Source organism: Lygodium microphyllum, chromosome 8, assembly GCF_053477565.2.
Source record: "Lygodium microphyllum isolate KBCC chromosome 8, Lygodium_microphyllum_v1.1.10, whole genome shotgun sequence".
NCBI classification, from domain to species: Eukaryota; Viridiplantae; Streptophyta; class Polypodiopsida; order Schizaeales; family Lygodiaceae; genus Lygodium; species Lygodium microphyllum.
Window position 1 is genome coordinate 35,666,728 of NC_141142.1, and position 68,995 is coordinate 35,735,722.

The 68,995-nt window shown below is 40.8% G+C and overlaps 1 protein-coding gene across 3 annotated transcripts; it reads right to left on the reverse strand.

Annotated features, from left to right (window-relative positions):
• Positions 1-18,991: 18,991 nt before the first annotated feature.
• On the reverse strand, positions 18,992-43,596 carry LOC148032150 (HIT-type Zinc finger family protein). Of its 3 annotated transcripts, XR_015691577.1 has the most exons (8): positions 43,269-43,596; positions 43,121-43,152; positions 42,985-43,026; positions 24,952-25,035; positions 19,833-19,921; positions 19,670-19,720; positions 19,483-19,568; positions 18,992-19,316 (listed from the first exon to the last, which is right to left on the reverse strand). XR_015691577.1 is itself a non-coding variant. In XM_087682788.1 (7 exons), the coding sequence occupies exons 1-7, from the start codon at positions 43,343-43,345 to the stop codon at positions 19,539-19,541; spliced, it is 405 nt and encodes a 134-aa protein (XP_087538914.1). In that variant the 5' UTR covers positions 43,346-43,595; the 3' UTR covers positions 19,377-19,538. The 3 variants fall into 3 exon arrangements, 2 of the variants coding, with proteins under 2 accessions (XP_087538914.1, XP_087538915.1); XM_087682788.1 differs by lacking the exon at positions 18,992-19,316 and having other exon boundaries at positions 19,377-19,568; positions 43,269-43,595; XM_087682789.1 differs by lacking the exons at positions 18,992-19,316; positions 42,985-43,026; positions 43,121-43,152; positions 43,269-43,596 and adding an exon at positions 42,416-42,553 and having other exon boundaries at positions 19,377-19,568.
• Between the last annotated feature and the right edge of the window lie 25,399 nt (positions 43,597-68,995).

Sequence of the window (68,995 nt, forward strand, 5' to 3'; positions counted from 1 at the left end):
AATATCATATAGATTTTGTTTGAAATTTAAGAAGATATATTTGAATTTAAAGAATATTTTTTAGATGGTAAACTTAAAATGTATATTAAAATAGTCTTTTGGTGTTAGGCATCACAAAAGCATTTAATCTTATAAATATATTGTCGAATGAAAGGTGGATATCAATACCAAATATGGTGACTAACTATTATTTGTTCTATAGATCTCTAATGTAATAATTTTTTAAAGATTTCAAAAACTATTTAAATTTTAAAATGATACACTCAAGTTTCAATAACATTTTTGAAATTGCAAGCCTAATGTGTATACATATTGACAATAGAAATTTGGATTGTACAAGTCATTGCAAACTTTACTACATCAAGATCAAAACTTTTATTATTATTTTTTGAATACTTTCAAATAGATCATATTTATTGGATGATCATTTAGATGAATGTCATTCTACTAGGAATCTTTCATTTTCCTTTTTGTCCAACTCATTGAAACTAGGCTTCATAGTAGTACAAAGCAAAAGAAAGCTATTTTTGAAGTCTTCAAAGTCCATTCGCTTCAAAAACTAGATCTTGCTATAACAATAGTAATAATAGCTTTTGGAGATCTAAGTGGTGAAAGTTGTAAATATGATGTGGTCTTCCACCTTCCTACGAGTTGATAATTGTATTTTTTATATTTTTATAAGCTTGTTTAAAATATTTTTTGAATTTAGGAATACTAGTTGCTCATTATAATCAGATGTGTTTTGTCAATTTTGATGTTCTTATGATTTCCCATATTCATAAGTATAAAAAGGAAAATGTAATAATATATGCTCTCGATAAAATTTCTTTAAATATTATTACCCTCTCTTTTTAAATATTTATATTTTTTATTTATTGCATTATACAAAGTTGCAAATTCAACAATACATTTGTTTTAATTTTTAAGGAAGTTGAATATATTTATTCATAATTGATTGGTACATTATATTTTTGGAGTCATGTGGAACTATTCATAAATCTTTTTTGTGTTTTAAAATAAAAATACATTATTATAAGGAGTTGTGTTTATGAAAACAAAATCTATACTTGCTCGAGATAATGGTAAACTTAATACTAAATAACTAGTTAATTGAGAACTCATTTCTTACGTATTTAGAAAATAATGTCTAGGATCTTTTAATCTTTAATCAATATTATTTTCTTGATTGTGATGTTTATTATAATAATTTCTTTCAATACTATAATGTATTGTTATTTTTAGTTAAATAAGAATGGTAATAATAAGTAGTACCATATAGATTGAGAATGGATCGTATATCTATATTCACATACCAAAACATACTAATTTGTGGATCGAATGATTTTGTATATATATCGTTAGTTGAACGTTTTTTAAAAATAGTATCTTGTTTAAAGGAATCTCTTATTACTGATATATAATCCACTAATTTGTAATTATAAGTTATATTAATATAGTAGATTTTTACATTGGCAAATATAAAAAATAAAATTTACTTTTTTTAATTTTCTTATTATTATATGTATAACTACATTTATACATTATATCAATTTAATATTGAAAGGTAATAAATTAGAATCACAACTAATATTTTAATTAACAAAATCATATATTTTCTCATTATTATTTTCATTATATATCGGTACTTCTTTAATCCAAATTAATCCATGCTAATATTGGCTTTCTCTATTTTGATTTATGATACAAAAAAATAACCATGTATTAATCCAATTATAGATTTGTTTTTTAAAGTAAAAGTTTTGAATAATTAAATTTAATATCAAAATATCATCCACATATTAACCGATTTAATCTTATCAAATTGTTTACGTCTTGATTTATACAATAATCATTACCATGAAATTTTTATTTTGTTAAACAATCAACTAAAGGTTCCCAAGGTCATTCTACGCATGAAAGTGTCACAATAGATGTTGGTTATCCTAGTTATCTAATCATACCCAAAAAAAAAAAAAAAAAAAACTTTAATGATAACTTAAAATCTAGGGATGTTTAAAATTTTTCAAAATCTTTGAATCCTATGTTTGATTTTAATATTCTTTTTATATGTGAATATCTTTAGCAGTTGGTTGTTTACTATTTATTGTATCTTTAAATCCAAACCAAGGTTTTTCTTCTCAAGTATCAACATAGAAATCAAGTCTATAAAATCAAGAATATCATCCCTTATATTCATAAATAAAATAAAGCTCATGTATTCATCTCCAAGTCCATCTAAGTATGCACACATAACATCATCATTATCATCAACTACCACATTAATAGAGTTGGGAGCTTCCGTAATTCTCTTGATCTTCAAGACATAATGATTAATTGACAGATTTTCTCTTTTCACTTGGTTTAACTATGACTTGAGCTGCATCTTTCTAGCCTCTGTATTTACTTCGAACAGTCTTGTCAAATTCTTCCATGCAATAGCAAGGGTTTCAAATTCCTATAAATAGCCCGGCATGCTATCTGTGACACTAATAGATTGCCAATACATGACTTTACTCCATGTCTGCTTCCAATATTTCTTAGCCTTAAATTGTCCTACATTAGTATTTTGTGCAAAAACTTCAAGTGTCACTGCCATATCTTCTTCAATATAATTTCAAATACCTTTACCCTTCAATAAATTTATCATCCTAAACTTCCATCTAGGATAATTATTCTTATCAAGTTTCTCACTAACAATGTGTTTAAAATCATCAAATATTTTGATAAAACTAAAAATCTTGTAAAAGTTACACTATGCAAGCAAGTTAATTCCAGATGCACTGCAACTAAACACACCACCTCTTTCATTGACTACACAATAATAACTACAATCTATATGCAAATGTCTTTTGTGTCTACAACCCAGCAAACTCTTGAAACCTTACATTTTCAAAATATGTAATCTATGCACTTGTAAATGGCAAACACAATTAAAACTACAATATACCTAAAAATTATTATTGAGACCACTTATAGGTTCAAAATTAAGTTCAAAGTAATTTCAAATATCAAATCACAACGGAAAATCCCTAAAGGTCATATCTACACTATATACACTATTCTTCTTGCTCACCAAGTTCCATTGCAATCGAAGACTACAATCCTACCAACCTCGAGAGCCTTCTATGACTATAACCTAAGGCAAATTGACACATTGTTAGCATCCTCTTTCCATGGGGTGAGACACCTCTATATGCTTGTATAGGCCCATTGACACCATTTATTCATAATGGATTTGAAAACCCAAGAATAAGCGCATTAAATTTAAGTGTTACAAGTATAACTTGTGGTTGCAATTTGACACAATATATCTCCAACTAAGTTATTGACTTTTGAACGTTGCACTTAAAAAGCTATGACTCCAAATAGGCTATTCATATTTATGGAGCCCAACACTGATAGGTTTTAAATTAGTCAAATAAGGCATACCTAATTATGCTAATAAGGTATACTTACTAGATGCACAAAAGTATATCAATTTTATAAGCATAATGAATTTGTTAAAAATACTAAAGATTATCTTATAATAGGTCAAAGTTTATTTCTTGTCATTGCTATGTTACCCTAACCCTCATGATAATTGGAGTCGAGCAATGCTTATTGTCGTGTCACAATGATGACATCGTAGCTGTTTGTTTCTTATGCACATTGTGTAGGTGATATCAAGTCCCCTCTTCATTCAATCTTTATGATTGGCGTTGTAAAAGTAACCAAGTTATAATATTGCTCATTTAAGACGAAGAATAGCAGAACCTATATACAAGTTGGAGCCTCTTGGCACGAAGTATAAATATCAACTCATTCAACAAGTTCCCATTCAAAGGAATTGATTAGATGTAGCCTAGATATATCCCAAAAAGCCTAGGCTAAGTGAATTGTTTGGGTTTGTGTGTGTTGCAACATTGAATCCATCAAACATGGTAGATAAACCAAAATTTATTTAAAACCAGTACATTGTGCACATACATAAGACCAACCAATCATCATAAAAGGTATACAAGAAGCCCGATGTAGAGAGACATAATCAAGAACAATGTGTTCAAGAGGAAAGGGTATTGCCTATTATTTGCAAAATCGAACATGTAGCCTATTAGTAAGAACTAGAGAAGCTAACCTACATTGCAATACCCGATTGCCATCCATGTCACCCTCATAGAACAAGTGTACCTTGTTCATCTCCATAAGGCTATTGAGGCCTCAATTGGAGGACTATCATCCTTTGAGCTGAGGGTATGGTATGAACTACAGATAAGTTTGGAGTATGATGAGTACTTCGAGGTAGTTTATATAGGCCATAGGTAAGAGAACCCACAACCAATTATAGTAGTATGAGACGGGACTTACCTTTATTAGAAAGAGAAAAGACTGGCAACAAAGTGCCTATCCTATCATAGCTAAGAACACGGTCCATGGGCAAAGGTTATCATGGGTGAAGAAAGTAGGTTTACATGGTAAGAGATAAAAGGAAATCAATAAGATTTTATGATCATTATGGATTACCTAAACGAAGAGATTCTAAGCTTTTTTTCGAAGTTAGGTGTAAGAGGAATTAAATATTAAATTGAAAACATCATTGGTAAAAACAATACCCATCTTGTCATCCCCTTACAATGGTGAATGAACAACTCAGCTACAATATTATATTATAATAAAATTATCATTTTTGTGTGCAAGCTTTAACAAGAGTAACAATATCTTAATTTTAGAGGAGGGTTAAATATAAATATGATAACTAAGGGGACTAAGGGCGGATATACCCCCTATCATTGCCCACCTTTTGATAAGATTTAAGAAGAAAGTCATCATCATTACATGCCTGCTTATCAATGTTTCATCACTACACATTATCTCAAGCCAAACATTCCATCTAACAGGTGACAATATGCATAGCTAGAGTAACACCATGGACCCCAGTGGGGATGCCTATTGATGAGATAGAATCATTACATTGCCAAGTGCAGACCCATTTCTAGGCTATGCATGTTAGAAAGCCGATTAGGAAGTTTTTTCTCATTAACAACAATGAAACAAAAACCACCTTCAGATCTACATGCCTATCAAGGGCAAACGCAATTTTCCCGTAGCAACACACCATAACTGTAAAGCTGGTTGAGTTATGCCATATTAACTACAAAGAAACGGAAAACTATACCAGTTCTACATACATATCAAAGGGAGGATAGAGGGGAAGGACAGCCAACAAGCCATAAAGGACAATAGTGGAGCAACCCATAGTTTAGGCTAGTTAGGAAATGGAAAGGGTAATAGCTATAAGGGTTACTTTAAATAGGGGACACGTCAAATACCTATGGATTTGCTCTAGGCATATTTTTAGTGCGGTAAATAAGTTAGGGCAAAACCTATGTTGGGTTAAGGGTCTTAAGCCATATGATTAGTGCACAACCATTCAAAGAAATCTATTCGAGTGAAGGAAACATGGGTAATTGATATGTAGATCAATATGGGGTATATATGAGCCAGTAATTATTGCGTCCTAGTCATTAAGATATGGCTCAGTGATCTGTTTAAGGTGTAATTACTATGATTTATAGGTTAATGGCCGGGCTGCAGATAAGGACGGATCTATCCATTAAGTGTTCTAACACTGGGGAAGTTACAGCCTTTTAGTTATACTGTATTACAATGTGTATATGACATTATAAAAATATCAATAATTGAATATGTACTACTTAAGCTAAAAACCTAAGGATACTATTTATGTGTTTGGTTAGCATCCAAGAGAAACAAGATGTAAATAACAAAATTATCATCATAAGCCACTATATGTAGCAAGTATTATATTCACGAATAGCATCTCAATATGTTTAAACTAAGTGTATCTTAATGCAAAAATTCACAACTACAAGGTAGGAGGATGTAGCAACCAATCAATGTAAGGGTGAAAAATTTATTCTAGAGAGTAGGGATTTCCCATCATCAATCATCAACTCCATTTTGTAGTAAAAAAGTTCCCTATTAAGCCCCCCATTGTCCTGTACCAATTGGGTTATGATAGGGTGGTGATGTACCAGGGGTACCACCACCTTTCATAGGAGAGGTCCTAGGGTACACACCATTTTTGGTCCTATAATAATGTTTTTAGCTGTACTAAATCCAACTTGAGTGAAGGTAGATCAGTTTTCAAATATCCTTATTTCCCTACCCAACCTCTTTACAATAGTTGTACTCAAAGAAACAAAGGTAGAGATTGCACCACATGGGGACGCAATTGAATCCAGTCGGTATACCATGGCATTGTCTCTTGATAATCCCAGAAATATGAAAAAATGTATTATTTATCATCCAAGAATTTAGGTGGAGGGATTCTTCAAGTGTGAAGCATAACCAGTTTTTTTAATATAGGTTAGTCCAGCAGACTTTTTTCCTTATTGGTCAATAGCCAAAAAGTTAGCCTTATTATGTTTGTAGGCTAGAGAAATTCTTTTCCCAATTATTCCTAATAGCCCAAATTCCCCATGATGTGGGATATTCTCATAGCATTTTATAATATCTGCTGAGTAGCAACAAAATATAGAATTAGGAAAGTTTATAAATGTCTCTTGAGCCAAATTTACAAACCAATAGGATTGTATATCAAGACCAAATGTCAAGTATACCTCCTTATTAAGTAAACGAGCAAGATCCACTATGACTTCATTGCATGTTTCTAATATGATAGTGAGATTATATGTGCCATCCCTATAGATGGAATTAGCTGCGTTTGTGAGCCACCAAAAATCATTCTTATGTGCTTTACAGGTACCCATAATAAATGGAAGGTTTGTTATGGTATCATTGGAAATCATTGACTTAGATTTTTAGCAAAGCATTTGATAAAGGGGTGCAAAAAGTTGAAGACCCCATATAGAAGCTTGGCATCAAGTTTCCCATCGTTAGGTTTTGAGGATTTTGCTGATACACAAATACCATGAGGTGATGGGCATCACTTAGCCTCCAACATGGGCATACTTATACAGCCATTCAGAATACTAGCTCTGGAGAGTGAGGATGCCCCTTTCATAGCCAATTATGAGAACTCATTTCCCAATACTTCAGCATTATCTTCACCAAGTTGAAGCAAACACGTCTCAATGGGGATGGGGATCATTAATGTGAAAATGGCATATGATTAAGGTTGATGGTTACATGCTTGAAGATAAATTTCAAGGAGTCATGGAGGAATGAAGGCGTCAACATATAAGCCATGTTCTTATTTCTTGACCCACTTGGAGGTTTCTCGAGTCATGTTTAGGATGTCAATCTCTTCCTCAAAGAATTCTCGAGGTACTAAGGGTTTTCTTTCAGTCCTATCACGAGTAGGTGTATCGAAATCCAAGTTCTTCTTGGGCCTCAGATTTTCATCCTGAAATTGGATGCCAACATGCTAGAGTAGGTTTTTGATGATGGACTTAGAAGAATCCATCGAATTACAAAGGTTTCTCTCATCCTCCTTTATCAAATTATCCATATTGTCCATCAAGGTCCGTAGTTTCGTAATAGCCTGTGCCAGATTCCAAAATGCTATGTGGTAGATTTTCAGCCAGCTGGCTGAATCTTGTTGCAACCGCAATAGATTTTCAGTTTCTCTACTACTATCCAAACTGGAATGGTCTAGGTCTATCAAGGCTTGGTGGAAATCCTTAGCGTTGATACAAGCTAATAATCCTTGAACAAAGATAGATGGGGCTGGAAGAGGATCACCATACCCCAAGGCAAGAAGTCATGGATGCCATCCGTTATTCTACAGGAGTACATAATAGAAGTGAGAAAATAATTATAAATTAGAAGTTATAGGGAGTAACTGCATTTCCATTACCCCCACGAGTGTGTGTTACAACATTGAATCCATTGAACATGATGGATAAACAAAAGTTTATTTAAAACCAGTAGATCATGCACATTTACAGCATTACATAAGACTAGCCAATCATCATAAAAGATATACAAGAAGCCTAAAGTAGAGGAACATAATCAAGAACAACGTATTCAAGAGGGAGCGGTATTGCCTGTTACCTACAAAACCAAACAGGTAGCCTATTAGTAAGAACTAGATAAACTAACCTGTGTTGTAGATGTCAAAGGCAATACTCGATTGCCATCCCTAACACCCTCATAGAACAAGTGTACCTTGTTTGTGTCCATAAGGCTACTAAGGCCACAGGTGTAGGACTGTCATCTTTTGAGCTAAGGGTATGTAAATGTATGACCTGTAGATAAGTTTGGAGTATGATGAGGCCTTAGGGGTAGTTCATGTGAGAGCACACAATAGAAGAGAAACACGAACACAAAGAGAAGTAGAGAGACACACACACACACACAGAGGAAGCAAAAGCTGAAGGAAGAATACTCCACTAATTGAGGAAGAATGTTGATACAATGATGATGGACTAATCAATCCCTGCACATAGCCCAAAGCATCAATGAGGACACTAGATCAAGCTGATGACAATGGCAACACCAAGCACAAAGAGTTGGAAGTGTCAGAGTGTGCACATGTAAAGGGGAGACTAAAGACTAAAGAGTGCATATATCTGCCAAGTGGGGAGTGCCACTATAAATATCAAAAGTGTTGGGTATTTGACTCATGCCTCACTTACGCCTACGCTCATATGGGAGTGTCGGTGATCAGTAGGACACTGGGGCACTTTTTACTCTCGATAGGAGAGGTTTTTTCCCCCAGACTTATAGTCTTATTGTCGTATGTGCTTATGTTACACACTTATGGGCACTTAGTGTGTGTCGGGTGTGAACACCCCCTACAACCCTAAGGTTTAAGGGTTGTACTTTGTACTTTCTGATAACACTCTTTCAGTCTATTCACTTGGGTGTCGTGCTTCACTCTATCTCTCACACTCACACTGTCTACTGAATCTCAGCTGCATCTCGATCCTTCCATCTCACATTTGGTATCAGAGCAGTCTTCTGACTGTTGTCTGCAGCCCCCGCCAGCTCTGCCCAGTCGCCACCAGTCTGCAGAGTTCAGCAGCTCGACCTGGAGCTCGTCTGCCCGCCAGCACCGCCTGATCCTGCTCGTCAGCTCCACCTGCCTACCTGTGGCCAAAGTGCCCCTGCGCCTGTTCGTCCGCCAGTGCGCAGATCAAGACGCAGCCTCCTGCCTTCAGCACGTTTGCCTACAAACATTTGTCTCCAACACGAGCAGTCGCCAGCAGGCCTGCTCGTCTTCAGCCTCCAGTCGCCAGCGTGCAACTAGCGCAAAGCTCCACATCGTCAAACGCCAAGGCCACCCGTTTCCTGCGCCGCCTGTTGTCCAACGTCAGCGCCAGGGCCACCCGTTTCCTGCACCGCCTGCTTGCTACACGTCAGCAGTCCGCCCACACCGTCTGACCAGCACGTCAGCCTACAGTCCACGTCAGGTACATTTTTTAACAAAAAAATTTATTTTTAGTCCAGAACAAAGTTCTGGAAGAGGAGGTTCATACGCGGCAGGCACAGCACAGGATACAGGTATGCGATAAATTTGAAGCAAATTTCTGGACTGGATCATCAGAAATTTTTGGGCTTTTGTGTATTTTGAGGACAGTTGCAAATGAACTACTGATACAATCACAGAAAGACTATTTTGACAGACATTTTGGCAAAAAAATTTGGGGATTTTGATATAACAGTGTTGCTGAGCACTATTTGCACCTTGGCAAGCGTGCATAAAAAGACAGCTTTTTTAACAGAGTATGCCCTTGCACATTAATTGCAGAAGTGTGTTTGCTGCAATTTCTGAAAATTTGCAGATTTCCAGTCCATACTGCTTTGACATTGCTCATTTTGTCTTTGGAAATTTGTCATCATGGCAAATCAGGGAGGTGATGTCTTTATGTATGTATCCAAGGAAGACAGATTGGACGGAAACCATTATTCGCTATGGTCATTCATGATGAAGAATGTATTAGTGGTGGCCAAGAATTTATGGGATTATGTCAGTGGAGAGGAAACTCGACCGGGAGTTGTAGCTCCGTCACTCCTCCTCCCTATGGCGCACGTGGACAACGGGGACCTTAGCCCGCTCCACCTCAGCCACTTCCTCCAAGAACTGCAGCTCAAAAAGCTTGGGATACACATGATGCACAGGCCTTGTCGTTGATTGCTCTAGCAGTCACATTCGTTCAGCATCTTCTTCACGAGATGCATGGTTGACTTTGGAGTATATGTTTGCAGAAAAGAATGAGACTCGAATCTCTTTCTTGAAGAAAGAGTTGGAAACTTTGAAGATGCATGAGGGTGATTCTATGCAGGATTACTTAAATAAGATTCAGGACTTGAGAGAGTAGCTCATGAATGTAGATGAGTATTTTTCAGATGCACAGTTGATATCCACCACCTTGAATTCCTTACCTCCTTCGTACTTGTCTTTTCATACTGCATTGAACCTCACCATGAGGATTGCTGAGCATCCACTCACTTTTATTCAACTGGTTAGTTTGCTTCTAGAGGAGGAGCAAACAAGGAAAAATAGTGGTGTGGATGCTATAGTCTCTAAGCATGCTTTTGTGGCAAGACAGAAAGGCAAAAACAGCAAGGTGAAAAATGCTCCACAAAGTTCTGGCACTTCGGGCACATCACAGAATCAGACACAAGGGGGGACGCAAGCTAAAAAAGGAAAATGTCATTATTGTAAGAAGCCCGGCCACTATATCACTGAGTGCAGGAAGCGCATTGCCAAAGAGAAGGAGTCAGGAATGTATGTTTCTACTACTCCTTCCACTGCTAGTGAATCCACGTCCTTTGTTGTGGACAGGGACTATTGTTTTTACACTTGCAGTTATGACATCTCTTGGGCCGATAGAGCACTTAGCTGTACAAAGGATGCTGACACTTGGTTCTTTGACAGTGGTGCTTCTAGGCATATTACATCTCGCAGAGATTTGTTTGCTTCAGTTAGTGCACCTCCCGTTGGAAAATCGGTACAGTGTGCCAATAATGCATCATACCCTGTTCATGGTATTGGGGAGATTCAGCTCACAGCCATTGATGGCTCTATTCTCCGCCTGCAGGATGCTTTGTTTGTGCCTAGAATCAAGAAGAATTTGCTTTCTATTTCTTCTTTGGCACATTGTGGTTTGCAGGTCACATTTGATGATGACCATTGCATGGTTAGAGATAAAGAACGCATGACTTTGGTCTTGATAGGATCTTTGTGTCATGGTTTATATGAGTTGGATGCTCTTTCAGTAGATCAGTCGGCATATTTGACATCCACTCTTACTCCTGCTATGATACAGGCGGAGTTATGGCATGCTCGTTTGGGGCATGTAAACTTTGGCAGTTTGATGTTTTTGCAGCGTACTCACATGATGGATGGCTTACCTCTCTTGGAGAGACCTCCTCAGCACTTATGCGAGGGATGCAAATTAGGAAAAATGCATCGTTTCTCACTTCCTCGTGATGTTGCTTTCAGAGCAACAACCAGATTGCAGTTGGTGCATTCAGATGTTTGTGGGCCTATGCAAACCATGTCATTGGGCGGTTGTTATTATTTTGTGACATTCATTGATGACTTTACACGTTTTTGCTGGGTCTACTGTTTGAAAAAGAAGTCAAAAGTGTATGATGCATTTTTGGCTTTCAGTGCACTTGTTGAAAATCAATCTGGATGCAAGATTAAGACTCTCCGTTCGGACCGAGGGGGGGAATACATGTCCTCTATGTTGAATTCCTTTTTGCACAGCAGAAGGGCATAGTCCATCAGTATACTACAGCCTATACTCCACAGCAGAATGGGGTAGCAGAGAGGAAGAATCGGTCACTCATGGAGATGGCCAGATGTATGCTGAAGGCAAAAACTTGCCTCATAGTTTTTGGATGGAAGCAGTCATGTGTGCTTGCCATATTTTGAACAGATGCCCTATCAAAGCCTTGAAGACCATCACACCTTTTGAGGCTTGGAACAGCCGTAAACCTTCTGTTGGTCACTTTCATACCTTTGGGTGTCTTGCCTATGCCCATATTCCACAGGTACTTAGAAAAAAGTTGGACAACAAGGTTGTTAAGTGCATTTTTATGGGATATAGCAATGAAAGCAAAGGCTACAGACTCTCCCGTTACAAAGAAGGTTTTTGTCAGCAGGGATGTTGTTTTTTTATGAAAAATCATAATTATCCTTGGCTGGTTTGGACACATATCAGGCTGCCCGTGATGTTTTTGAAGGGCTGCTGCCCATTACTTTTGGTGATTTAGCTGGAGCTTCAGAAAATGAACCCAATGTTCAGCCAGCTGCTCCTATGGAAAGTGCAAAAATTCAACCATTGGCTTATCGGAATATTCAGCATCATGCTGAAACTGAAATTCAGCAAGAGCTTGCACACAGTCAGGATGCTAGACAGTTACCTAGATGGTATTTGCAGACTATGCAAGATATTCCTTTGGATGCACCCATGGCTGGTCGTACTAGAAGGCAAACTCGTTTGCATGATTCAGCACATACCATGGAGTTTATTATGGCAGCAAGTACTTTTGATAATGAAGAGCCTGAATGTTATGAAGATGCACAACACAGTGTGCATTGGATGGCAGCAATGCAAGCTGAATTAGATTCTATTACTAAGAATCAAACTTGGGATTTGGTGTCCTTGCCATTTGGGAAGAAAGCCATTGGAACGAAATGGGTCTACAAACTGAAAAGAAAAGCAGATGGATCCATTGATAAATACAAGGCACGACTTGTAGCTAAAGGCTACGCACAGAAAAAGGGCATTGATTATGAGGAGACATTTGCTCCTACTTCCCGTATGACGACCATCAGGTCTATGATTGCTTTGGCTGCACATTATGGTTGGACAGTGCATCAGCTAGATATCAAGACTGCATTTTTACATGGAGAACTTCAGGAGGAAGTTTATCTACAGCAGCCCATTGATTTTGCAGTTGAAGGCTCGGAACACTTGGTATGCAAGCTCAAAAAGGCACTATATAGTTTGAAACAAGCTTCTAGAGCTTGGTATGCAAAAATAGATGCCTTCTTGCTTGGTCAAGGGTTTCTAAACAACTCATCTGAGTCTACCCTTTACGTATGTAAAGAAGGGGGATCTATGCTGATTATATGTCTTTATGTTGATGATCTTTTACTCACTGGAACACATGTTGAACAGATTTTAGCATTCAAACAAAATTTGCAGCAAACTTTTGACATGTTTGACTTGGGAGTTTTGCATTACTACTTAGGCATCCAATTCATACATGATGCTCGAGGTATTGGGCTATCACAGTCAAGGTATATTGGGCAACTTCTTGAGAAGTTTGGCTTACAGGATTGCAAGCCAGTTTGTACTCCCATGGAACCTGGACTGAAACTGTCATTACATGATGACAGTGATTTGTTTGATATACATACATATGCCCCTGCAGTTGGATGTCTTATCTATCTATGCAACACTAGGCCGGACATACAGTTTGCAATTTCAGCTTTGAGCAGGTATATGCATCAGCCACGTATGTCACATTGGCAAGCTGTCAAGCGTATTTTTCGTTACTTGCAAGGTACTCGATCTCTTGGGTTGCTTTATGCCAAGGGGGGACCACTACAGTTACATGCTTACAGTGATTCTGATTGGGCTGGTGATTATGATACACGTCACTCCACTAGTGGCAATTGTTTCTTTCTTGGCTCTTCTTGCATTTCTTGGCTTAGCAAGAAACAATCCACTGTTGCCACATCGTCATGTGAAGCTGAATACAAGGTAGCTTTCATTACCACAGTTGAATGTGTATGGCTTAGACGCTTGCTAGCTGATTTGGATGTATCTGTTACGGAGCCTACTCCTTTGTTCACTGACAGTCAGAGTGCCATTGCAGTGGCACGGAACCCAGTGTTTCATGCTCACACGAAACACATTGAGATCTATTATCACTTTGTCAGAGAGAGGCTACATGCAGGTGATATCAGCCTTGTCTGTTGTCCTACCACCAGTAATGTGGCAAACATCTTCACCAAAGCTCTTCCTCGTGACAAATTTGAAGCATTTCGTGATGCTTTAAATTTGATATCCTTTGGTGGCGGATGATCCTTGTACTCTTGATCACTCTTCACTCCAAGGGGATTTGTTGGGTATTTGACTCACGCCTCACTTACGCCTACGCTCATATGGAAGTGTCGGTGATCAGTAGGACACTGGGGCACTTTTTACTCTCGGTAGGAGAGGTTTTTTCCCCCCAGACTTATAGTCTGATTGTCATATGTGCTTATGTGCTTATGTTACACACTTATGGGCACTTAGTGTGTATCGGGTGTGAACACCCCCTACAACCCTAAGGTTTAAGGGTTGTACTTTGTACTTTCTGATAACACTCTTTCAGTCTATTCACTTGGGTGTCGTGCTTCACTCTGTCTCTCACACTCACACTGTCTACTGAATCTCAGCTGCACCTCGATCCTTCCATCTCACAAAAAGTACCAAAAAACTAGCTAACTTGATCCCGAGGAGGCCATAAATGCTAGCCGACCAACATTAAATGTTGGTCACTAGAGAAAAATGCCAAAAAAATAGACCCTTAAAAAATCCAAAATGATGATGACAATGTCAAGCAAGTGTAGGCAGACTATGGAAAGCAAAAAATAGCCTAGGAATTCACATAAGAAGCCAACCAATAAGAAAAATGCACCTAAATTGCTAGAGCTCCTATATCTTTGTCAAACTCTAATGAGCTCACGAGTAGGAGATGGCAGACTAACATAACTAACATAGGCAAGCTTACATCCCCTCTCAAATCCTGAGTGTTTGAAGACCCAACGACCTCATTTAATGAAGCATAGAAGCCTAGGACAAAGGCTTCCTGAAGAGATCAGCTCCATTGTCCTCTGTGGAATAGTAGGCCACCGCTAACTCGAAATCCATGCATGCCATCTCTAGCATGGTCCAATTTGCACACTCCACCACACCATTCTCTGAAGGTGTGTTCGGATGAGTATACTCCACCCAAATGCCGCAATCTCTGGAAAACTAAGAAAAGAGGTTACAAGTAAACTCTCCACCATGATCGGCTTAGATGCCATAGACTTTGAAGGTAGTCTATGTCTCCACAAACACCTTCCACTTGCAGAAACAAGAGTACACCTTGTTCTTGTAACTAGAAAACAAAGCCGCACATGACGACTTAAGTCATCTATAATCAGCATCAAATACTTGGCCTTTCCAAGGGAGGCCATGCCCATAGGTTCGCAAAGGTCAGTATGAACCAACTCAAGAAGTAGAAGCTCTCATGGTGGCAACCTAGGGATGAGGCTGCCTATGTTGCTTGCTCCGCAAATAGCTAGGGTGCTAAGTCCGAATAGGAGGGAAATCAAAAAGTCCCTCCACCATCTTCTTCAGAGAAGCCTATCGTATAGCGTAAAAATTTAGATGACCATTACGAGCATATCAAAGCAGCCCAAGCTCATGGGAAGACCTCGCAACTAAGGCTATGAGCGAGTAAAACCCACCCTCCTAGGATCTTGTCCAAAGAACGACACCTATAGAAGCATCCTCCATTGTCATCGCATCCTATGTAAATACCATGCAGGTACCAAGCCGTGTAACACCACTAAGAGACAATAGGTTAAAACCTAAATCTGATATATAGAGAACTTTGGCCACCAAAGAAGACTACCGCTCTAGCAATAAAGGAATAGTCTCCACTCCTCGAACAGGAGCGATAAAGTTGTCACCAACGGTGACTGTGCCCCCTTTGGCACTCAGATATTAAAGTCAATCATGTCTGCAAGTCATGTGAGAAGAGGCCCCACTGTCACCAAGCCAAGACTTCTCTTGAGCAAAAGAAGCAAGAGTTGTGTCCTCCTTGATTAATACAGGCACAAATGCAAACTCTGTCATTGTCAGGGCAACCTTCGTATCCTTCAAATCCTTCTCCTTTGGCTTTAGATGGGGGTAGTTTTGCCAACGCTTGTCTTTGAGATGAGTGCCCTTCCCACAATGTGGGCACTTGGGTTACTTCTCCTTCTTCTCATCCTTCTTGTCCTCACGCTTCTTGTCCTTGGCCTATATCTTCCTATTCTTCCCTCCACCTATAACTACAATAAATGCCTTAGTGGAGTCAAAACCATTGACCCTCACCTCTTTGAGTCGCTCGTCATGCTCTAAGACAAGCGGTGAAAGCTCCTCTCATAAGAGTGTCTTCATGATGTGCTCCTTCATAGAGGAGGAATCATCAAGATTGAGCATCCACAACTTCTTCTCAAGGGAAATCTTGTGGACAAACATCTTGTGCTAATACAAAGATGCAAGCTTCTTCCAAACTCTTGCCATGGCCGTCAACTTGCAAACATGCACAAGGACAAAATCTTGCAAACTCATCAAGAGAAAGGATCTAACTCAAGAGTTGAGCCTATCCCACAAGGCTCCTTGGTCTATAGAAGTCCCATTTGTTGGATCCTCCTCAAGACAAAGGATAGAATCTAAAACAAGAGCCCAAAGATCAAAGGTGTCGAGTATGCACTCCGCCTTACATGATCACAACGAATATTTCAAACAATTGAGTTTGTCTTCTTTGGGTAATGAAGGTAAGATAAGCACCAACACCTAGGGTACCAAGGGTGGCATCTTCACTTTGGACAAAACCTTTTATGATAAATAAATAGAAGGGGGACGAGTGCAAAGGGGGGACTCCTCTCGCCGACTATAATCGCAATAAGCACATCTCTACTTAGAAGAGTGTCTAGAAAGAAGCTCCTCCTCTCAGTCATCAAAGGTTGTGAACTACTAAGACATCTTCCATCCTACAATCACCCAAAGAGCTGTGTTTATCAAAGGAAGGCTATCGTGCACCACCATAAGGGGTCACTTATACCAGAATGTTATCACCTACGCTAGAGAGCTACCACCTGTACTACTAGAAAGCTATAGTCATCAAAACACATTTGTTTGCTACAAAATGCAAAAAGCTAGAGCTGCTTGATGTTGAGGTACACAAAATCATGGCTTGGATCCCTTCCGAATAGGTTAACAGAACACATGTAGTAAATTAGCCTCCCGAAGAGCATTGAGGTAGGGGAAAAGGGTCAATCCCAAAGGAAAAGCCACGCAAGCAGTAAGGATAGGCTAGGTTAATTACAGATCATGGGAAAATACCTATCTCAAGCCAAACATTCCATTTGACAAGTGACAATATATGTAGCTGAAGTAACACCATGGGCCCCCATCGAGATACCTATTGATGAGAGAGAATCATTACAATACCAGGTGCAACCCCTCATATTTATGCCAAGCATGCCAAAAAAGCCAATTAAGGAGTTTTGTCTCATTAACAACAATGAAACAAAAACCATCTTTAGTTCTACTTGTGTATCAAGGGCGGTAGCAACACACCATAACCATAAAGCTTGTATAGGAGTTGTGCCATATTAACAATGAAAAGAAAAACTATACCAATTCTACCTGCGTATCAGAGGTTGCCACATGATTTTTCTGCAACATTAAGCCATAAGCAACGAGGAGTGGGACAGACCAAGGAGGATATAAGGAAAGGTCAGGCAACGAGCCATAAAGGACAATAGTGGAGCAACAAATAGTTTAGGCTAGTTAGGAAAAGGAAAGGGTAAAAGGTATAAGAGTTAGTTCAAATAGGGGATAGGTTAGGGTTACGGCTTTTAAGTAGTTCAAATACCTGTGGGACTGCCTTAGATATATTTTTAGTGTGATAAATAATTTAGGGCAAAACCTATGTTGGGTTAAGAATCTTAAGCCACATGATTAGTGCACGACCATTCAAAGATATCTATTCAAGTGAAAGAAACATATGTAATTGATGTGTAGATCAATATGGGGAATATATGAGCCAATAATTATTATGTCCTAATAATTAAGATATGGCCCAATGATCTGTTTCAGGTGTAATTACTATGATCTATAGGTTAATGGCCAGCGGGCTGCAATTAAGGACAGATCTATCCATTAAGTGTTCTAACATTGGGGGAGTTGCAACTTTTTAATTATATTGTATTACAATGTGTATACGACCTCGTAAAAATGTCAGTAATTGAACACATATTTACTACTCCAGCTAACAAACCTAAGGATACTATTTATGTGTTTGGTTAGCATCCAAGAGAAACAAGATGTAACTAACAAAATTATCATCATAAGCCACTACATGTATCACAGTACTATATTTATGAATAGCATCTCAATATGTTTAAGCTAAGTGTATCTTAATGCAAAAATTCACACTACAAGGTAGGAGGTTGTAGCAACCAGTTAATGTAAGTGTGAAATTTTTCTTCTAAAGAGTGGGGATTTCCCATCATGAATCATCAACTCCATGCTGTAGTAAAATAGTTCCATATTAAGAACAGTAGGACAAGTATGCAAGTTGAAGCCTCCTGGCACAAAGTATAAATACCAACTCATTCAATAGGTCCCCATTCAAAGTGATTGATTAGATGTACCCTAGATGTATCCCGATAAGCCCTAAGGCCTAAGTGAATTGTTTGGGTGTGAGCATGCATGCATGCACAGGGCCGATTGGCATATGAGAACACAATATGCAAGGCCATTTCTGGAGTATCATGTAAAAGATGCAAAGAAACTAATTCTAATCAAATGCATCCCATGTGTAGTCTCTCATATAGCATACTATAAAAGTACAATCATGATAAGTTTTGTGTGTGTGTGTGTGTGTGTGTGTGTGTGAGAGAGCAAATTTCAGAGTTTCAAGCAGAAGCAGCTCATAACACCAAAAATAGCGCATGAGGAGTAATGATAAGTAGCTAGCACGTACATCTCTGACATCTATTGAGGTGAATCATCTCGGGGTTAGACAATGATGATAGGTAATAGCCTAGATCCAGTTGGTCCCATGGGGCCTCTGCCTAACACCGAGAGAGAGAGAGAGAGAGAGAGAGAGAGAGAGAGAGTCAGTCAAAAGAGTCACTAATATATGATTAGGAGGAAGAAGTCAATCACTAAGATATGACTATTTTTTCGTTTTTTGGAGAGTATGTTTCACAGTTTCAAACGGAAATATCACATCACACCAATGGTATTGAAGTCTGAGCTCTCATGCTTGTTTACTTCATTATCGAATAACAATCTAAATGATACACCTACTACTGAAGTAGGATGAGGTCATCTACCTGAACCAATCTCACATTGGAAACTAAATACATAACTGCAACTGCTCAGGCAAGGATATGTATTAATCTTGTTAGCCAGTACTCACGTGCCCACAGCAAGATGCTGTCCACACAGCTTGGAAATGATTACAAAAATACATAACCTACTCTGTTATATTAACGCACTGAATGCTGTGACAATCATCCATTAAGGTGGCGATGGAGTAGTGGGACAAAACAGCATTTTCAATCGCTCCCACACCTGTTAAAAGGTCCAACAGGACATGCACTAACATTACAGATGCACATTGACACAGTGGACTTCAAGAAGCTAGAGGGATTTAATTGAACAGATAAAAACGCCAGAAAACAGCTCTAAGCAAAATTCCAGTTTCCCATACACAAGATTAACTAATACTCAGCAATACATTGGCAAAGTCATTCAACCATGTCTGAGACCTTGGTAATCATCCCCTTACTGTTCTTACTCTTCCTGACTCAAGGTGTTCATCACCTGCAGAAGATGCAAAATAGTGCAGGAACAGCTTAGGACTGTAGATATAAAAACATCTTTTAAAAGAAACTACCTCCAAATTATACATCACCCCATCTAACCTTGTCTGCAAATTCTCTAAAGAGTGCTCCTTCCATAGCAGCATGCAGATCCTGGCAGCAAGCAACTTTATCAATATATTGAAGGTAAGCCAGTAATACAAACCAAGTCAGCCTGACATCACACTTGAAAATATTGACCCTCCGTTTTAGGTCTGAAGATTACCTTCTCAACTTCTGATGACCCATCGATTTTTTTAATAAGCTTTTGAAGATCTGGATCCTTCAACATACTTCGAATCTCATGTGAGGCAGCTGAAAATAAACTAATGCCAAATCAGAATCTTACACTTGGTTAAATTACTTCAACTTCCATTATTTCTGAGGAAGCTACTTTTGAGTTAAAAAGTGTGAATGAACCATTGCCAGAAAAATTTAGCTGAACTGGTAAAGAAAGTGATCAAATGCCCTCCTGCGGATTAGATTGCCTCTTCATGTTCTGTGAAAAAAAGACTCTACCATGGGATCTAGAGAGGCATCAAGTTCTTGCTATTACGAATGTGCCTCTGTGAGAGAATATTGTTGTGTTTACCCTCTTCTTCCCCAGCTGTCCCTACAAGCCTATTTATTTATCTTCACAAGGAGGTTCTCAATGACACTTCATGGTCAGCAATCCTCACCCACCCCCCTTCTTCTTCAAAGACATATATTCCTTGTCTCCCTCTCATGGCACCATCCATTGAAGCACCCATCCTTCCCAATCTTCCCAATACCCAAAAGATAGACAAGACACGCTATTCCCTTTGGAGTTGCAAAGACAAGGCCATCCTAAATACGTTTGACCTTTGGGCGTTTATCACTCTTCCTATTCCACAGCCCATCGTGGATCCTAACACAAGCACTTCCACACATCAGCAATCTCTAGATGAACTCAATGCTTGTGCCTGTTCATTCTTCCTTAACTCCACTCACGCTATTCTAGTGCATATATGGCATATGACACCTCTTAGTTCTGGATCAGGTGGTCCAAGTCAAAGCCTTTGCACATGTGATCACCCTGCAAATGAAGCTGAAACAACTCTTAGTCTCTCATTTGACATGCAAATGTGGCATTGGAGCTACAAAGCTGGTCCCATACTACTACAAACTATGCACGATGTATAATACATGCAAATCTCAATTCCAAACTGGTCTGAATTGCTGTATGAAGCCTCAGTCTTGATCATGCATAAATCCTAGTGCTTTGCCCTAACCTTCCAAAGCAGAGCTCGATGGACGGTTAAGCAATAATGGCAAGCTGCCAATGTCACCGACAATGACTATACCCTCGGATGGACAAAGATCCTAGATATCTCCTCGAGGAATCATATGACTCAAAGCACCGTTGTCTAGAAGCCAAGGCCTCTGTAAAGCCAATGAAGAAGGCATCTCCATCTCATGGATGTGAAGGAACACAGACTTGTGTGTAACAACTAGTGTAGAGGTAGATGAAGGCTCATATGTTTTAGCTCCATCCTTTACTCTCGAATGAAGGTGAAGATGTTCTTCCAATACTTCTCCTCGAGATGAGTGCCCTTCGTACAATGTAGGCATTTATGCTTCTCTAAGTTTGTGTCAGAGCTCGAGGAAAACTCTGAATGTTGAACTTGCTTCTTCTTCTTGTTCTTGGCCTTCTTGTCCTTCTTGGTGCCCCCTTTTAAACTTGCAACAAAAGCCTTAGTAAGACTCCATCGACTAGTAAAATCTCCTTGACTCACTCTTCATGCTCCAAAACAAGCAAAGTTAGATCTTCCCATAGAGGGGTCTCTCAAACCCTGGAGGTAAGGAAGCTGGTATCGAAGACATCATACTTAGGAGATGGCCAATGAATAATAGGAACCATTGCCATGTCCTTTGATGAGATCATCTTTGCCAAGGGATGCAAGCTCATCTTGCATGCCCTCCATCTTGTTGATATGATCCTAAATAGAAAGGGAAGCATCAACAGAAAGCATTCGAAGTTTCTTTTCTATGGTAATATGGTGGGCAAAGGTCTCCTGATGGTATAGAGAAGAGAGCTTCATCCACATCTCTGCTGCAGTCCAAAGTCTGCACACACATGCACAAGACCATACTTTGCAATCTCCTAGACCATCAAAAGGAACCAGGGAGTTCTTATAACATTGAATGCAACATGATCATGGTAGAAAGACCTTGCCATAGCTGCATCCACCCTCTTTTTTACGAGGATCCCAAACTATTCCCAAGGTTTGTTACTTGCTACATTTTCCATGATGCAACTGTGAGAGTGCAAAAGTTACAAGTCTCCCATGCATGGCTCCATCACTAATGACTACATCATCAACTTGTCCACTAAAAAAAAAAGAGACATCAATTGCTTGCTTTTTCCTTGCACATGCTTTGTCTTCCTCACTTGGGTACTTTGCCAAGAGCTCCTTCACATTTCAGGTGTGCTATTTGGGCAAAATTTTATTTGTGCTCCAGTGTTAACATGGCACGAGTGTTGCTTCACACAATTGGATCCTCCTATTTTCAATCGCTCACACCTTTTGCATTTTTTCATAATATGACCTCTATAGAGGGGACTGTCGTTGCTTCTTCTGAGAAGGGGCAACAACGGAAGGGTAAACAGAATCAAAACTCCAATCAAAATCACAAACAAAACCAAAATCAAAATCAAGTTAATGAGACCCAAGGGAACTCCCAACCATCTCCAAAACCTAGGTGGTAGAATGTATCAAAGAAAAATCATTGTTGTCAACGTTGTCAGATGTTGGTCACTTTGATGACGAGTGTCGATCAAAGGCAAGAGGCACAGCACCAAAAGCTAAGACTCAAACCCCCACCCCTCTCTACATAGGGTATTCCTTCACACACCGGTCATGTATGTCATTCTTCTCCATGCTTTCTCAACAATGTTCATCCCCGACATGTGAGATGGCAACAATACCCTAATTTAATCACTTTCTGCCTGCCCACAGCCTTCTCCAACCATGTCTTCTCATTCTAGAAAGAGCAGAAGAATCTTTGATCGTCAAATAGTCAATAGCTTAAGTCACGAGCTTCACCAAATCATACAACTTCAATATGGTCTCCATCATCACTTTCTAAATGTTGTAGTTCTCACCATCAAGTTTCTAATCCTCCAAAAGAACCGGTAGGATAGGGATCTTGCGCCTGAATTAACTTGCACATGCTCGATAGTCCCCCTCTAGCTCCAAAAACACAGCCGGGTAGCTCCTTTCCCAAAGCCATTAAGGGCTTAAAAGCCGCCTGTCAAAGGCAAACCTTATCTAATAAGGTGGCTTTTTTTACTGTACATCGCCCTTCGAACTGGACATGAAGGTTCCGTTTCCACACTGATTCGTTTGTTCTCAGACACAAAAACAGCAAACAGGTCTCTGTTTGCACGTGTCTTGCTCCAGCTGCATGTTGATATGCAGCCCTCCCGCTCACACTCATGTGCTGAGAATGCAGCCTTTGTGTTGCAGTGAAACCTCCTCTCCGGGTCTGTCCAGTTAAGGTCAGCCCCTTCACTACTCTGATATCATGTCAATTGCAGCATTGCAGAAGCAGATGCATGGACTGATCATGGGAACTGGACACAGATAGAAGAGATAGAGAAACAGACAGAGAAGATGCAGAAAAGAAGGAATGCTGAGACTGAATAAATCAGGGCAGAATATATACAGCAGGCTGTGTGTGTATACATTCAGCCAAAGACCTCACACTGTACAATCTCAAGTGACTGTGACCACCAGCAGGCAGCACAATAAATAGGCAATGAAGGAGAGAGAGAAAATTAAAACTGAACGTGGCAGGCCGGCCTGAGCTGCCACATGGCAGTCCCCGACTGCCCCAAGCCTGCCCGCCGACCCGCAATCCTGCCCAGACTCCCTGCAGCGTGTGCACCTGCCTTGCTGCCCACGATGCTCAGAACTGTCCTCTCTGCCCAGAAACTGCTGGAACCTGCCACTGCCCTGCCTGCCAGCTGTCCAGGAGGTGACCTCTAACAGTTGCCACCCCAGGCTCAGGAGTGAGCCTCTTTGGCTCTATGGCTGGGAGGTGACTCTACTCTCCCTCCATCCACGTCTCAAATCTACATGAGCATGGCTTGAGTTGAGCCTTGTCTGCAAATTGGACGGAGGTGGGTGTTCCTCCAGGTAACTAACAAGGGACCACCACTGTCTATAAAGACATTCAAAGGGTGATTAGGAGTCTTTAAATTCTTGACTTTTCGAGACTGAATGAGCTTCAAGACATTGCCAAAGACAGGGTCTTACTAATAACATTACAGCATCGAAAATGTAAGATTGACTTAGACTTGCATCTTTGATTCAAATACTGCATGATGTTGCACAAACTGGCATAGAAGCTTCAAGGAGAAGCTAGGAACTGCTTGATTATGAGCCTGTTAGAGATGCTTTTTGGACAAGTTTAAGAAGATTAAATATGACATGTACTCTGAATCCAGAGAACACACACCCTGTACTGTTTGGGACAGTCCTCCAATCAGCTTCTGGCGATCCTGAACCACAGATTCAACACTGCCTGATAACATGTGGGTCAACTAAGGATGCCAAGGAACAGGAAGTTGATGAAGTCCACAATGATCATGAAGAGACAGAAAGGGTTCCCTAAATAGAACCTCCTGGGCAGTCTTAACAGTAAACTCTGGCCAATGTGCCACAGATTGGCAGCCACTGAGACCAACCACGACCATTCCAACCCATCCAAGCAGTCGGAGGAGTTATTCACCTAACCCAATCTTGTGAACCACAAAAGATGCAATCACCTTGACAAGGACAGAACTCAGGACTACATAAACCAAAAGATGGGCAAGCCGCAAGATTAAATTGGAGGTGGACACTTGAACTCAACACACTGTAAAGAAGTCCTCAGCAAGGTGCAGATATCCTGGCAATAATTTCCAAACAACTATTAACATCCCACATCCTAAGAATGGGATTTTCACTTTCAAATACTATGGTTTTGTTCATGTAAATCAAGGTATCCAAGAATCATCATTCCTTCAAAATCTTCTCTCCTAATATGTACCCAAATACCTTGAGAAAAATACCAACTCTGAAAAACACCAAATGCTTTGGTAACAACCAAGAACAATCACATAACTAGCTCAATAGACCTCAGATCCCAAGGTTCCACAAGATGGCTTGGGAAAGGACCACAACCAAGAACAATCACATGTTAGAAATTGAGTTAAACATGTAGCCTCTAGAGGTAAATCAACATGTTATTAAAAAGATAAGACAAAAAGCTCAAAAATTCAAAACATTAGCACCATAAATCAAAGTTCATGACAATTGTGCATCGATAGATTTTACCTACAGACTCGAATTGCTCCCTTTTCAATCTCCAACCCCTTTCATCATCAACTTCAAATGTTCTAGTTGGTTGCGTGTGATTATCTGCAAAATCAAACCAAAATTTGGGATAAGCAAGCCAAAAAAGGAGGGCCCCCTTTCCCAAGAATCAAGATTGACTCCCAAATGTATGCATCTTTGTCTCCTATGTGCATAACTTGATATGCAAAACTCTAGTTCTTCTAGGTCTTTAGCTAGAAAACTGGCCCTCCGTTATGTTTGCCTCTTTAATCCACTCTCTCACAATCATAGCACTCATCCTTTACAGCAGAGATTGTACAAGAAACCATAGGTAGAATCCAAAATGAGCACTTCCCATGCACCCAAGACCATCACAGCCTCATTGGCATATACGTTAAATCGAACAATTGTGTGAAGCTATTCAACTTCTTGGGAGTGGCAAATAATATTCAACCTATCTTGAGGGCAAGGAATCTGATGGACCTAGGTAATTACAAGGCCACCAAGATCGGCCACCAACTAGGTATTGTATATGGCCAAGTCCTGGAGAATGATCTGAGTAGTAGGGTAAAGAGACAAGTGCTCCAATCATTAACAAAGTAAAGCCTTCAAAGAGGGCACGCCACAGACCAGGCATTGTATATGGCCAAGTCCTGGAGAATGATCTGAGTAGTTGGGTAAAGAGACACGTGCTCCAATCATTAACAAAGTAAAGCCTTCAAACAGGGCACGCCACAGGCTACCATATCAGTACATTGCAAGTCATTGTTGAGGAAGGAAGAGCACATAGTCACATGATATATTGTTGCTTTATGGACTTTCATAAAGCACATTGTCCCTAAGGTTAGATTGATGAGAAGGATGCAAGACCTAGGAGAACCAAGAGGGATGGTGTGGGGAGTACTTGCTTTCTACAAATCAGTCATCAGCCATGTTAGAGAACCTAGAGATTCCTCAAAAACAATATTAAGCACCATAGGACTGAAGTAAGACTTACCCTCTATCACTGACACTTTTTTGACATGTAAGTTGTATTGAACTACAAACTTAGCTTAAAGTTAATCTCAAATCATGGGCTAATCTCTTTTGGATCTCATATAGCCCCAAAACAAATTCTAGATAAATTTGATCACAAAAATATGAAACTCAAGAGTTTCAGTAGGACAACAGGCTCAAAACTTCTATAAAAGGGACCATGGGCAGGACCATTCTTTCTTCCCCCTTTTCCACATTTTCACCAATTGCCATCATCCCTTGTCATCATCATCACCCGCTGCATTTTGCTGTCCAGCCCCATCAGTGCCAACCCTGCCACTCCATCGTCATCATCTATTGCATTGTGACCTATTGCTGTTTCTAACGTCATCATTACCAGCTGGCAACATCTCTCATCCTGCTGGCAACAGCCCTGACTGCTCTGTTTTCACTTGGCAATTTCCCACTTCTCAGACAAACACTTGACAATGGCCTTTTGTTTCTTTTGCACACCTGCTGCCCCCGTTCCAGATCGATTCCTCCTTAGAGAGTTGCTGCATTTTCCTGCACCTTTTAAAGTCCCCCAGCCTCAATGACATCCACACATCTCATGACTGCTCCAGTTGGCTCTCTCTACTACCACTGTCACCACTTGGACTGCCTACATCAGATTCAACATCAAGCTTTGGTGGTTCGCTGCATTTAGAATCTGTCAAAATGTGGGGCACACTTTCAATATCCCTCAGCCCACTCCCTTGAGAGACAATGGCTGTTGGACAGCATTTGAGCATTCCTTGTATCACATAGCTTAAATACTTTGTTTGTTCTTATTGAGTTCATTCTTGCATTCATTCATTCATTTTCTGAATCTTCATTTGCATTTTCTAAATTCAGGAGTTAAGTCATCTATGGACATTGTGTTCTCTCAACATGGTATCAAAGTCAATGCTTTTGTAAGAGGTACCTATGCTATTGTGAGCATTGAGTTTTACAAAAGTGACATGAACTAACTTGTGATGCCTCAGCCTCCATCTCCAAAGCAATCACCATCAAAGCCACAATCCTTTTAATTTTTGCTATTAGTGGAGGGACTGGTGTTCTTCATCTTCGACACCTACAACAGCCATGGATCTTGCCTATATTCCTTCGTGGGAAGGTGCATCACCATCAGGGTAACCAGTTGTCATGGATGGCCACATCTCAGCTAGGGTTCATACATTGTGCTTTCTCTACGAACCCTCATGTATATTCACATGGTAACAAAGTCGGTGCTCTTATAAAATTTACCTAAGCTATTGTAAGGTATTATAAAAAGGAGAGGAGCGGGTGTTAGGACCAGTAAGAGAAATAGGGAGAGAGTAAGAGAGTGTGTAAGAGAGAGAATAGATGAGGACATTTATGAGACACAAAGAGTCCAAAGAATAATAAGGGTGAATATGAGAGAGTGTGAATCTCTCCTAACCATTTTGTTATTATATTCTTAACTGCCATCCCCTTTCTCTGCACCATCCTAATTTGATTTATTCTCCCTTTTTTGTTAAGCATTGTTTTTTGACTTTTTATTGTTGAGTAGAAACGGAAGCAAAAAGAAAGAGAGAGACAGAGAGAGAGAGAGAGAGAGAGAGAGAACAATCACATTAATCGAGGTGCACAATAATAATGAAGAGTGAGTGAGAGTGAGAGTGAGTCCACGAATAGGTGTGTACCAATGTGGTACACACAAAGAATGAAAGACTGTATTTATACTTAGGGTACGATACACTTGCACACACCCGCTAGGGTGAGTTCACGTGTGTGAAATAATATATACACGGGAGATACATGGGAGAGCGTAAAGGGCCTTTACACCCAACAACCTCCCACTTAAAGGTCCGAAGCGAACCTTTAACCAACTCCCACAAGTCTAATGCAATGCTCATGTTGAGCCTTTGCAAGACTTTTAGTGAGAACATCTGCAAGGTTATCCTGTGATTTGATCTTAGTTAGGATGACTAGACCATCATCTAGAACCTGTCTAATAAAATGATACCGAACATCAATATGTTTGGTAGGTGCATGAAACATGGCATTCTTAGCCAGGCATACAGCACTTTGGCTATCACATCCAAGTACAAGTGTTTTGGTGGGCAGCCCAAAATCCTTGACCAAACGACCAAGCCAAACTACTTTTGAGGTTTCAGTTGTTGAAATATATTCAGCCTCAATGGTAGAGAGTGCTACTATTTTTTACAATCTAGAGCACCAAGAAACCGCCCCACCAATCAAGGTAAAGATGTACCCGCTAGTAGACTTGCGAGTATCCAAGTCACCTGCCATGTCTACATCACAATACTCCTACAGATCTAACGTACCCTTGCCATAGCAAATACATTTTCTTTGCATGCCCTTAAGGTACTGTAAAATACATTTGATTGCTTTCCAATGTGCTTTGGCAGGATGGGTCTACTAAAAATGAAAATATCTATTTGTATACTTTTTTTTTTTAATATCTTCTAACCCATTGCAAAATTATGCATGTATTCAAACCTGTATTCCAATAAGTGATCTCTCGTTCATCACATAAAAATCTGTTTTTCTAGATTTGAATAAAGATATATAACTATGTTTTTTCAAACTCTCATTATCTTCTATATTAAGGATTTGACATGAACCTACTTACAACTCCCACTGCATAAGCAATGTCAGGTCTAGTAGCAACCATAGCATACATGAGTGAACCACAAGTTGAAGCATAAGGAACACCCTTCATAGAACTGGCTGCCTTATTATCTTTTGGGCAATCTGCTTTGCTAAGCTTAAGGTAAGGTGAAAAAGGTACACCAAGAGGCTTAGCATCAACCATAGAAAAACGATCAAGTACTTTGCTGATGTACTTTTCTTGTGAGAGAAATAAAAGTTGACGCTCTCTATCTTATGTGACACGCATGCCCAAAATATGGGCAGTTGCACCCAAATCATTCATGGAAAAGGCTGAATTCAGCTGTCTTTTCAATGCATTAATTTGGCCATTATGCTTACCAACAATAAGCATATCATCCACATAAAGCACAAGTATAACAAGGCTTCCATCATAAGCCTTCTTAATATATAAGCAATGATTTGCACTACTTCTTTTAAATCCATGTAAGAGCATGAAGACATCAAACTTTTTATAACATTGTCTAGAAGCCTATTTCAAACCATACAAGCTTCTCTTAAGATTACATACCAAATGCTTCTTTCCTTGTATAACAAAGCCTTCGGGTCGTTTCATCTACAACTCTTCTTCCATATCACCATGCAAAAATGCAGTTCTAACATCCATCTGATCAAGTTCAAGATTCATAGATGCTACAATGGCAAATAATACTCGAAGAGTGGCCATTTTGATAACACGAGAAAACACTTCCTAAAAAACAATGCCCTCCTTTTGTGTATAGCCCTTACCCACAAGTCTGGCTTTGTATTTGGGTTTGCCATCCACACATTTGATTTTATAGACCCATTTGTTAGGAATGGCTTTCCTATCCTTGGGCAATGTAACCAAATCCCAAGTATCATTTTGATACAATGACTTTATTTCTTCTTGCATAGCTAGCTCCCACTTTTTCTTTAATTCACATGATAAGGCCTCTTTTGTCAGAGTGCAGCAGTGCGGAAGCGTAGGACTGACAGAGAGAGAGAGAACACAGAGAGAGAGAAGAGAGAGAAAGAGACAGTGGAAGATGAAGATATGCTGTATAAAGTGTGCTGTATACAAAGATATGCAGATATATACACGGGCGCAGTGCGCTGGACTGCGTGTCTCCACCTCGACGATGCAACCTGCTATTCACCTCGAAGTCTGCTGCAGTCTGCACGGTCTCCTATCAGAAATCTGCGAACAGAGACGGAATCTGCGCGAGCCTCCAGCCTGTAATCTGCGAGCAGAAGAATGTAGGAGACTGCTGGAAAAATCGGCTATAAATAGCCAAAAACTGGGCGCAATAAACAAGCAGGTCGGCTGCATTAAATGCAGCCGACTATACTGGTACAGGTCGGACTACCACGTGGTAGTCCGAGTGTACAGTCCAACTGTATAGGATCTGACAGCTAACACCCCTTCTCAGAGCCTGGACGGGGCAAAAGCCTGAGGGATCTGGAATGGCTCCGAAGGAGAGCCTGGGAAAGCGCCTTCGTAAACAAATCTGCAAGATTGTCCTCCATCTTGTAGTACTCCACAGTGATGGTCTCATCCAGAAGCTTCTCTCTGATGAAGTGGTACTGGATCTCTATGTGCTTCGTCCGGGCATGAAAAACAGGATTCTGTGCCAAGGCAATGCAACTCTCATTGTCGCATTGCAGCAAAGTAGGACGAGTCTGGGGCCAGCCAAGCTCCTCCAACAATCTCCGAAGCCACACAGCCTCACATGTGGTGGAAGACGCGGCCCGATACTCCGCCTCAGTAGACGAAAGGGCTACCGTGGGCTGCTTCTTGCTACTCCATGAGATAACACCAGCACCCAAGGTAAAACAGTAACCTGTAGTAGACCGCCTGTGGTCCACCTCACCGGCCCAATCCCAGTCGCTCCAACCTGCAAGTAGAAGATCTGAACCACTTGTGCCTGTTGGATAATGAATCCCTAAACCAGATGTCCCCCTCAAATACCGAAGTATCCTCTGGGCAGCCTGCCAATGCACCGTCTGAGGTTCACTCATGAGCCCTGCCAAAAGCCCAACAGCAAAACAAAGATCAACACGAGTGTTGAGGAGCCAAATCAATGATCCAATCAACTGACGATAGCGGAAAGCATCCGCCATGAGAGAAGCTGAATGGGAAGTGGCCTTCCAGTTCGGATCCATAGGAGTAGAAATGGTCCGACAATCCTCCATCGCAAAAGAAACCAAGAGCTCCTATACATATCTCTGCTGAGAGATGAAGATCCCCCTCTGAGACTGATAAATCTCATGGCCCAAAAAGAAATGGAGTAGACCCAAGTCCGTCATCTCGAACGTCCGATGTAAAGCTGCCTTCGTCTCTTGGACCTTTTGTGCATGATCACCTGTGACAATCAAACTCATCAACATACAACACAAAAAGCACACAACCATCCTCGGAAGTGTGTACATAAAGCTGCGGATCGGCCTTAGAACGCCGATATCCCAACTGTGACTGAAGGAACGAATCAATCTTCTCGTTCCATGCACGCGGAGCCTGCTTGAGGCCGTACAAGGCCTTCTTCAACCTATAGACTTGCCTATTTGAAGATCCAAAGCCAGGAAGCTGCTCTACGTAGATCTCCTCCTTCAGATCACCATTGAGGAAGGCCGACTTCACATCCAACTGGTAGACAGGCCATCTCCTATGGCCAGCCAAGGCAAGAACAGCTCGAATAGTCGCTATACGAGCAGTGGGGGCAAAAGTATCATGACAATCGATCCCTGGGCGCTGTGCAAAACCTTTAGCAACAAGACGAGCCTTGTGCTTGTCCAAAGAACCATCGCTAAGGTACTTGGTCTTGAAGACCCATTTGACGCCAATCACCTTCTTATGCGGGGGGCGTGGCACGAGTGACCAAGTGCCATTCCTCTCAATAGCCTCCAACTCGGCTTCCATAGCTTTCTTCCATGGTGCGGACTCTAAAGCCTCCTTCACAGAGGTGGACTCTCGATCCTGCATGACACGGGTCATCAAACAATAGTTAGAGCAAACAAGCTCCGTAGAATGTGCCTGGTGCCTCCGTGACTGCCGCAGACCATCCTGCGGTCCCCACTCCTCAGGGACCCCCTCTATCCCTAAATCACGGAGTGTGTCACGGGCCCAACGAGGAGGAGCCGAACCTCTCCTCGTCTCTCTCCATCAGCTGAAGACTCCAGGATATCCACCGGTGGTAACTCCTCGGGGGTGACTGGTGGAACAGTAGACTCTGTGTCAGAAACAGAATCTGAATCAAAAGATGCGGGCTCCAAAGGAACTGTAGCGGGAGCCCAACTCTCCCCTGGATCTCCAAGAACGGGATGCTCCTCACCCGCTGGTAGGGCCGGAACCTCCACGAACCGCACATCTCGACCAGTATACACATCCCGCTTGACGGGATCATACAAACAATAGCCTTGGGACTGGGAGCTGTAGCCAACAAATACCTGTATTCGGGAAGCTGCTTCAAATTTATCACGATGAGCCTTGGGAATGTGAACATAGGCATCACACCCAAAGACCCTAAAATAAGAAACATCGGGCTTCGTCCCAAAGTAAGCCTCATAAGGTGTCATCCCATCAACAGCCGAAGTGGGGGAGCAGTTAAGGATGTGGACTGCAGTAGCCACAGCCTCGGCCCACAGAAACTGAGGTGTCTGTCGGTGCTCCATCATGGTGCGCGCCATCTCGATCACACTTCGGTTTTTCCGTTCAAGAATGTCATTTTCTTGAGGAGTGTTGGTATTAGCAAACTCCTCGTGAATACCTTTATCTGCACAAAAACGAGCAAACTCATTAGAAAAAAATTCACCATCCTTGTCGAATCGCAAGGTCTTTAATCTCCGGCCTGATCGGTTCTCCTCAAAGAGAAGCCAATCCTTGAAGTGGGAGAAAGCTTCTGACTTCAATGCCAAAAAATAGGTCTATGTCATCCTGCTGTAGTCATCTACAATCAACATGAAGTAGGAGCTCCCTCGCAAGGACTCGTTCCTCATAGAGCCACAAAGATCCGTAGATATAAGCTCCATCGGTGAAGTAGACCGCCACGAAGCTGTGGAGAATGGCATCCCTATGCTGCTTCCCACGAATGCAGGAGACGCATGGCTGCTGGCTCACCACTATGTCCGGCAACCCTCGAACAAGCTGTCCACGTGACGCCCTCCGAAGATAATCATAGTTGAGGTGACCAAACCGAGCATGCCATAACTCTGACTGTGTCTGAGAGGTAAGAAGAAGAGTAGAGAGGGCGGTGGAAGACTTCAATTTGTAGATGCCGTTCTCCTCATAGCCAGATGAGAGAACCTTTCGAGATGCACGATCAAGGACTCGCACCGAATCTCTGTCAAACTCCACCAAAAGTCCAAGGGAGCAAATCTTATGAACTGACAGAAGATGATATCCTAAACCCGGTACATGCAAGACCTCTGAGGTATGGATACCACCACGTCCATCTGGAATAAGTTGTATTTCGCCCCGTCCTGCAATAGACACCGAAGAGCTTATCTCCAATGAGAATCTACCCACACAAAGGGCGCAACTGGGCAACACCATCTGATGAAGGAGTCATGTGCCAGGAGGCACCACTGTCAACGATCCACTCTCGAGCCTGGGGAGCTGTCATCGCAGCATCAGCAGCATTCGGTGTAGAGTCCTCAATGACAGCTAGATGAAGAAATGCAGCTGATGAGGGTGTAGCCACCGCTCCAGAATCCGTCGTGTCCTTGTTGGTGTCCTTCTTGTCTTTATCAGGGCAATCCTTCTTCCAATGGCCAATCTTTCCACAAATATGGCATGTGGATTCTTTGTCCTTGTCCTTGTCCTTCTTGGACTTGTTATCCCCCTTCTTCTTATTTTGGTCCTTCCCCTTCTTTTGAGAGGCTTGACCTGTCAATGCCTCCGACTTGGAAGCATTATGTCCCTTTAGTTGTTCCTCTTGGTCCAAGACCATAGGAACCAACTCTTCCCACCGAAGAGTGGACTCCCGCCCCGAAGCAATGAGGGCGGAGTAGAAAGCACCGAATCGTGGCGGCAACTGGGACAAGAGTGTGATCGCCATGTCTTCGGAGGAAATCGGCTTTCCCGCATTCTGAACCTGCATCTGAAGCTGTCTACGCTTGTTGATGTGCTCCCGCAACAAAGAAGACTTGTTCACGGACAAGGTCCACATCTGAACCTCCAAAGAAACCCGCTTCATAAGGATCATCCAGTTATACATCTGATCAAGCTCCAGTCATATCTCCCGAGCCACCGTCAAGTGCTCAATGTGAGCTATCACGGCTGTAGTACAAGATAGAAAAAGAAAGGAACGAATCCTGGCATTCAGTTTATCCCAGTGAGACTGTGCCTTGGCCAACTCCGCACGAGCATCGGAAGAGAGTTTGGACTCATCTCTCACCGAGGGCTGGTCGATCTCCTCCTGTACAAGCTCCGCCAAATCATAGGACTCTAGGATGGCCAACATCATCACGCACCAGATGCGGTAGTTGTCGCCATCGAGCTTCTGATCTGCGAGAAGAGCCGGTAAGACGAGCACCTTCCGGTCCATAATCGTCTGGAACTCCAAGTCAATCTCTGTAGATATCGTCACCTGTAATGCCTTCACAAACGCAAAAGCAGCCCCCTCTGACTGTGAAAACGCAGCTTGCTAGGGCTCTTCCGCGTCCTGAAACTTCTTCACCCGCCGAAGACGATGAAAAAGCAAAACCTACACTTGAAAGCTGAAAACTCAAACTTCCTCCTCGTCAAATAGCAATAAACAGCAGCAAATCCACCACCTGGACTCCTTTCCCACGCGCCCACACTCGCTTCAGCCTTGTTCCGAGACGCAGCCCTCCTGCCTGCCCTCAAACGCTGAAAACGCAGCCTTGTGTCGCGATGAAAACTCCTCTTCAGGTTGGTTCTGCACTTAGTCAGCCCTTCTACACTGCTCTGATACCATGTCAGAGTGCAGCGGTGCAGAAGCGTAGGACTGAGAGAGAGAACAGAGAGAGAGAGAGAGAAGAGAGAGAAAGAGACAATGGAAGATGAAGATCTGCTGTATAAAGTGTGCTGTATACAAAGATATGCAGATATATACACGGGCGCAGTGCGCTAGACTGCGTGTCTCCACCTCGATGATGCAACCTGCTGTTTACCTCGAAGTCCGCTGCAGTCTGCACGGTCTCCTGTCAGAAATCTACGAACAGAGACGGAATCTACACGAGCCTCCAGCCTGTAATCTGCGAGCATAAGAATGTAGGAGACTGCTGGAAAAATCGGCTATAAATAGCCAAAAACCGGGCGCAATAAACAGGCAGGTCAGCTGCATTAAATGCAGCCGACTGTACTCGTACAGGTCGGACTGCCACGTGGCAGTCCGACTGTACAAGATCTGACAGCTAACATCTTTATACATAATAGGCTCACCTTCATCTGTGAACAAAATGCAATCCAAAGAAGGATCAAATCTTTGTATAGGTCTTCTAGCACGTGTAGACCTTCTTACCCAATGATCAGTGTTATCAGGTAATGGATCCACATCCAAGGGAATGTCAATGGCCTCATTTTTTGGCTGCTGAACTGCATGTTCAAGGTGTTGTAATACAATTTCAGGCTGCTGTAATTCATTTTTAGCATGCTGATTTTGGTGCTCCAGCTGATGTTCAGCATCCCCTTGCTGCCCATTTTCATCTAGCTCAATAATGATACTCCGATGGATTCACCTACTTCTCTTCATAGATGCATTTGGTGCATAATCACACTGGGCATCATCCAGGTTGCATGAAGAGTGATAGTGGTGGTAAGCTTATCTCCCGTGAGTTCACCAAGTTTCTGCATGAGCATGGCATTTCTCACCAGCTGACCTCTACTAACTCCACCTCTCAAAATAGAGTGGTAGAGAATAGGAACTAGATTGTGATGAATATGGCACGCTCTATGCTCTTTGCAGCAAAGCCCCCAAGCGCCTTTGGGTCCAAGCTATCAATCGATATCCAATGCAATAGTTTCTCGAATAACCCCCTTCGAGGCATTTTTTGACACTTGACCTGCTATTTCCCACTCGAGTTTTTTGGTCTCGTGCTTACTTATACACTCCTGATGATAAGATAGGAAGCTCACTCCCTGAGCTAACCTCCTAATTTTTGTTGGCTATTCCTCAAAGGCAAAAGCCTTTCATTTGTTTGATCCTTTGACGAACAAGCTGACTATCCAAGGAGATGTTATTTTTTATGATAGGGATATTGTGCAATCCACTGCACCGATAGTGTTGTTTGAGCCACATCTACTACTTACTCTTAATCCACCTACAAAGTCTTCAACACCCAGGCTCCATCCGCAAAATCCATTACCACTCCTGGATCCAACATCCTTATCAACCCTAACTACCTTCAACTTCCGCCCAAACTATTTTTTCTCAAAGATGGACCAATCTTGAAAATGTGAGAAGGCTTGTGACTTGCCTTCCCTACCAAAAAAAAAAAAAACTAAATCATCTTGCAATAGTCATCCACAATCAACATGAAGTATTTTTTCCACTTAACAAACCCATGTCGCATTGGTCCACATAAATCTATACACAAAAGCTCCGAGTGGGCCTTGGCTTATCAAGCACTCTCATTCGGAATGGCACAGCGTTATTGTTTGCCATACCCCAATATCTAATAAGCCAAATCCATCTAATCATGAGCTACCTTTCAAAGATATTTATGGTTAAGGTGGCCAAACCAAGCATGCCACAACTCAATTTGTGACTAAGAAAAAAGAATATCAAAGTTTAGGGCTGCTATGCTCCAAAGCTTGTAGATACCATTGTCCTACTCCCTTGGCACACCACCTACTGAGTCCGAGCTTTGGCCATCTAGAATCCTTAACGAGTCAACACCAAACTCCACAATGAGACCTAGTCTATATATCTTGCTAATTGAGAGTAAATGGTAGCCAAGACACAAGACATATAAAACCTCCGACACAAGGATTCCACCTTTCTCATCGAGAATGATTTACATCTAGCCAATGTCATGAATGGGAACAAAAGAGTTGCCTCCAATAAGAATTTGCCCCTGCATCCAACACAAGCATGCAAAGCCTCCCTTGGAAAGAGTCATGTGGTAGGAAGCACCACTATCCACAATCCACTCTCAAGTCTAAGGGGCGATCAATTTTGCTTCAAATGTAGAAGGTGTTCCATCACCTTCAAATACAAAAAATGTAAATGAGAATAAAGCAACGACTGCTCCTAATGACTTTGGCTTCTCCTTCTATCCTTCTTTCTTGTCCTTGTCTAAGCAATCCTTTCTCTAATGACCTATCTTGCTACATTTATGGCAAGCAGTGTCCTTCTCCATCTTGGACTTGTCTTCTTCCTTCTTTCCCTTCTTTCTACCTTTTACGTTTTAATCTATAAGAGCCTTCAAAACTTGCTTTCTGAGAATTGTAAACCTTAGACTGGCCCTCTTGGTTCAAAATCATGAAAACTAGTTCTTTCTACTTGATGGTCTTGACACACCCCAAGGTGATCAAAGAAGAGTAGAAACCATCATATCGGGTGGTGGATGTGATAGAAGACTCACTATCATATCCTCTAATGAGTTTGTATTCCCAACATCCTAGACCTTCATCTATAATTGCTAGAATTATTTAATATGATCCGTCATAGGCACAAACTTGTTTGGATTAAAGGTTCGCATCTCCACCTCTAAGAAGACCCTCTTCATAGGGTCATCTAGATATTAGTTGATTAAGACGCAACCATATCTACCTAGCGACCATCATATGCTTGACATGAGCAATGGCAGTCGATATACACGAGAAATATAAACGAGTGAATGCAAGCATTCAACTTTTTTGAATGTATATAGGCCTTCTTCAACTGCAATTTCTAGACTTGAGAAAGGATTGAAGTCTCCTTGGCCATCGAGTAATCAATGGCTTCAGTCATAAGCTCTGCCACATCATACAACTCCAAGATCACCTCAATCCTCACTTAGTAGATACTATTGTCAGAAGTGCTACAGCAATGGAAGCATAGACAGGTGCTGAAATAAACTGATGAACACAAGACGAGAGAGAAAATAGAAGAACATTGCAAAAGAGGAAAACTCAAAGATGTGCTCAGGAAAAAGAATCCATATACCAAACAAGACAATGACGCATACAAGAGTGAGTCTCTAGCTCAAAGGCATTGGCACCAACTCCCTCTCTCCACAAAACCTATAGATGATGATGATGTATCTTAATGAGCAGGAAGCCAGGTATATAAAGAAGAAAATAATACCAAAATTGAGGCAGGTTGGCCTATATATAATGCCACGAATAAGCATCATAATAACCATAATAAAATGCCTAAATAACCTAGTCATGCCCGACATAGATCAAAAACTTACACATGAGCTCTCTGAATTGCTACCACCCTCTCTTAGATCTTGGGTGATCTCATACAATACAATAATATGATGATAAAGGCTAATCATGGTTCATACAACAAAGAACCACCAAAGTATAACCATGGATATCCAAGTAGTGGTTGATCAAGCAACCACCAAGGTATCTCAGAGAGAACTTGTTATCAATGTCGATCGTACCAGCTCTAAAAATTAGAAAAGTGTAACAAACCTTTTGTATATCAATTGTTACCAAGATATATTGACTCAATAATTCTAAATTAATTTGATGCTCATGTACTTTGAAAGGCGATTTGTATTATTTTAGTGTTCCAAAATATGATTAAACATTCATCTTTCTATTTAAGGTGGTCAATGGCCACCACGCCCTATGATTAGACTTGGATTGTCATTGACGAGATGCCTAAGAGAAATTAAAAGTTTAGTCAGGCAGTTAGATTGACCAAAAAGCTCAAATGACTAACACTTTTACACTCAAATAGTCACATCGACTAGAAGTCCATATAATGAGTGGTTTCAGAAAGCGAAACCAAATACTTATGATCGAAGAAACAAACCATAAACCGTGAATCTATATAACGAAGCTCTCCAAAAGCTAAATTTGGCGACTCCTAAAATTTAGAAGATTACTATTTTTGAAAGTTATGTAAATGAAAATTTTGTTCGCGTCAAAGACTCTAGAATTTCACAAGGAACAATTTTCTCTTCAGCATCTATCTCAAATACTTAACCATTTCAGAGATTTTTAGAGCATAAGGTTTGAAAGTTCCTTTCTCTAGAAAAATGGCATGTGGCATCTAAAAGAGAACATGTGTCATTTTGAAGAGACAAGTGTAAAGACACTTGTCATTTTCAACAAACACTTGTCATTTGTAGCCTCTACTCTCTACTTTTAAGTACCCAAGCTCCACACCTATATATTAGAGGTCTCTCTCTTCATTTGGAATAAACTCTCATGCTGAAATTTTAGCCACATACTTTATACTCTCTTATCTATCTCTCATCCAAGAAGAACTTTCTACTTAGTTTTATCTAATCCAAGCACTGAAGAAAAAAATTAGCTTGCTGCCTAAAGTTTACAAAAATTAGGATTTTAAAATCCTAATTTTCAAAATTGCAACAATTCAACCCTTTTATATATGGCTCAGGCACTTACTGCCCGTGGTTTATTTCAATAACTTCGTGGTTAAACCATCCTCTCAAAAATACCTTGAAACATATATGACCATGGACTTTCCGCCTTTGATCAAGACCGCCAAACTATCTCCTCATGTAAACTCGAATTAGGAGCCAAGACCACTCTCTATCAAATAACAGCCTGCCATAAACCTGGATGTCAATCCCAACTCCAAGATTTAAACCTGTCAAACTTTGATTGATCCATCACATACATCCCTCTCAGAAACTTGTGCACATGTATACTTGTATAGATGAGACTCGGCTGCCCCATCTCACCACCCTCTCACACTTCTTCTCTGGCACTAAAGAGTCATGAGAGATAACCACATCACTTAAGCTAGAGAGCAACAAAGAAAGGGACAGCCAAGCCCCTCACTCGATCTAAAGAAGTGAACCCCTTCCGCACCTTGGACTTCCCCTTGGTTAGAGAATCAAATTTGGAATCTAAGGAAGAGGATAACTCACCAGAGAAGTCCACATCCCACTTCTTCTCATGCTTCTTCCATGAGGCTGCTAACTCCCTACAGTCCTTCCGCAAGTGTCCCTTCTTACCGTAGTGATAGCACTAGGCCTTCGACTTCTTCCTATCGCCCCTCTCTAAAGTTGTAAAGGCCTCACTAGAACCTCCGTAATGAGATGGAAGTCTCCCCTGTAAATACAAAGATGCCTCGTGCTCAAGCAACATCGAGAACATGTATAAAGCTCACAAGGATAGAGGATGTCTGCGCCTACAAAGCATTGGTCACTCCATCAAACTCTATGGAAAGCTTGCAAAGTACCGTTTCCACGAGATGTGCCTCTAAAACAACAAACTAAATGTGTCAAAGTTGATTCTATACTTGTGTAACACGAAGCAAAAATGAACAAATGGTATCCTCCAAATCAAACTTCATCTGTTGAAGGTGTCCATAAAGGGTCACAACTTGCATGGAAGAATGTGCCTTATACAATATCTAAAGCTTTGACTATACTTTGGGAGATGTCTTATAGGAGGTAACCGCTGGTAGACCTTCTTTAGAAATATACTAAAGTAATGCAAAATATGCACATGCATCATCCGAATCCTATGTAAACATAACTTCCTCATAGTTATCCTCATCAAAATCTTCGAGGAGAGGAAAAGGACACTAAGGCTAAGGAATAGCTCTACACAATATACCAAATTAGTGCTAAAATAAACTGTTGAGCACAAGACAAAAGAGAAAGAAAACAAAAGAACACTACAAAAGAAGAGAACTCAGAAATGTGCTCAGGAAATGGAATCCATACACCAAAAACTAGAATGATGCGTACAAGAATGAATCTCTTGCTCCAAGGCACGGGCACCGGCTCCCTCTCTCCACAACTTATAGGTGATGATGTATCTAAATGAGAGAGCTAGGTATATAAAGAAGAAAATAATGCCAAAATAGGGGCAGGTAGAGTCAACCAGCAATAAAATGCCCCAAATAAGTATCATAATAACCATAATAAATTGCCTAAACGACCTAGTCATGCCGGGCATGACTCACACATAAGCTGTCTGAACTGCAACAGCTATAGTTCTCCCCATGTAGTTTTCGATCATGGGGAAGAGCTGGTAAGTCACGGACCTTACGCTCCACGAGGGCCTTGCCTCAAAAGGCATCCTATTCCACCTTGAATAGACTCACATGTGCTGGATAGTCCTCCACTAGCTCCAAGAACGCAGCCAGCTAGGACTTTCTTCACCTATCCAATGAGGGAATTTTACCAACAAAGGCAATAAAAACTCAAATCTGCTCCAAAAGGTTCAAAACTCAGCCTGTTTCACACTTTGACAGCTGTTCTTGCACACACAAACAGCAAAAAAAGTCTCCATTTGCATGCATCTCCACTAGCTCCAGTCATATGTCAATGTGCAGTCCCCCCTCCTCACACTCGTACGCTGAAAACACAACCTTTGTGTTGCACCAAATCCTTTTCTTCAGTTCTGTCCACTTTGATCAGCCCCTTGAAAGCTCCGATACCATGTCCAAGTCCAGCGATTCCAAAGCGGATGCATGGACTGATTGTGAAAGCTGAACACAAAGAGAAGAGGTACAGAAAGAGACAAAGAGAACGCTGAGAGGATGAATACTGAACAATGAATAAATCGGAGCAGAAAAGTACAACAGGCTGTGCATGTATGCAATCAGCCATAAACCTCACACCCTCGGTACAAGACGCACAAAACTATGACCGGCTGTGACAAGCTGCACATATGCAAAAAAGGAGAGAAAAAAATGGCCATTGGCCAGCGGGCTGGTCCAACTGCTGTAGTTGGCCAGACCTGGCACATGGCAGGCCGACTGCATTGACCCACTACCCAGGGCAGTCTGACCGCTGCCCACACAGTTTGCTCAGCCTGCCCTCTGTCTTGTGCTGTGTTCTCCTGCCCGCACTGCTTGGGCCCACACTGGCCTGCCTACCTGCCCGACCCATTGTGCCTGTCCAGGAGGTTACTGCTAACACATAAACATCTAACAAGGCTCCGAGAGGAATAAAGTTTGAACCCCAAATTTGGCAAAGAGTGTTCAAAATCACCATGGCAACCAATATGAGACCAGTGAGGAGGCTCACCTGCCTCCAGCTCCTCTTGACCACCTACATAATGATGCTCCAACTTCTTGTTCTTTCATATATCAGCCTCCCTGTACTCGCATATCTACACTGACTTGGACCTCTAGCAAAGGACACAAGATAGATGACGATCATTGGGTGGGGCAAAATAGGTAGCCTCTACAAATATGAGTACAAAGGTGGAAAATAGGAAGTGGGGGATGAAGCCTAGGTGGAAAAGGAGTTCTGTCTCCTTAGAAGCACTACTGGAAGAGGAGACACCATCTAATAATGAAGATACCAAACGTAACTCCTGACGTCCCTGCTAGCTATCATTGGTCACAATTCATAATTCCATGACAATATCCTCCCCACTGTTGGTTGAAATGAATACGTGGCGCTTGTATATAGCATCCAAATTTCCTCTCTCAGCCTTTTGCATGTGCACGAAGACATTCAAGCAAAACCCTAAAATGTGCAACAGATGGCTTTTGACTAAAGTAAGGCTCACATGGAATCATGCTCGGAATAGCCACAATATATATTAGTGGATGTGTACTGCAATGGATACTAGCTCAGCTCAAAAAGAATGAGGTAGCCCCCAATGCTTAAGCATAGACCCAACCATGTCCATTACCACCTTGTTCTATCACTCTAAAAATCCAAATCCATGTGATACATGATACAGATTCAAAGCTCAAAAAGTAAGACTTACCACCAAGATATGCTCTGCATAAGCAAAATGCAACATGAAATGCATACGATAAGTTCAAGGTATGTGTTTGGACTTGCATCCAAAACAATCTAAAAGAAGTCGTGTCTAGAAGGGGTGGATGTTACTGCAGTACCCCTTGTAGAAGTACTTGCATGGATTTGCTTGCTTTCAAGTTTTAAATAGAGCAACTATGAGAGCCGTATCAGCATTGACTGTCATCTGGAAGTCACGGAATGAGTCAGTAACGGCAACAGGGATACTTTAATTGAGTTTAGGTGGGATGGTGACTTCCACTGCATTGTTGTAGTAGATAACGATGAGAGTAGAATAATGGTGGATGGGACATCACATGGCCAGCAGCTTGCATAAGATGGGCATTTGTGATGTCCTTTGGCTGGTATGAATGCACAATGCCATCTCAAGTATGATCACTCCAGAACGCCCATTACAAGTTTGCTCCCTTCCTCACTTTAGAAACTGTTATGTCAGCTGGCAAAGGGCCCATCAACAGCATCACGTAAGAACAAAAACAACTGGCCCCCAGAGAAAAGGGTAGAAAAGTGACTTACCGTCAGTTCCGATGGGAGGCTCCAACTTTGCGCAGGGTGTTTCTGGAAGCCACTTTGTAGTTAGAAAGAAGGAGAATATCTGAAACCAAGCAACTGAGCCATAATTCGCCAGATGCAACAAGAGCGGCTACGGTACCTTTATGCTTCTTATAGCAAGGCAAGGAGCAGCTGCACAACAGTAAAACCAATCATAACTCTCTCTCTCTCTCTCTCTCTCTCTCTCTCACACACACACAGAGGCTATAAATAAGGACACAAGGCAGAACCAAAAGCAAAGAGCTTACTAGGGGATGAAGCAGGTTGGGCATTTGTATTTGGAGATGGCTTCCAGGCAAAGCTTACATTTCTGCTGAGAGCCCATCTTCTGGTGAACCCTTTTCTTATTACCTGACGGGGGTAACAGGCATAGAAGCTGCTAGGCAAGAGTTTTCAATGGCGGAAATTTCATGTCCATTTTGATTTCTCCTTTGGGTCGGTCTCAATTGATACTGCATCGCACAAAATGAGGGCACAGGGGTCTTTCATTGCATACGTACGGTCATTGAATTGAATTTTTGGAACCTTTGTCCTTCTCGGCTTCCCCTTTCCTGTAGTGTTCTTGTTTCTTTGTTGAGAAAACTGCAAAATATATCTATTGAAGAAATATCTTTATCTTTACTATTAGTTAAGGGGAGCCCCTAACCTCCCCACAAAGAAACGCGGGGGCGGGTGCCACGCGTCCAGCACCCGCCCTCGCCGCAAAAATCGTGCCCGCCCCGGCGCGGGGCGAGTCTAAATGAAGGGGGGCGATAGTAGGGAACTAGGGCTTTTTACCACGAAGCCTAACCCATCGCACCTGAGTGATTCTAGTTAAACATATTGCATCATCCTTTACATTCAGGTAAAACCTGTGGCTTACACTTGTCATTGGCCCCATCTCCAATGCCTTGCACACGTTATTTCATGAAGAGTGCATCCAGGATGGTTCTCTGCTTTCTAACTCTCTTCTTTATGCTTCATACTTGCAAAATCCCTTACCTTATGATATCTTCTTATCCATCCACTTTTGATGATCAAGCTCTGTCTTGTTCTTGTCATGTTTAGCTTGCAAAACAACATCCACTTTAAGAACAAAGACACGATCAATTGATTCTTGAGTTGCATACTTAAACATTCCAACAATATACACTCCTTAACCAGTTCCATATAATAGGGGGGATTTCATAAATTTCCCCTAGTAAGAGCTCTTTCCGGCTAATACTTAAGGGGTGAAATAGTAGCATCAACACCTCTAAAAGATCTAACGCATTCTAATTGGCTTTAGATTTTATAAAATATGGGAATTTGTTTCCATTTTGGTGTGGCATCATGGGCATCTTCCATTTCCTAATTAATTTTAGTTTCAAATCGTGAATTTTTGGTTTCTTAATCTAGTTAGCTGCATCTAGGCAACAGAGTATCAACGTTTATTCCTAAAGGTCAATCCCCATGTTTTTAGCCGTAGCAAGGTACATATTAGTATCTACCCTAGTAATATTGGGTTGATATCTCCCTTAGTTCATTTTAGGAAGTGGCTAGATTATAGATTAAGTATCATGTAGTCCATCACTGATAAGATAATAAATGAATTATCTAAACCCATAATTGATTTCTAGTAAGAAAAAGTATTTGATCTACATGAGGACTAAGATGCCCTCATGGGAGGATAGTTCTAGTCAATTTTCTCCTAAGAACCTAGGGTTTTTGTCCTTCTACTCGGCATCCTAAGTATCCATAAGAATCTTGGACTACCTAGTAGTTCATGGTTTTATTGACGTTACTTAACAAGATTTCCTTCTAACCATACGTTTAACAAGACCATTATGAAAATACAAAGGAATAACATCAACTTGGGGTTGTGGAATGGGGATGTCACTCCCGTGCACTACCTCACTTCTAGATCTAGTACTTTCCACTTTGGGGCCATCTTTGTTAGCTCATTCCTTGCTTCCTTCTTCTATAGTCTTTGTTAGACTTGAGCCTCAAACTAAGATTTGTCAAAGAAGAAGAATAAGAGTGAAGGAAGTATAGGCAAGTTTTGAGTAAGAAGAAATTTGGCTTAGGAGGGTAGGCTTAGTAAAGGATCTTTGGAAGGGTTTTTGGATGTATTCCCTAGAGAAAGAGAACAAGGAAAACAATAAAAGCAAGGTGATAATGGCAAGGAAAGGAGAGGAAGTGGTACAGGTTGGCTTTTTGAGTAGGCAAATGGAGGAAAGAAGAGAGTGGCAAGGTGATTTTGCAGAAGAAGGGTCAAGGCAAAGCTGACAACATTGATCCTTCTCCTCTTTGTGAATTTCTCTCTTTCTCTCACTCTCTCACTATCCCTCTCTTTAGCTCCCTCTCTCTGACTCCCTTTATTATACCTCTCTCTCTCTCTCTCTCTCTCTCTCTCTCTCTCTCTCTCTCTCTCTCTCTCTCTCTCTCTCTCTCTCTCTCTCTCTCTCTCTCTCTCTCTCTCTCTCTCTCTCTCTCTCTCTCTCTCTCTCTCTCTCTCTCTCTCTCTCTCTCTCTCTCTCTCTGGGCCTACCTTATGAGTAACACCCAAAAAACAATAATGAATAGTAAATTTGCCCCTATGGTGCATGGGTTAAGGCTTTTATAGCCTACAATCACCCCTTTGTCCAATAACCTTTAGGGTGCCATGTGCAAGCTTTGCTTAGCTCAGACCTCATGATTAATTCAATGCAAGATTTGAGGATTGCTTTGGCTTGGCGATTGAGAAGGTGATGAGATTATGTGGCATGATGATAGTGCTAATGATCTCATTCATGACATTGTGTACAGGACAACGACTAATTTTTCCGTTTTGTTTTTAAAAAAATTTAAGGTCATTACATTCTCTTCCCCTTAAAGGCATTGAGATGTCCACGTCTTAAGACAAACTAGGGATATTATCCAAGTGGCATCCTCTTCAGAGTAGTCTTTTCACTAGATGAAGTATTCTCTTGAAGTTCTTCTTCTTAGGACTCTCTCCTTTGCATCAAGGATTCTCTCAAGTTGAAGCTCAAGGACTCCTTGGCTTGGCATTACAATTTGTTGATCATCTAATACATGATTAGGATTGAGTACATAAGTCTTTAGTAAATAAACATGGAAAACATTATGGATGTTTAAGTGCTCGGGAGGTTGTAACTTGTAGGCATTGGTCCCTGTGAACTTAAGCCTCAGAAGGTCCACAATATCTTAGCCTTAGCTTCTTGAATTCACCCAATGATAGTGATCTCTTCTTTGGATGGGCAAGAAGAAACACCATGTCTCTCTCCTTGAAGGTTCACTCTTATCTTCCAAGATTAGTGTAGGCTTTTTGATGATTCTTAGTAGCTTGGATGTTCATATCTTATGGCTTTAACTTGCTCCTCCATTTCCTCCAACATTTTCTTGGAGGCATCTATCCTCAATATGGGATTGGGAAGTTGAGTGGAGTAAGACAATCTTGTCCATAAAAGGCTTGGAATGGGCATCTTAATGCTTTGATGATGAGAGGCATTGTAGGCAAATTCCACTAAGGGTAGATATTGCATCTTTGGGGATTGAAATAAGGCCGCTTTGTCACAAGTCCACTGCTCTTGGACAAGCTCAACTTCCCCTTTCGAAGAAAGCTCAATCAATTTAGTTGGGAAGACATAGGCATATTCCTTCATCCAATAAGGTTTATGTTTCATTTCTTTATCTTGATCAACCTTATTAAGCTCGATCAAGTAGATTGGTAAACCTTTTCTTAATCCTTGGACAATGCACAAGGCTTTTGTTAATTAGATCTTAGGTCTTCTAGCTTTGCCTTGCGTAGTTGCTTGAATTCCTTTCCATTTTAGAATGTGACTTGGCATTTCCCACAATGGATGTGAGCATCATTAGGGATTAGCCAATCTATTTTGAGAAGCACTCATAGGCACCCAAATTCATGGAACCTTACATTTGTAGGCTCATTACCTAGATCAAACTCTACATTTCTAGTTTGGTATGATGAGACAACTTCTTTTCTGTTAGCTAATTCTACCATGAGTTTAGATGCTTGTGTAAATTCTATGCCTAATTTTTGTGCATACTTAGGAGAAATAAAGGAACGAGTACTTCCACAATCAAGACTTGGAAGGGTTTACCTTGATAACTCACCAATGTTTGAATCACCAAGAATTGACGATTTGGTCTCTTCTTGTCAAGAGCAAAATGAATCACCCCTATTTCCATTTTAGTCTACATTGAGGGCTCTTCTTCTTTCTCTTCCATGAAAGTTGTTGTGGGACCTATTCCTCTTCCTCTTGCCTCTCAGTTTTGGCCACAAGATTCTATCCTTGACAAAGCGACTGGTTTAGGTTAGGGCACTATCTTCTATAGTGGCCCACTTTGTTGCAATGGAAACATCTTGGGGAATTATTATTTTTATTATGGGAACAAAGTTGCCAATTGTATCAGCTTCTTTCTTCTTCTTTGCACCAAACTATTGTTGCCCTTACATCCTATTTATGAATGCATGAGGTTCTTTATTGGGCGATCCTCAACCCCAATATCTTGTGTTCCTTGATCGTGCTTGAAGATTAAGTGGCTTTGTTCTTATCAAGGCATCTTGTAGATCAATGGAGTGCATGGCTTCTAGCATAGTATCCAAAGTAGGTTGATGTGATATCCATAGCTAGAGTGTATTTTTAAAGAGTTACAAATGGGGTGTGATACGATTATAGGCTCAACCCTAGCTAGAGAATATTGAAGAACTCATTCATCTTTGAGGGACAATGGAAGGTGGAAGATACCTTCCATGCACATCTTCTTTTATGAGTTTCCATGCAGTAGCAACTTCCGAGACATTAGTGTCTCTACATCGCTACTTCCATCAAAGATGCACTTCCCATTAGTTTTAGCTTGGCCAATAAGGCCTCATTAGGGGTACTCATCCCTGTAGCTCGAAAATAGTCTTCCATGGACTTTATCCAAAATTTTGTGACAGTTTTCATGTATTTTTCTTTCCCATTAAATTATTGAGGTATGATCTGCTTGAGAAGGGATTTCTTCTAATGTAGTTTGATAGAATCAATGATAGGTGGAATATCCTGGGATACACAATAACTTATTTAATATGTGCATACAAAGCATTTCCATATTACACTTAAGATTTACTTTTAAAGCTATAAATTTTACATAGGTTGAAGGAAAATGAAACATCTTTTATTCAATTTATTTGTCAATAGCTAGAGGCATTACATCATGAATAGGATTCTACCATAAGATTCACCCCCATGGAACTCGAATACATCAATGGTACCATAAGATGGGGATTCAACAAACACATCTAGGATTCTATACTTGGAGGAAAGGTCAAGATAACCTTCCTTACAGTAAGTATTTCGGTGAGAGTGGCCTAAAATAGCAACTCTATCGACTGGGATTACTTTGGTTACCTTCTTATAGATATAACGGTTCAAACAAACTTACCGTCCTCTACTACACGAAGAGTTGGATTAACCATAGATTCTTCAAAAATAAATATCTTAATGACTTTCAAAGTTTCCATTCATTGTAATCTTTTGAGGTGGGTTCGAATGTATGGAAGATGGTAATGCCAATGGAGCAATATACTCCATTTTGCATCCATTACTTTCCCTAATAGAGTGGGAAAGGATTATAAAGTTGGTATAAAGTATGCACAAATTGATCTCTCCATGCAGAGTCAGAGATGTGCACAATTGATGTGAACATAGATCAAAACATAAGGAAATGATTCTAACTTTGTCATTCTTGCAAAAATTTCATTAGATATTAGTTGTACAATAAATTATGAGAACTTCTTAATTTGATTCTAATCTAACCTTAATAATTTGCAAATAGTACTTAATATTTGCTTTGATACCAGATGTAACTTGCCTACCTAAATGAACATTGATAGCATGTATTTTAGTAGCCCATTAATAAGTAATTAAGACTACTACCTTTCGAAACTCATTAGAATAATGGGACATTCATAATCTTGAGCTAGTTGATTTTACCTCATAAGGGAAGCTTTGCCTCAACCTCACAAGGATTGACCTAAATGTGGAAACCTAGTTTAAATGATATAGTCTCCCTATTAGCTATATAGTGTTAATATTTGAGATTATTGCATTGCTATCATCCCTCAAGCCGAAGCAAACCATTGTTGCACTTGGTTCAAAGAGTAACAAATGAATGGGAGTGATGCATGTTAATCCCTTTACCCATAGGGTAAAGTCTAGAGTTCGACCCCCTAAAACAACATTGGTTAGGTTCTAATGACAACACATTAGGATAGTCAAGGCCCTTCCAAGACTTATCTAATTTAATGAGACCACCTACTTTTCTCAAGGATTGTCTTTAGTTTTCTAATTAAAGTTAGCATTATTTAATTAGCCATATAGAAATCAACTTTATTAATTAGCCCTTTAAAACAATATTCATTCACATAAATTAGATATGAACATGAATATAAAGAACAATCTTTCCAAATATAAAATATTTATTCATTTTTCTTGTCTTTATTTCAATAATTGTTCTAGTTCGTGTTCGAACTCTGTTTGAAGGCCAAAATAAATCACCAAGTTTGTTAGCAACTAGCATTGGGGCTTCTAGGAGATCTATCTAAGCTCGTAGGGGGTAGACTAGTCTTAGAACACCCCAGTAATTATGGCTAGAGTCCCCATGGCTCCGTGGTGCTGCCTAGCCTACAAGCAATCCCTCTGAAGACACATCTTATGTTCAGTGCCAGTCCTAACAATCCGCAATAGTAAATCAACCCCCTTAGTTTAAAACAAGTATAGCTATCCTTAGAAAAGGCCTAGTGTGCTCAATCATAGGTTCCACATGTATTTGAGTATTCCTTTTTTTAGAAATCACTAGCATTTTTCAAATAGTCTTTTCATGCAACAAGCAAATGCTCTTATGCATAAGTGCTCGTATAGGCCATGAGTTAACAAACATAGGTTCTGTAGTTTCAAGTCATGAATTTTGGGTCTTTTAATTAGATTAGCCACATCTAGGCAACAATGATACCTTTGAGTATCAAGGTTTATTCCTAGAGGATCAATCCCCTATGTTTTTAGTCCTAGCAAGGTACCTATTAGTATGTACCCTAGTAACATCAGATTGATATCTCCCTTAATTCCTTTTAGGAAGTGGCTAGATTATAGATTACATATCCTATTCCTTTTAGGAAGTAGGTAGATTATAGATCAAATATCCTATAGTCCATTGCTAATAAGAAAGCAAACGAATTATCTAAACCCATAATTCATTTATAGTAAGAAAATATATTCGATTTATTTGAGAACTAGGCCCGAGGACTAAGGTGCCATTATAGGAGGATAGTTCTGGTCAAATTTCCTCCTATAGCACCTAGTGTTTTTGTTCTTCTACTTGGCATCCTGGGAATCCCTAAGAATCTTGGACTACATAGTAATTTTGAGTATTATTCACATTACTTAATGATATTTTACTCTAACTGTTGGGGGTAAAGGTGCCTCCACCTAGCCGCCCATGTATTACTACACTGATATTACCCACCACTGCACACTGCAGGTGGCGGGCGCCCGTCATAGTCACTTATTCTTTATTCTTTTAGTGACAATTTGAATAAAGGAAGGCCCGGCCACACATTGTGGTTGTTGGAGTTCCCATTTGTGTCTCTCTCTCTTCTTACTCTTGCTCTCCGCCATAGCAAGCTTCGATCCTTCTCACCTTTCAATTGGTATCAAAGCGAGGCTTTCCAACTTCCCGACCTTGGTTCGTGGCATTCTTAGCTTCCATTCAAATACCTACAGCATTGGGGCTCCTTCCCAACAGCCATAGCCGACCTTCCCGAGCTCCCGTCACTCCTCGGCTTCCCGAGCACCTTCCCGGCCTATTGAGTCACCCTCATGGCATTGCTACAAAGGTATTGAAGTGTTCCTTTAGTGTTTTTCTTCAGTTCTCAGGTTGCAGTGAAACACGACAGCCATAGCTCAAACCCTTGGAGCTTGGATCTTGCTCCCTCTTGCATTTGGGCACTTGAGGCTTGTTGTGGGCCTCCCTGGGCACCCCCCGGAGCCGCCAACCACTACCATTGAGGCCATGTGGATGCACATGAGCAGAAGAAGGGATCAGCAAATTTGAGCCATTTTTTTGGTTGTTTTGGACAGCACAGTACAACAGCTTACCTACTCCTCATTGATGGCTATGTCACGCTTCTTCGGGCTTGACAATGCACTTGGCAATGGTCTCTAAATTCGGTTGAGGCCTCCTTGATCATTGGCATCAGTTTTGGGTCTGAAATGTACATTCCCAAGATTGTTTATAGTAGTCCCACAATCATGTTATGTAGAAGTAACATTGGCATCTAATGCTATGCTTGTTTGGGCACTTCTACTTAACCGGTTTGGTACCTATTGATGCCCGATTGTTTGGGGGATGCAAGGCACATGTTATGCCATCATTTTGGACTGATTTTCTTGCTGAAAATACTCAGTTTTGAACAATAAATCACTGTTGTACCACAGTGGACTGAAGCCTATGATCTCATGTTTGGTTATGCCTATTGGTTTCGGGCTATGTCTTTGGGATATGCAATGAAGTATTGACCTTCAAGGTACGACATCAAGCTTGTATTTGGTTCGAGAATGCTTTTGAGCTTGTATTAAGCTCCGATTGGGTTGTTCTTCACTAGCATTTGGCTTCAGTTGGCATGCTTTGGACCGGTCTATGCCTATTGTCACTGCTTGACATTTAGGCCTCTTGCATTTATGCTTTGGTTAGATATGGATGCCACTTGGTTTGCCCATGCTTGACAGTTACTTGGAGCTTCATCTTCAGATGTATTTGAGCATTTTGGATCTATTGGGCATTACATTTGGCTGTCAGTTACATGCTCTTTGAATGCTTTCAGGCTTATGCTTTATGGGTCTGAGATAGCTTGGGATTTATGCTCCAAATGTACCCTACTGGGATTTGGCATGTCTAATGCTATGTATTTGATTTATTAGAGCATTGCTTGCTCTCTTTGCATCTGACTTCACTTCCAGTGGGAGCCTCTTGGTATATTCGGATGTACACAGAGTCTTATTTATAGATGAGCTTAAGCTTGTGGGACAGTTACATGCATTTACTCTCTTGAGAGCTTTATGTTTGTAGTTTTTCTGTAGTGGGCTGATTTGATACGACTATTGAGGCAGACACCTATGTCTGTCATAGGTTTGTCAGTTTTGTATGCATCTTGGATGGTTATGTATTGAGCTTCTTACTCTATCAATTGTGCTTGTGCTTGATCTCTTCTCTTACCCTAAGACCCATTACATGCATGACTTCTGGACCTATGAGATGTCTCTTGCCTAACAAGTTATTGGTTTGACAATTCTTGGTACCTTCTTGCCCTTGGAAACTCACTGTTGGATGTATCTTGTTACCTGTTAGTTGCAGTGACATATGTATCAGTGATTGCTTCATTTTTGGGACAGTTTTACATACTGCTATCACTTATTATAGCAAGCTAAAATCTACATATTTTGAGCACTTCTATGAGGGTCATGCTTACTATTTGATGTTATCTTGGTCATATTTGGTGGCTGCTTCTCTTGGTGAAATCCACCCTTTTAGCCAGTTTTAGCAGTGGCTTTAATGCATTTTTTGCTAATTACAACAACTTGCAATTTTACCTTTTTGCTTTGATTTGGGACAATATGGCTGGTCATTTGAAAGATACAGCTCTCTTTAACATTGCCAAGTTGGATGGTACCAACTATGGGTATTGGAAGTCCCAAATATGGCAGGTTTTGGTGTATAAGTTGCATATTAAACCCTTGCATTTCAAGGGTGTTAAACCTGAGGATATGAATGATGATGTTTGGATGGAAGTTGATGAGCTATGCAAGTCTACCATTATTTTGTCACTCTCAGAAGAGGTCCATCATAATGTTGTTGAAGATGAGAATCAGAGTGCATGGGATTTATGGGAGAAGATTCAGGAGCTTTATGCGCAGCAGAGTCTTGCGTCACAGATGTATTGGATGAAGCAGTTAATGGAGCTTTACATGAAGGAGGGGACCTTCCTTTCATCTCATTTTAGTCAGTTTCATGCTATCATGAAGAGTCTGTTGTCATAGGGTATTGAGTTCAAAGACAACTTGCACCCATTGTTTCTGCTTGGCACCTTGCTTGAATCATGGGATGTCTTCTGTACTGCCATATGCACGAATAAGCTTGATGGGCTGAAAATCAAAGATGTTGAGAGTGCTTTATTGATTGAGGAAATCAACAGGAGAAACAATGATGCTTCCCGCTCTTCACATGCATTGACTGTTACAGGTGGCAGAAATGGCAGGCATGATAATGATCATAAGGGCAGGGACTCTTAGAAGTCCAGGTCCAAGTCACGTGGTCGTAGTAAGTCCCATGGACGGAAGTCTGATCTTACCTATCATTATTGTGGGAAAGCAGGATATATTAGGCCGCAGTGCCATAAAATGTGTGATGATAAGTGCAAGGAAAAGGGAAAAGAAAAAGTGCAAGACAAGTATTCTGAGCGCAGTATTGTACCTGCAAAGTCTAGTGTGAAGATAGAAGAGGCTAATGTCATGCAGGCCATTGATTCAGATGATGATTACATACTTGCAGCTTCTTCATGCGATGCCTTACAAGCTTTTGAGATGCATTCTATGTATGCGCAATGTTGGCTCTTGGATTCGGGTGCATCCTTTCACATGACACCCTGTCGAGATTAGTTTCATACATATCGTACCATGTCTGGTTCTGTGCGTTTGGTGATGACAGGCCTCTTGACATTGTGGAAATTGGAGATGTTAGGCTACAATTTCCTTCTGGCAGTTCTTTTGTTTTGCATGATGTATACCGTGTAGCAGCCTTATGTCAACTGGAGAACTTGATGATGTAGAGTATTTTGTGTCTTTTGGAGACTCTACAAGGAAGATTACTCGTGGTAGGCTTGTACTTGCAAGAGGTGCCAAGTCTGGAAGCCTCTATCCCTTACTTGTATCAGGAGCTACATTGGATCATGTTTTGTCTATGGGTTCTATTCCCCATGTATCCCTTTGGCATGCTTGTTTGGGACATATGTCTCTTAAAGGAATGAAAATGCTCCGTGCTTTGCAGTATCTTTCACCTTTTGACTCTTCGCATTTTGATTCTTGTGATCATTGTTTGTATGGAAGACATGCTAGAAATACGCATAAAAAGTCTGGTAAGAAACGCATGGGTGAGCCCTTGGCTCTTGTGCACTCAAATGTATGTGGGCCCATGCCCTGTCAATTACTTGTTGGTGCACAATACTTTGTTACTTTCATAGATGATTACTCACATAAGGTTTGGGCTTATCCCATAAAGAGAAAATTCGATGTCTTAGACACATTTCAGCGTTGGCTTGCATTGGCAGAGAACCAGTTTGGGAAAAGACTCAAATGCCTAAGGTCAGATAATGGGGGTGAGTATGTATCACGTGCTTTTGAGCAGTTTTGTGATAAGCGGGATATTAAGCGTCAGTTGACCGTCCCTTACACCCCACCCCAGAATGGTATATGGCTGAACGCATGAATAGGACCATTTAGGAAAGGGTTCGTAGCATGCTTAGCTAGGCTGGCTTACTGCAGCACTTTTGGGCTGAGGCAGTTACTACTGCAGTGCATCTCATTAACAGGTCACCTAGCAGTGGCATTGATCTTCAGGTTGCAGAGGAGGTATAGGCAGGCAAGCCCCCCTCTTATGATCATTTGCATGTCTTTGGATGTGAGACATTCTGCCATGTGCCTAAGGACAAATGCAATAAGCTGGATCCTAAAAGTGTCAATTGCATTTTCATTGGCTATGGAGATGCAGGAGAGTTGGGTTACCATCTGTGGGATCCATAGGTGGAGAAAGTGATCCGCAGCCATGATGTCATCTTTCATGAGGACAAAATGCATATGCAACCTAAGAAAGTGGTTGAGGTACGCAGAGTTATCTTTCAGGAGGAGCCACCTACTCCCGTTCAACCCACTCCACGGCCAGCTAGATAGCGCGCAACATCACCTGATGCTCATGGCCCAGATGCTAGACATGCTGATGTTAGACAGGATGTTGGTCAAGCAACAGAGCCTGGGTTGAGGCATTCTACTAGAGATAGACGACCTCTTGACCGTTTTGCACCCTCTATGGATTATATACTGGTTACAGATGTAGGCAAGCCTCTTACTCATGATGAGGCTATGTGCATGGGTGATTGTCACTCTTGGGAGAGGGCTATGCAGTCTAAGATTGACTCATTGCATAAGAATAAGACTTGGGATTTGGTTTCATTGCCTCAGGGTAAGAAGGCTTTGCCATGCAAGTGGGTGTACAAGCTGAAAAGTACCCCTAGACACCCCAAGTCGGCATACAAGGCTCGATTGGTTGCTAAGGATTTTAAGCAGGAGCATGGTGTTGACTTTGATGAAGTCTTTTCTCATATGGTCAAGATGACCACCCTATGCTTAGTCTTGGCCTTGGTTGCACAGCTTGACCTAGACTTGTACCATATGGATATCAAGACGGCTTTTCTACATGGGGACTTGCATGATGAGATTTACATGGAGCAACCTAAGGGCTTTGTAGACCGTGGTAGGGAACACCTAGTGCGCAAGTTAAAGAATAGTCTATATGGCTCGAAGTAGGCACCTAGGGGATGGTACCATAAGTTTGATCCATTCATGCAGTCATAGGGCTACAACTACAATGCTGTGGATCCATGCTTGTACACAAAGAAAGCCCGTGACAGTTCTTTACTATTTTTGGTACTCTATGTGGATGACACACTTTTAGCAGGGACAGCTCATGAGGAGCTAGATGCTCTTAAGGCTCAACTCAAAAAGAGCTTTGAGATGAAAGATCTGGGACATGCCTCTCATATACTTGGTATGCGCATTACGCACGATAGATCTCAGGGACTACTCTATCTATCATAGAGGGAGTACATTCATAAAGTCCTTGAGTGCTTCCGCATGCAGGATGTTAAGCCTATTGGCTGTCCATTACCTTCTCATGTGAAGGTTTCACAGGTCGATTGTCTGCAGACAGATGAGCAGAGGGCCAAGATGGCCAAGATTTCCTATGCATCAGCCGTGGGTAGTCTTATGCAAGCCATGATAGCCACTCGTCTAGATATTACTTTTGCAGTTTGGGGTTGTGGCACATTATATGGCTACACATGGCAAGAAACATTGGGATGCCGTGAAGGGTATCATGAGGTACCTAAAGGGCACAACAGATATGTGTCTTTGTTATGGCAACTAGGATACAGGAGTCATGGGGTACACTGACTTTGATTATGCAGAACATGCAGATAGTAGGAAGTCTACTTCTGGCTATGTGTTCACTTGCGCAGAAGTGTACGGCTCTTTCTACTACAGAGGCTGAGTATATTGCAGCCATAGAGGCTTGCAAGGAGGCTATCTAGTTAGGCTGTTTGATTATAGACCTTGGTATGACAAATGTTATGCCTACACTGCATTCAGATTCTATGAGTGCCATTCAGTTGGGCGAGAATCTAGTCTTCCATGCGAAGACGAAACATATTGAGGTGAGATATCACTTCATTCACGAGGTCATTGAGGAGAAATCTATTGACCTTGTCAAGATTCTGACTTAGCAGAATCCTACAGACTTGCTCACGAAAAGCCTCACTACCAAACGCTTTGCCTTCCTCAGGAGATTGATGGGCATTGGATGAGATGACGTCCTTTTCCTCATCCTATTGTACATGTGTACATGTTGTACTGTCTTTTCTTTTTCTCTCTCACTAGGGCAGATTAGTGGGAGGTTGTTGGGGGTAAAGGCGCCTCCACCTTGTTGCCCGTGTATTACTACACCGTTAGTACCCGCCATTGCACACTACAGGTGGTAGGTGCCCATTACAGTCACTTATTCTTTATTCTTTTAGTGACAGTTTGAATAAAGGAAGGCCCGGCCACACATTGTGGTTGTTGGAGTTCCCATTTATGTCTCTCTCTCTTCTTGCTCTTGCTCTCCACCATAGCTCACTTCCAAGCAAGCTTCGATACTTCTCACCTTTCATTAACCATATTCTTAACAAGACCACAACAAAAATACAAAGGATTAACCTAGATTTGTTGGGATTGTGGAATGGGGGCATTGCTCATGCGTGCTACCTCATGTCTAGATCTAGTACTACTTTGCTTAGGGGCCATCTTTGTTAGCTTGTCCCTTACTTCCTTCTTCTCTAGTGTTTGTTGGACTTGAGCCTTGAACTGAGGTTCAGTGAAGTAGGAGAACAAGTACAAAGGCAGTGTAGGCAAGTTTTGCGTAGTGAGAAATTTGGCTTAGGAGGGTAGGCTCAGTGATGATGAGGTTACGACAGACCTTCAAAAGGGTTTTTAGATGTATTTCCCAAGTAGAGAATAAGGAAAATGACAATAGCAAGGTAATGATGATAATGAACAAAGAAGTTGGCTTTTTGAGTAGGCAGATGGGGGAATGAAAAGAGTGGCAATGTGATTTTACAGAAGTGTCAAGGCAATGCTAATGATGTTGATCCTTCTCCTCTTTATCGATTTCTCTCTATCTCTCACTCTCTCATTATCCCTCTCTCTTACTCCTTTATTATACCTCTCTCTCTATATCCTCTTCTCACACTATCCCTCCTCCTCTTCTTCTTCTTCATCTCTCTCTCTCTCTCTCTATACTCTTCTCACACTATCTCTCTTTCTCTCTATACTCTTCTCACACTATCTCTTTCTCTCTTTGTCCTCTTCACACACTCACATTATTTCTCTCTCTGTCTATACTCTTCTCACACTATCTCTCTCTATATACTCTTCTCACACTATCTCTCTCTCTGTCCTCTTCACACACTCACATTCTCTCTCTCTCTCTCTCTCTCTCTCTCTCTCTCTCTCTCTCTCTCTCTCTCTCTCTCTCTCTCTCTCTCTCTCTCTCTCTCTCTCTCCCCTCCCCCTCCTCCTCCTCTCTCTCTCTCTCATGGGCAAATGCTTTTATAGCCTACGATCACTCCTCCATCCGATGAGCTTTAGGGTGTCATGTGCAAGCTTTGCTCAACTCAGATCTCATGATTGTTTTGATGCAAGCTTTGAGGATGGCTTTTTGGCTTGTTGATTGTCAAGGTGATGAGCTTATGTGGCATAACTTTTAGATAGTTAATGGTGATGGTGATGATAGTGGTGATGACCTTGTCGATGATGTTGTGTGTAGGACAACAACAAGTTTTTTCATTTTGTTTTTAAAAAATGTTAAGCTCATTATTGGATTAGTTAAATGCCCATTAGGAGTGCTCCAAACTTCATGGACTCTCTCCAAGCCAAGCTGAGTGGACAGATAAGAAATTCTTTGAATTCTTTAAAGAATTCATTTTGTAACCTATCCAACCTAAGGCTTTTATATTTTGCTAAATAGTATATAGTGTTACTTAAATCTAGTTCTATTATTTCACCATCTAAGATATCAACCAAAGACTTGGAGACAACTTCTGTTAACTCTAGCTATTCTAGCCTCGGCCATCATGACCTCTTGGCTCTATTGAGAGGGAGGGGTAAAAAATTATGTATAGAATTCTATAGGAATGTTGAGGTTAAGAGAGTTATTGCTTTCCTTGCCATCATATTTGACCATGAGTAATGGCACTATATCTCCCTCTTTTTTCATTTTAATGATGGAAGAAATCTCATTGCTTGGCTTGTTGATCATGTCAGCCCACTAATCCCTTATGAAGAGATGTATTCTATTGGCTCTTCCTCTTTTAGAGGTCTTGCTTAATATTTAGTACTTCTCCTTGAAATTCTACCCTTCGCAGCTCAAGTTCTTTTTCCACTTTGATGTTCCTTGAGTATCTTTGGTCCATAAGTTCCTTTCTTCTTGCCATAAATGGCCATGGTTCATAGCTAAGGCCAAAGCTTGCATTGGGAATCAAGTATTCTGAAGTGATCTTTTTCAAACCCTCTTTAGCATTTAAAGACTTAAACAAGGTTGGCTTAGTATGAAACCAATCTCCCCTAATAGTTTCCAAATGTATTATATAGACTAACTTGTACAAAAAGTGATCAGGCTACTAAATCTTTGCACATGTTGCATTTCACATTCACAAAAGTCGAATGCAAACCAACAAAGGCATAGAAACTATCAAGCCAAGCTTTCCATACGACTATCCCTTTCTAATTATATGCCCAAGAAAGTCCACTCTCTTGGCTGATGTCTACCATGCAGTGGAAGGCTTTGTAGTCTATAGCCACCATCTGTCTTTGCAATAACTTGTCTTGTCCTAGTCTATAGAGTTGGCTGACAATTAATTGATAAGGGTGAATCTTAAGAATAAGGCACTTCAGCATTGCCTTCTCTATAGGTCTCGCAGATATCCATGCTATAGAACTTGGACTATGTCATCTACCCAATATGGTGTTAGATCGGCCCTGAAAAGGTCTCTCTCACCTTACATGCTAAATAAGTGTGCATTGGACAAGTCATCTATGATGCCCTATCCAATGGCTTCTCCTATGGGTATGAGAGACATATGGTTAGCTAGTACTTACCCTTGCATACAACCACAGAGAAATCGAATTCTAGAAGCAAAAGTAACCACCTAGATATGCACCGTGTAGCACAAGGTTTGCTCACTAGATAAAGCAAGGCTTGATGGTCAACGAAGAAGACAAAGGGCGTAGCCAAAATGTAATGATAGACTTCTTTACAGTGAATACCATGGCTAGGTCTTCCCTCTCAATTGTGGAGTAATTTATCTCTGTATTCATAAGTTATCTCCTGGAAAAGCTCATAGGATAATCGAGATTATATTCATGAGGTTGGTCCAAAACAACTCCCATGGAAAACTTCGAGGCATCAATGTGTACGTGGAATGTTATGTTTCAATCTGGGGCTCGTAGAATCAATGCAATCATGAGAGCCTTTTTTAGTTCCTTGTAGGCATGTTGGCATTCCTTGGTCCACTCAAATACGATCAACAATTTATAAAGGGCCCTAGCGATCAATGCATAGTTCAAAACGAAGCACCAATAATACCTTGTGTGTCCCATGAAGCACTGAACTCCCTTATAGTTCGTGGGTGGTGGTAGATTGACAATGACTCTAACTTTGGAGAAGTCAGTGGCAATGCCATTCTTAGACACCACATGCCCTAGGATACATCCATGCTTCACATAGAATTGGCACTTCAAGGGGTTCAAGGTATAGCTTACTGCTCAAGGATTGCATGAAGCTTATCTAGGTGTTCCCTCCAATTGGATTGAATGCATAGATCATCAACAAACACCTCCAATTCTTGCCTAAGCATGTATGTGCAGATGGTATATATGAGGCATTGAAAGGTAACTGGTGCATTCGTAGCCCAAATGGCATGACTATGTACACAAACATGCCCCATTCCATTGCAAATGCTATCTTATGCCTATCGTCGGGGTGTACTTGCACTTGGTTATAACTTAAGAAGTTGTCTAGAAAATTGTAAGCCTCTTTTCCTGCTACTCTTTTGAGCATGTGCTCCATGTAGGGTAGTGGATAATTATCTCTCTTCGTAGTAGCATTGACATTTTTATAGTTTACGCACACTCGAATATTTTTGTTCTTCTTCAAGACAAACACTATGGGTTATACCCAGCCCGTGCGCTCAATTTTATAGATGAATATGGCCTTCAACAGCTTATCTATCTTCTCCTTGATGGTGTGTGTGTGCTTTGGATTCGTTGGGTATCGCTGTTGTTTAATTGGTGTTGCGTCCTTGAAGACATCGGGATGTTATGGGTCACAACCCTCGGATAGAGTCCTTTGAGCTCATCTAAGGACCAAGTGAATACATTTATGAACTCTAGCAAGAGAACAATGGGATCAGCCTCCTCTTGCTTAGTAAGGTCGTAAGCTATGAACACAAGTGAAGGCTTTTCCCTTTCCCCTGCCAAGTTGGCTTCCTCGACCTTAGAAACCCTTCTATTGGTTCATTTGCTTGTCCTTGCCTCTTAGCTCTTAACAAGATCACTACCATGTCACCCTTTTTGAACTTTGTGAAATGCTTAGGTAGGTCCTAGGGATTCTATTGCTCTTCGGCTTCCAATCCCCTTGGTTGCTTCCTCTTGTCCCCCTTCAATCGTCTATGCCTTAGGTGGACTGGTAGGTTCCCTTTGGTGCATTTGGCCCTAGGTGATCGAGGCATTTCTGGGTCACTTTCAGAGCTCATTTTTGACTCGTAGTGAAACTCACAACCTTTGCTAGAAGGATTTTCCTTGGTGGTTGCAGCTTTGAGGTTGATTCTATTCTAAGGAGTGGTGTGGTACTTGGTTAAACTAATCCAGCTTGCTCATGGTCCATCACTTTTAGTGGTCTATCCAAGTATGGTCGCATTCTGTTTTGAAGACTCCTCTTTCGATCCTAAAGACATGGGCTTCCTGTGGCTTGGATGTCATACTCTATTATCTTGACCTCTTTCTTACTTTCCTCATTTTTAGGGTAGTATTCTTCATACTCATTGTGTGAATTGTTATCTTTTAAGACTGCTCATCATCTCCTAGGCTTTTAGCCTCAACCCTTTTCTCGTCCATGATCAGCTCCCAATTGTACGTAAGGCTCAAGTTGTGCACTCTTTGGTCCATTGTCACTTCGACTCGTCCATGAGATTCATGAGGGGTTTGAGATTAGCAGCTAGGTTATCTATCAGCCCTCTTGTCAATTATTCAAGGGTCTGATGGAGTTTGAGTTTGTTAGATGGAATGTGGAAAGAGACATGTGTTGGTTGTCTGCTAGAGCTCTCGACTATCATGCAAAGTGGTACCAATGATGGTGAGGTCTTACCCTTCGGTATAGCTAAGATGTTGTGGCTTTATGGGACTCACTAACTATCCTTGTAGCCTGCTTATAATCGTCTTCATTATCTGAGAACGGTAGACATCACATGCACCCAATCCCACTCATCCTCCTCGGGGCATGGGATATACTTCGTTATTGGCCTGTAAGAATTCCTAACTTGTGAGTCTCCCTTCAACATAGTGAATATACAAGCGTGGTCTTCCAGGTATCCACCTTGACTCTTACAACCTCCGATCTATTGCCTAAGAACATTAGACCATTGCCCGAGTCTTCTATTACTCACGCATTTTGCATTTAGGGTCAACCTATTAAGACGTCGTTGTCCACTCCCTTCATGACTCTAAAGTTCTTTGAGAATTGAACTCCCATTGTCTTCAAGGGCTAGTCTTTTAGTACTCCAAATGGTCTAACCTTCATTTTGTTAGCCAGTGTGACATTAAACCTGGTGGTCTCCACAAGTGGGTTATCCCAACCCCGTAGGACTGCACGGTTAAGCACATTGACTCCTCCTCCTATATCTACAACTCCCTTTCCTGTAGCATCTCCTAATGCTTGACAGGGAAGAATGCATGCATCTCTGTGCTTTCCTAAAAGGCATTTATGTGCAAAGACTTAGGCATTGAGTTCAAGGTTAAGCCTAGTATGTGCATTACTATGTCGTGGTCAGGCAAGTCGGTCACTCCAAGCTCGTCATGTCATTCTACCCACTGCTTTAGTAGTTGCCACAAGGTTGGATTCTTCCTAAGCAGTTCTTCCAAAGGTAGAGTCACAAGGGCCAGTATCAACGTTGTGAGCAAGTTGCCAACCACTTGCTTTTTGTTATCCTCTACACTCTTTTGCCAATGATCCTAGGCAATTTGCCTGCCTGTGGCATCTAGGCTCTGTTTATGTGGTGCTACATGGGTGTGGATGTGTCTCTTGATTTGAACTGAGAAGGCGAGACTAGTGTGCTCATAGTAGAGAGCTCATTGATTTCGTTTTTGATAATGGGATCATATCTCTTAGGTGCACTTGGGCTTCTCTCACCCACTCCTTGACCTTATCAACCACTTTTAATTGGTGCCTCAGATTGGTTCTCCAACTTAGTACTTCCCTTTTCTATTGTCTTAGGAGTAGATGTCTCTACTTCTGCGTCTGTGACTTGCTTTCCCCTTGGTAATGTGGTGCCACCATCTGTCTTAAGTGTAATCTTTGTCTCAGTCTTCTTTTTCCTTCTCCTACAACTTCTCTTCCCTATTGATGTCTTGTCTTAGCTTTTAAGTTCATTGCTCTTAATTGCAGGTACCTATGCTTAGTAGTGCCTTCCTTGCCAACCTTCTCTACTTCTCTAGATCGGCTATGATATCCTCAGTTGGTCTACCATGATGCTCCATTTTGGTTTGCAGGACATACCAGGTCATCATTTGTTGGATGTTGACCGGGAATTCTCCCAAGTCGATTAGATTGATTGGCATTGGTTCTTGACATGTTGCTAGTTTCTTGGGCGACTAGGGTGTCGATTAGATTGATCAATTTAGGTAGAGCTGTGTCCCTAATCATGCATGTTGTTGTTGCTCTCCCTAATGGCTCGATGATTCAAGTCTCTTAGTGTTTGGTAATTGGTGTCCTTGGCCATTATTCAATGCATGGGGTCTCCTCCTACTAGAGGGTTCATTTTTAGATTAACTCCCCTTAGCGTGTTCCTTGTTAATCCACTAGTTTACAAAATGTGCAACACTTATACATTAACAGTGCATCTTGATGTGCATTGTGCAAAATCACGCTTTTCGATTTCCATATGTGCTTAAATGCCTACACTGTCAAGTGTGACCTTTGATGGATTCGAATGCTTCAATTTGTTTCCTGCTCTTAATGCAGTTAGGAGGGTTTTTGATTACTCTCGACTAGTTGAGATTGAGTTCTCTACGGGTCGTGAGATAGGTGTTCTGTGTTGGGCATTCCCAATGAGTCAGCTTGGGTCTCTAATCACTTAGTGGCCAAAGGTTAAATCTTTTAGTCCCCCACAAATTGTTGGGTTGAGATTCCTTCTTTCTCTAGGTGCAAACAATTGTATGGGTTCATTTACAGGTTCATACTCTAGCCTGGTCGTCAGGGAGGGGCATGCCCTAGCAAGTCCTTGGAAGGTTAAAAACTTAGTCAGACATGGTTCTGGTTATCTAGTTTGGGTCCTAGACTCGGGTGTTCGAGTAGTTGGATGAGGGGTGCCCATCCGAGTGTTGAAGATCAGCTATTCGAGGCCAAGTATCCAAGGTCAATTGTTTGAGACCGAGTGGTTCCCATCTGACCGTGGTCGTTCGAGGGGCCCAATGGTCCAAGTGGACACTTAGGTAGCTCGAATGTCTTAGCCATGTCCTAGCCAGGTCACGGCTCAGCTGTCCCAGGCCTGTAGTTGCCATTCGAGCAATGCAAAAATCGGTCGAATGGAACAAATATGCTTTTTTTTCACTTAATGCATGCTATTCAATGCTCCCAGGATTCCAGAATAATACAACAAATAGCAACAAGGATTTTGAGCATATCTAGAAGTACTAAATGCTTCAAAGTCAAGGATCATAAGTGATGTAGCTTATAGACTTGTCACTCCATGTCTCTCTCTCACAAGCTCTCTCTCTCAATCTCACTGAATGCAAATGAGCTCTCTCTCCCCCTTGTTTCACCTTTTGTGTTCTCTCTTTCTCCCCTTACCTTCTATTTTTCTTTTTGGACATACAAAATCTAATTCCTTTCTTCCCTTGTTTCCCTGTTTCTTAGTTATATTGAGAGTTATTTTTTTCTTATTTCCCAAACCTTAGTGTCTCAAATCTAATACAAACACACAACTACTACTCTAAATAATGCATAGAAAGCTTCATATACCTAAACTAATATGCAAAAGAGATCGAATAGCCTCCAACTCCCTTGCTTCCTACTTAAAACCAAGTGTCGTTTCAGAGTTGAATTCCTACTTTGCCTCTTGATTTGAAGTACGCAAACACTCAAAGCTTGAACCCATGTGTCTTAGCAACGGAACCAAAATGTGGAAGCTTCTCGCTCAACCACCAAGATCCACGAAATGCTTATTGTTTCAAGCATTTCAAGCCAAGTGCAATGGCTACCTCTCATAGAGCCATATGCGCCCCCACACTTATGAGTGTAGTCCATGCTCAATCGAGTTGCCTCCTTCTTCAAGCACTCCGGTAGCTCCACGATGCAAGGTGCAAACTTAAGCAAGCTCGATCCTCAAGCTCCAAGTTCCATGCTCCATTTCCATGTGCGAGACAAGAGAAGAGAAGAGAAGAAGAAGAAGAAGAGAGGATAAAATATATAAGTAGTTAAATAGTGAACATATGGATGAAGATGAATACATGGAAAGTCTTTTAACAAAGATAAAAGATATTGAGGAGTTGTCGATTGCTACAACTGTAGATGAGATTTTGCCAGATGGTTGACTTGTGTAGATTGTTCTCAATGGTCATCCTAATTCTTATCAAAGTTTTGCATCAACTCTTCATTTGATGATGAAAGGCAACCCGAATGCTTTGAATTTGATGAGTTGGTTTCTTGTTTGTTATAAGAAGAACAATCTAGGCAAAATAGGCCCACTGTGGTGTTGTAGACCAAGCTTTTATAGCTAGTTAGAAAGTTAAAGGCAAAGCTTTCTCTTATGCTAGTAAGCAAAATTTTGCAAATTCCACTTAGACAAAGAATGGTGATAAGGATGAGAAGAAATAAAAATGTCACATGTTCTACATGTATTATAAGGAAAAAGATCATGTTATTAAGGATTGTCCTAAATTGGATATGAAAGAGACTAAGAAAAAAGAGGCTAGTATGATTACTAACGATCTCTCTCCTTCTAAGTCAAAATCTACAAATGTTGGGCATGATAAGATGGATATTTTGTACACAATGTAGTTATGACCCTTCTTTATATGATTCTTACATGTTTATTATGGATTCGAATATATGATAATTTTGTAATGGTACCACAAAGTATAGTACTTCTCTATATAGTATGGTCAGTTCTCTTCAGCTTGCCCCTAAGGGCATTATTGTGACATGTACCAATACCTCCTCTTATGCTATAAAAGAAGTTGGAAAAATTGTACTAAAACCATTGTTAATGGCATTACTTTTATACTTATGGATGCTTTCTATATACACGATATAAAAAAGATTTTGTTGTCAATTTTTGCACTTGCCAAGATTTGCTTAATTGTGAAGTTTATCGATTGACAAATATACATTTCATGATCTCTATTGTGGTAATATGATTATTGCATTTGGTTCATTATGTTGTGGGCTATATAAGCTCAATAACTATGGAAAATGTGTGAAATACATGGCATCTATAGTTGCAAATTTACCAATAGTTTCAGATGTAAAACTTTGGCATGCGTTTTTTGGTCATTTGAATTTTACTAGTTTGCTAGGCCTAAAAAAATTTGAAATGGTATATTCATTGCTTACTCTTACGACACCATGAAAAGACATTTGTGAAGGCTTTATATTGGGTGAAAACTTGGATGCGTCATTTCCAAAAGATGGTTTAATGAGAGCTATTGGCAAGTTACAAGTTGTACATAGTGATGTTTGTGATCCAATGCAAAAAACATTTTTAGCAACTTCTTGTACTTTGTGACTTTCATTTGATGGCTACTCTAGGCATGTATGGGAATATGGTTGAAAAGCTAAGTGGTTTTGTGCTTCAAGCAGTTTATTAGGATGTAAAGTGGGCACTCTTTGTTTTGATTGAGGGGGGAGTATATGTGAAAATAATGTAGTTGAAAAGAAAAATAGATCATTCATGGGGATGGAATAATGTATGATTAAGAGTCAAGCTTTGTAACATAGTTTTTAGCTCGAAGCTATTTTATGTGCAGCCTACATACTTAACATGCATTCCATGAAGGCATTGTAGTCTATCACTCATATGAGGCTTGGCATGGTAAAAAACCATTTGTGGCTTACTTGTGTACTTTTTACTTGCTTGGCTTATTCTTTACTTCTAGTGCAACCGCACAAAGAGTTGGATGACAAGGCTATAAAATGCATTTATGTTGGGTATAGTAATGATAGTAAAGGTTATAAGTTACACCATCCACAAAGGAAGCATATCTCAGTCTTGTCTTTATGGAAGATGTTGTTCAACCTTTACTTGCATATACAAAAGAGATAGATGTATACTCACAGAATATCTATGATACTTTGTTACCTCTTTTCAGTGATATGCAATGACATGTAATGCCAAATGAGGCAGTTTTTCAGCCCACATAAGTTTTTCATGATAACATAGATCAACCTATTTTTGATGTAGATGTGAATGATGCATTTCTTGATGAGAAAGTAGAGATTGAGAAGCCTAGGACCATGCCAAAATGCCTAGTGCAAACATTACATTAGAGTAAGTTAGATGCACTATTGGCTAGTCATGCTCATTTGGGCTCTCATAGTACCTTTTATACATTAGATTGTTATACATTGGTTGTTTCTAGTTTGTGTGGTAAGGATGAGCATGTGTCTTTTGAGAATGTACAAAATTTAGAAAATTGGATGGTTGCTATATGCAATCAGAGTAAGATGCTATTGTAAAAAATGGTACATGGTTCTAATGTGATTTGTCTCCTTTTGCAAGAAGGCCATTGGCACCAAATTCTAGCTTAGCTTTGTATTTCCATTACAACAACAGAACAAATCTTTATTTAGATTTAACTTCTTAGCTCATTAACACAAATTTTAAATATACCCAAATTTGGAAGTAAATAATTGTACCTTGAGTGCAAAATATAGTAGTTTCTTCAAAGAACTTAATAGTTTGAGTCTCAAGCTAAAAAAAGTATCCCTAATCACACATACAAAATGTGGTGTATATAAGTTGGAGTATCCAATCATCATTGGTGGCCCAATCATGGACGATTGTGCAACAACATGCAACTAGCCTCTCCTTGCACTTTTATTTAATCTACACTTAGGTGATCTAATATATTTTTACGATGTTTTTGCAACATGGTAGATTTATATTTACATCCCTAATAAACAAGTAGAGAGGTCTTACAATTTGGAAGAACATCCTTCCTAATGCCTTTAAAGCAAAACTTTGCTACAACTGTTAAATTTTTTTGAGCTACCCAATCAAACCTAAAGCATGAGTTGGCTATCATCACAGAGACATTCTAAATTCCTAGCATCCCAAACAAGCTACAAAATTAGTCCTCAGACTATAGCCAAGTTGACTTGAAGCCTTCCTATTGCATACAGCTCTGAGCAACACCTTTCTCTAGGTGATCCAATTATGCAGTTGATCTTTGTCAAAGTAGCTTTGCACTATTTTCCGAAGAGGTATAATCAATCCATCCTCTATAAAGGACTATAGACAAAGTCTAGTCCTAAGTGGCAAAAGCACTGGACTATTGGCAATGATGTTGACTTAGACAATCTTGGAAATTTACTCATGCATATCTTGAACATAGAAAATTGACCTTCCAAGCCTTTTCCACCCACTTTTGCATAATTAGTCCCTTTAGGTTCTTGTCATACCTTGGCTACTACAATCCAAGCCTTTGACAATTCTAGTTGGTTTAGGCCTATTTCAAGGGCAAAGGCACATCATCAAGAGACCAAAATGGTAGTTTTTGTGTAGCAATGGTAAAACGTGGGGATCTTGACTTAGCATCTCCCCTTCTCACCTCAACATGCATCATCCATTGACACTCCTCTTGATCCAAGTTAAATTTTAACTTCAAACCATCTAGTGAAATCCAATACAAAGCCTCTTTATCCTACATATTAGGCCAAACATTCATCCTTTTGTTATTAAGCCTTAAAGTCTTCCAACACTCAATAGGATTACTATGCAATTATTAGCGTAATTTGTAGAATTAAGTGAAAGAAAGAAAGAAAGAAAGACATGAATTCCTTTTGATAAGAGGCCCTTCCATTCAACCAATTTCAAGAATACTAACCAAGCATTAAACAAATTGGCAAATTTCGATTGATTAATTTAAAGCTTTATTGGGTTGATAGCAAGTCTATCATATCTTGAGGCATTTGGTCAAGCTTTTGTTCCAACTTGAAATGCAAATACTCAACAATTCAATAATATAGCCTACAATTGAGGAGATTCAATGGTTTGAAGCCAATTCTAAGAAAACCTCATAATAGGATCATGTGAACTAGGGATACCCAAACCTCTTGTTTCCTTAATAAGAGAGACAACTCACTACATGCATGCCAC

Coding starts and splice junctions, on each gene's coding strand:
- LOC148032150 (XM_087682788.1), bottom strand. CDS start 43,345: ATGGGCTCTCAGCAGAAATGTAAGCTTTGCCTGGAAGCCATCTCCAAA. Junction 43,153..43,268: donor CCAACCTGCTTCATCCCCTA/GTAAGCTCTTTG, acceptor ACTGTTGTGCAG/CTGCTCCTTGCCTTGCTATA. Junction 19,721..19,832: donor GGTCATCAGAAGTTGAGAAG/GTAATCTTCAGA, acceptor GCTTGCTGCCAG/GATCTGCATGCTGCTATGGA.